Source organism: Carassius carassius, chromosome 42 (assembly GCF_963082965.1).
Source record: "Carassius carassius chromosome 42, fCarCar2.1, whole genome shotgun sequence".
NCBI lineage: Eukaryota > Metazoa > Chordata > Actinopteri > Cypriniformes > Cyprinidae > Carassius > Carassius carassius.
The window spans coordinates 12,710,601-12,782,689 of record NC_081796.1 but is presented as its reverse complement, the minus strand read 5'-3'; the positions used below and the strand labels follow the sequence as shown (position 1 = coordinate 12,782,689).

At 36.8% G+C, this 72,089-nt stretch overlaps 4 protein-coding genes and 1 pseudogene across 4 annotated transcripts; 2 read left to right on the top strand and 3 right to left on the bottom strand.

The window, feature by feature from the left end:
- Positions 1 to 14,821: 14,821 nt before the first annotated feature.
- LOC132124187 (B-cell receptor CD22-like) lies at positions 14,822 to 16,779 on the bottom strand. Its single transcript, XM_059535083.1, has 5 exons — positions 16,498 to 16,779; positions 16,135 to 16,395; positions 15,962 to 16,058; positions 15,719 to 15,770; positions 14,822 to 15,543 (listed from the first exon to the last, which is right to left on the bottom strand). Exons 1-5 carry the CDS (start codon positions 16,766 to 16,768, stop codon positions 15,337 to 15,339), a joined length of 888 nt encoding a protein of 295 aa, XP_059391066.1. The 5' UTR covers positions 16,769 to 16,779; the 3' UTR covers positions 14,822 to 15,336.
- Positions 16,780 to 22,547: 5,768 nt separating this feature from the next.
- On the bottom strand, positions 22,548 to 29,515 carry LOC132123817 (flap endonuclease 1). Its single transcript, XM_059534495.1, has 11 exons — positions 29,396 to 29,515; positions 29,176 to 29,278; positions 28,929 to 29,031; positions 26,407 to 26,470; positions 26,220 to 26,329; positions 25,986 to 26,122; positions 25,833 to 25,899; positions 25,586 to 25,717; positions 24,595 to 24,746; positions 22,948 to 23,062; positions 22,548 to 22,813 (listed from the first exon to the last, which is right to left on the bottom strand). The coding sequence occupies exons 1-11, from the start codon at positions 29,475 to 29,477 to the stop codon at positions 22,736 to 22,738; spliced, it is 1,143 nt and encodes a 380-aa protein (XP_059390478.1). The 5' UTR covers positions 29,478 to 29,515; the 3' UTR covers positions 22,548 to 22,735.
- Positions 29,516 to 29,855: 340 nt separating this feature from the next.
- Positions 29,856 to 41,181, top strand: LOC132123851 (transmembrane 9 superfamily member 1-like). The gene is made up of 10 exons (XM_059534543.1): positions 29,856 to 29,972; positions 30,137 to 30,317; positions 31,338 to 31,558; positions 31,675 to 31,806; positions 32,204 to 32,326; positions 33,365 to 33,717; positions 35,806 to 35,960; positions 37,590 to 37,775; positions 37,998 to 38,271; positions 39,977 to 41,181. The coding sequence occupies exons 3-10, from the start codon at positions 31,346 to 31,348 to the stop codon at positions 40,368 to 40,370; spliced, it is 1,830 nt and encodes a 609-aa protein (XP_059390526.1). The 5' UTR covers positions 29,856 to 29,972; positions 30,137 to 30,317; positions 31,338 to 31,345; the 3' UTR covers positions 40,371 to 41,181.
- A 1,117-nt stretch (positions 41,182 to 42,298) lies between these two features.
- LOC132124172 (homeobox protein Hox-B5b-like) lies at positions 42,299 to 45,236 on the bottom strand. Its single transcript, XM_059535059.1, has 4 exons — positions 44,725 to 45,236; positions 43,977 to 44,338; positions 43,768 to 43,887; positions 42,299 to 43,012 (listed from the first exon to the last, which is right to left on the bottom strand). The coding sequence occupies exons 1-4, from the start codon at positions 45,080 to 45,082 to the stop codon at positions 42,710 to 42,712; spliced, it is 1,143 nt and encodes a 380-aa protein (XP_059391042.1). The 5' UTR covers positions 45,083 to 45,236; the 3' UTR covers positions 42,299 to 42,709.
- An 895-nt stretch (positions 45,237 to 46,131) lies between these two features.
- LOC132123905 (importin-4-like) lies at positions 46,132 to 69,377 on the top strand (annotated as a pseudogene).
- Positions 69,378 to 72,089: the final 2,712 nt, after the last annotated feature.

Genomic DNA, 72,089 nt, shown 5'->3' with positions numbered 1-72,089 from the left:
ATGATACCTACTTAAAGAGATATAACTTTTTAGTGTTTTGAGCAACACACTGGTAAATGGCAAAGTTATGAAATTAAACAATTTTTTTAATGTTTTAGTCATCTAACATTTAAAACTATTACCATGGATCATTTGAGTAAAACAGTGAGTTATTTTCCTTGGTTGTTGATCATTTTCAAATCTTTTCACTTCTTAATCCGGTGATATCTTTGAAAGCTTTAATTTCTGCACCTGTAAAGAGCAAATAATATACAAGTATCAATTAGTAAAGGTCTTACACAATGCTCCAAAGTTAACTACATTAAATATATGTCCTAGCAATATACTAATGTTGTCTGACAGACTATTTACAGCACTAACTATAATGACACAATAAGTGGCTTTGCCAGGCATGATTAATATTTAGCATGTAGCATGCTAATTAAAGAGAGTTCACCTAAAAATGAAAATAATTTACTTCATATTGCCCATATCTGACAAACTTGTTAGTTTTGATTACCAGCATTCTTCCAAGTATCTTCTTTTGAGATCTGCAGAAAAACAAATGCCAAAGGTTTGGTAAAGCCTAAATGACAGAATTAACTGGTTAACTATACATTTAAGTAAATTAATAAACACTTTTCACCAGTCATCACTATACAGAAAAATAACAGTGAACACTGCAATAAAATGCTTGAAAAATTCACATTCAGTAGATCCAAAGTTTGCTGTTGATCAGTAGGTCCCTTCAGTTATCTTCCCCCAGTTACTGCAGAAAATAACATGATAAAATAGTTAATGCAGACATTTTACTTAAACTTGCTTTCTCATTGGCTCTAATGCTCCTTGGTGTGTTTAACTTAATAGCACTATGGAGTGGAGATGGACTATTATGCTCGCGTCAATTTTATTTTGGCTAATTGACGATTTAAATGCCATTTGGGATGGCCTGCATTCGAACAGGATTTACTACGACAGAGAACTGTTGTTGTCGTGGGAGAATCTCTCGCCGGTGAATCCACCTGTGGACCTCTTCTTCCCAGATCTGAGTGCATTTGCTGATGGAATCAATTCTAAAACACACTTTAACGGATAGAGTCAGCAACCGAGGAAGCGAGGGAGAAGAGGTGGGGTACATGAAAGATTGAGAAAGAGACCAGTGTCTCGAATATCGCTTCCATCAGTTATATTAGCAAATGTTCATTCTTTATGTAAAAAGATTGAGGAACTGCATGCACATGTTCGTTTTCAACATGAATTCAGAGACAGTTGTTTGTTTGCAATCTCAGAGACTTGGCTAACGAAAATTGACTCCGATAAAGACCTGCTAATTAATGGATTTAGTGGCCCATTTCGAACTGACCGAGACTCTGGGATAACTGGCAAGTCGCGAGGCGGGGGAGTATGTTTATATGTGAATCAGCGTTGGTGCAAGACTACGGAGCCCCTAAAGGGTCATTTTGGTGGGAAAAAAATCTGAGTGAGTGAAAAAATTTGGGGTGGGAAGAAAAAATGACGAGTAATTCTCTTGCGTTCTCTCGCAAAGATATTTGCGTTGTCTCGCAAAACTTTTGCGTTCTCTCGCAAAGATATTTGCGTTCTCTCGCAAAACCAGCTGAGTTCAGACAAACACTTCCTGTTTAGCTTGTAGTGGTTCATACAGCTCAATAAGTCAAGTCAAGTCACCTTTATTTATATAGCACTTTAAACAAAATACATTGCGTCAAAGCAACTGAACAACATTCATTAGGAAAACAGTCCATAATGCAAAATTATAGTTAAAGGCAGCTCATCATTGAATTCAGTGATGTCATCTCTGTTCAGTTAAATAGTGTCTGTGCATTTATTTGCAATCAAGTCAACGATATCGCTGTAGATGAAGTGACCCCAACTAAGCAAGCCAGAGGCGACAGCGTCAAGGAACCGAAACTCCATCGGTGACAGAATGGAGAAAAAAACCTTGGTAGAAACCAGGCTCAGCTGGGAGGCCAGTTCTCCTCTAACCAGACGAAACCAGTAGTTCAATTCCAGGCTGCAGCAAAGTCAGATTGTGCAGAAGAATCATCTGTTTCCTGTGGTCTTGTCCTGGTGGTCCTCTGAGACAAGGTCTTTACAGGGGATCTGTATCTGGGGCTCTAGTTGTCCTGGTCTCCGCTGTCTTTCAGGGCAATAGAGGTCCTTTCTAGGTGCTGATCCACCATCTGGTCTGGATACGTACTGGATCCGGGTGACTGCAGTGACCCTCTGATCTGGACACAGACTGGATCTGGTGGCCACGGTGACCTCGGAATAAGAGAGAAACAGACTAATATTAGCGTAGATGCCATTCTTCTAATGATGTAGCAAGTACATAGGGTGTTATGGGAAGTGTTTCCGGTTCCGGTTTACCTAATTAACGCAGCCTAAAATTCCTTTAACGGATTTGGATATTAAAAGCATATTAGTATGTTATGTGTAAGCCAGGTTAAAGAGATGGGTCTTTAATCTAGATTTAAACTGCAAGAGTGTGTCTGCCTCCCGAACAATGTTAGGTAGGTTATTCCAGAGTTTAGGTGCCAAATAGGAAAAGGATCTGCCGCCCGCAGTTGATTTTGATATTCTAGGTATTATCAAATTGCCTGAGTTTTGAGAACGTAGCGGACGTAGAGGATTATAATGTAAAAGGAGCTCATTCAAATACTGAGGTGCTAAACCATTCAGGGCTTTATAAGTAATAAGCAATATTTAAAAATCTATACGATGTTTGATAGGGAGCCAGTGCAGTGTTGACAGGACCGGGCTAATATGGTCATACTTCCTGGTTCTAGTAAGAACTCTTGCTGCTGCATTTTGGACTAGCTGTAGTTTGTTTACTAAGCATGCAGAACAACCACCCAATAAAGCATTACAATAATCTAACCTTGAGGTCATAATAGTGCTAATTTCGTCAGATGAGACGAGACGAAATATGTTCGTCAACAACCTTTTTTTTCATGACTAAGACGAGACGATGACAAGACTGCACCACTGTCCAAAAACGCTGACTAAGACTAAATTAACATGCATTATTGTTGACGAAAAAAGACGAGACGAAAATGTTTTGCATAAAATAAAAACTAAGATAAAATCTCTCTTCATTTTCGTCTACAATCGTCTCTGCTTTTTCATCAACTGTTACGCCTTTAAAAATTCAGAACGAGTTTGCGGCTTCGCGCTGTTGCTCAAGTTACAGGTCTCATACTCCTGTTGCTGCCAGCCTGTGGCTGCAACACAAAACTGCTGAACACACAACACCTGAAGCAAACAAAAGTGACGAGTGCCGACGACATGCTATGTCGAAGGAAGAGGCTCGATATTTGTGTGTTATAGTTAGCAGCGGTCTGTTATCAAGAAATAAAATAGTGTGTGCGTAAAAAGAATTTGTCCACACGCCGCTCAAAAAATACAAAATAAAAAAAAATTCCTGAGCGCAAGTCCACCGTCTAGGCAGGCTTTTTGTGTTAAATTATATTTCCTGTTGCTGCGCAGGCTCTTTTATTGTATATGACAGCTTATGTCCCGATGACCGGTCTTTGCATTACGATTAAAAGCAGTATCAATAAAGTAAAAAATTGTGATCAGGTTAATCATTTGTGAAAGTGTCTCCTAAATCAGAATTTGAAAACCAGACACATTTAACATTTGCATCCAACAAAAATCATTCAACAAGTGTATTTTGTCAGGTTATTATGACATTTAACCAATGTTTGAGATATGTGAAACACTTTTTTTACTGAAATGTTTATCAGTAATAATGTGTTATTTTAAAAAAACACTAAAAAATTTTGACTAAAACTATACTAAAATTAAAAGACTTTTAGTCGACTAAGATACCTTGAGTTTTCTTTTGACTAAAACTAGATTAAAAAGGCGAGACTTTTAGTCGACTAAAACTTGACTGACAAAAAAAGATATGTGAATGAATAAATATGACTAAAACTAACAAGGACATTTGGCACAAGACTTAGACTAAATTAAAAATAGGTGACGAAATTAACACTAGGTCATAAATGCATGGATTAACATTTCTGCATTTGACATTGAGAGCTTAGGCTGTAATTTAGATATATTTTTGAGATGGAAAAATGCAGTTTTACAAATGCTAGAAACGTGGCTTTCTAAGGAAAGATTGCGATCAAATAGCACACCTAGGTTCCTAACTGATGACGAAGAATTGACAGAGGAACCATCAAGTCTTAGACAGTGTTCTAGCTTATTACAAGCGGAGTTTTTAGGTCCTATAATTAACACCTCTGTTTTTTCAGAATTTAGCAGTAAGAAATTACTCGTCATCCAGTTTTTTATATCGACAATGCATTCCATTAGTTTTTCAAATTGGTGTGTTTCACCGGGCCGCGAAGAAATATAGAGCTGAGTATCATCAGCATAACAGTGAAAGCTAACACCATGTTTCCTGATGATATCTCCCAAAGGTAACATATAAAGCGTGAAGAGTAGCGGCCCTATTACTGAGCCTTGAGGTACTCCATACTGCACTTGTAATCGATATGATACATCTTCATTTACTGCTACGAACTGATGGCGGTCATATAAGTGCGATTTAAACCATGCTAATGCACTTCCACTGATGCCAACAAAGTGTTCAAGTCTATGCTAAAGAATGTTGTGGTCAATTGTGTCAAACGCAGCACTAAGATCCAATAAAACTAATAGAGAGATACACCCACGATCAGATGATAAGAGCAGATCATTTGTAACTCTAAGGAGAGCAGTCTCAGTACTATGATACGGTCTAAATCCTGACTGGAAATCCTCACATATACCATTTTTCTCTAAGAAGGGATATAATTGTGAGGATACCACCTTTTCTAGTATCTTGGACAGAAAAGGGAGATTCGAGATTGGTCTATAATTAACTAGTTCTTTGGGGTCAAGTTGTGGTTTTTTGATGAGAGGCTTAATAACAGCCAGTTTGAAGGTTTTGGGGACATATCCTAATGACAATGAGGAATTAATAATAGTCAGAAGAGGATCTATGACTTCTGGAAGCACCTCTTTTAGGAGCTTAGATGGTATAGGGTCTAACATACATGTTGTTGGTTTAGATGATTTAACAAGTTAATACAATTCTTCCTCTCCTATAGTAGAGAATGAGTGGAACTGTTCCTCAGGGGGTCTATAGTGCACTGTCTGATGTGATACTGTAGCTGACGGCTGAATGGTTGCAATTTTATCTCTAATAGTGTCAATTTTTAATAGTCTGCAATTTTAGAAGTAAAGTAGTTCATAAAGTCATTACTGCTGTGGTGTTGGGAAATGTCAACACTTGTTGAGGCTTTATTTTTCGTTAATTTAGCCACTGTATTGAATAAATACCTGGGGTTATGTTTGTTTTCCTTAACCTTCCTTAAGCGTAAAGGAGCAACTTTATTTAAAGTGCTAAAACAGAGAGAGTCCATAGTTTCTGTTACATCATCAAGTTGTCCTGAGGTTTTGGATATGCTAAGGAATTCGTATACATCAGGAAGATAACTTAAAAAGCAGTCTTTTGTGGTAGAAGGGATGGTTCTTCCATACTTGTAACAAGAAGTAGAATTTACAATTTTGGCTATATGAAGTTTGCACAGAACTAAATAATGATCTGAGATATCATCACTTGGCTGAATAATTTCAACACTATCAACATCAATTCCATGTGACAGTATTAAATCGAGAGTATGATTTCGACAATGAGTAGGTCCTGAAACGTGTTGTCTAACACCAATAGAGTTCAGAATGTCTATAAATGCTGATCCCAATGCATCTTTTTCATTATCAACATGGATATTAAAATCATCAACTATTAAAACTTTATCTGCAGCCAGAACTAACTCGGATGTAAAATCACCAAACTCTTTAATAAAGTCTGTATGGTGCCCTGGTGGCCTGTATACAGTAGCCAGTACAAACATAACGGGATTTATCATTAACATTTGTTTCTCTGGATAATGTTATATGAAGCACCATTACTTCAAATAAGTTATACTTGAAGCCTGCCCTCTGAGAAATCCTGAAAACATTGTTATAAATTGAAGCAACACCTCCACCTTTGCCTTTTAGACACGGCTCATGTTTATAACAGTAATCTTGGGGGGTGGACACATTTAAAATAATGTAATCATCAGGTTTTAGCCAGGTTTCTGTCAAACAGAGTACATCTATATTATGATCAGTGATCATATTATTTACAAAAAGTGTTTTCGTAGAAAGGGATCTGATATTCAATACGCCAAGCTTTATCATTTGTTTATCCATATTGCTTCTGTTTTTTATTTGTTGAACCTCAATTAAATTGTTAATCTTAACTTGGTTTGGACGTTTTTTGTATTTTCTAGTTCGAGGAACAGACACAGTCTCTATAGTGTGATATCTAGGTGAAAAAGTCTCTATGTGCTGAGAATTAACTGACCTCTGTGACGGGAGGCAGCTAGCAGATGGTCGGTTTAGCCAGTCTGTCTGCTTCCTGACCTGGGCCCCAGTTAGTCAAGTATAAACACTAAGACTATTTGCCATATTTCTAGAGAGAAGAGTGGCGCCACCCCAGGAGGGATGAAGACCATCTCTTTTAAACAGGTCAGGTTTGCCCCAAAAGCTTGTCCAATTGTCTATGAAACCTATGTTATTCTGTGGGCACCACTTAGACATCCAGCCATTGAGTGATGACAATCTGCTATGCATCTCATCACCACGGTAAGCAGGGAGGGGACCAGAGCATATTACAGTGTCTGACATCGTGCTTGCAAGTTCACACACCTCTTTAATGTTATTTTTAGTGATCTCCGACTGGCGAAGTCGAACATCATTAGCGCCGGCATGAATAACAATCTAACTGTATTTACGTTTAGCATTAGCCAGCACTTTTAAATTTGCCAAGATGTCAGGCGCTCTGGCTCCCGGTAAACATTTGACTATGGTGGCTGGTGTCTCTATATTCACGTTCCGTACAATAGAATCACCAATAACTAGAGCACTTTCATCAGGTTTCTCAGTGGGTGCATCACTGAGTGGGGAGAACCTGTTTAATGTTTTGATCGGAACAGAAGAGCGGTGTTTTGACCCATGACTACGCTGCCTCACCGTCACCCAGTTGCCCTGCTGCAGGAGCACTGTTTCCGGAACCGAACAATGTATAGGAATCCCTGAGCTAGACGCATCCAAAACCATATCTAGAGCCCTAACATTCTTACTGTCCTCAATTAAAGTTTGGATGCGTGTCTCTAATTCTGAAATCTTCTCTGTCAGCCTAACTATTTCCCTGCATTTATCACATGTGAATCTCTCATCTGCGACAGAGATAGATAAACTGTACATGTGGCAAGAGGTGCAAATAACGATAGCAGAAGAAGCCATTACTCACTGTGCTTGATGAAATATTCTTTCTGCGGTTGTTTGATGAACTTGTGAAAAACTGGCGCGAGAGAGAGGAGAGGAGAAAAGAAAACAGCGATAGGTTCGAATGAAAATGCTAATGACAAGCTAACGATTGCTAACGCTTTGCAGGTGTACTGCACTCACGGATATAAAATAAAAGTGAACGATCAAAGTTAATCTGATAAGATTGATCGATAATATCAGAAATATGGTGTGAATTAAGTTATATTTTACCACTTTAAAAAACAGAGAGTGATAGTAAGATAGAGATTCTAGAGAAAAAATAAAATAAAAACAGCTACACCGAGCTACGATTAGCTACAGAAGGCCAACAGGAAGTAGAGAAAACACTGTCCAACAGCGACACCCGCAGCCCCAGCAACACCCGCAGGCCACAATGGAGCGGTTCATAGAGTTTTGTTTTGAACTTGGAGAAATAGTCATTGCATTCTTATTAAGGCACGGTTTTGGGACATAGTAAAATGCTTAATGTAAAACACTGTGTGACGAGAGCCGAGGGAAATGAGCGAGGCTGGTGGAGTACCTGCGCCATTCACCGGTATCGAGTCCCGCAGGAGCTTCGGAAGAGGGACTGATGACAGTGTTGGATGAGAGAGGATTTTGGTTCTGTTTGTGTGCTGTTTTTTTTTTATGTATATTGTATTATTAAAATTTTGTTTGAATGTTCGCCGGTTCCTGCCTCCTTCTTCCCGTGACTATGAACGTTTGTTACACACAGGATGGCTAAATTCAGTACACACCTTAGGCTATCCCTAGAAAGAAAACGCTTTATTAATGGACTAATTAGTCTATTCTAAGACAGTGGTATAAAATGGCAGAATTCGGTATACACTTTATTTATAAATTATAGGCTACATGAAAGCAGATAAGCCCAGAACAGTTTTATTTTAAACTTGGACTCAAGTTCAAATAGGCTACAGTCAGCTTTTAAGACATGGTTTTGGGACATTCTAAAATGCTTAATGTGGATTGCTAACAGTGACATTGGAGGCCCAATTCGGTAAGGCCTAATAAATACTTTTAAATCTAATAACAATTGTAACATTAATAACCTTATTAATAGCTATCAGTAAAGCAAATAGCAATAATCCAACGTTTCTCCCCCATTTAAAAACATCAGGCTATAGAAAGGTTATGCTTAAGGGAGGTTAGTGGACAAATACAGTATAGGCTAAAACCAAAATATGGTAAACAGTAAAAAAAATATTGTATATACAGTAAAAAATTATGCACAGGAAAGCAGACAAGCCCAGAACAGCTAGAAACAAGCCAAAACCTAATGTAAAGAGAAACTGAAAGTATGGGCTCACGTACTGCTCTCATTCATCACAAATCCAAATGTTTCCATTTTCGCAATGTATTTAAAGCTAAACCATTATAGATTAAAATAACTGGGCTCTGTACGTTCCAATATCGACGGGAAAAAAATCATAATGAACAAAAATGTGCAGCACTGGAGTGGGCTGGGGCTCACGCTATACGGTACAGACATAATACAGATTAATTAAATTTACTGTGGAAAGTTATATCTGTATTGGTGATTCTTTATTTTAATAATGAACAGACCGCACTTGCAATGAATATGTGCTTATGAGGCGCTAACGCGATCAAATCACTTAGGCTACAGTAGGGCATACTTGGATTTTGAATTCAGTTTGAAGATTCAATAATATAAAAGATTATAATAGAAATGTTAAAAAGTGAACACTGTTACGTTCTCATTTCGCTCTGGAACCTATAGGAGAATGCAATTTTCCCTGAATATCCAAAATATTGCATAGCCTATGTGACATTGATTTTATATAGGCCTAACAGTTCAACAAAAAAGGCGATATTAAGTGTACATTTAACATTTTAAAAAGAAGCCTACATTTAAACACAATATTCTCCATATTGTATTTTACAACGAAATAATAGTTCCAATGAAAACCGCAACAGAATGTGCGTTTCAAAGCAATAGCGGTGTTTCGTCATAAAACATAACATATACAATTAATAAGGCTAGAAAAAACTGTGCCTCTATAACAGTAAAAATGCATCTATAAATCAATTTAAGGGGCAAATATTGTCCCTTAATGGAAAAGGTGTGACTGCGGTCTAAGTGGGGGCTAATAATGTTAGGCTAAATGCCCTAGGGGGGGGTACACCATTGTAAAAGGTTTAAAAAACTACTGGCTTAATTGATTATAGTGTTAATTGCCTGTAGCATATTTTTATACAATATATATTTTTTCTTATATTATGCCTCGTTAAGCACATTTTCTAGGGAAGAAAATGCTTATCTGCAGACTAATTAGTCCATTAATAAAGCATTTTCTTTCTAGGGATAGCCTATGCATAAAGTGCAGTTTACCGGTTTACGTTCATATTCTTGGCTATTTGTCTGTATGCTTTATTAACAAGGTACACAGCTTCATTACTTGAGTAAAAGTACAGACACCCCTTGCTAAATTTTACTCAAGTACAAGTAAAAGTACTACAGTCAGATGTCTACTTAAGTAAAAGTACTGAAGCACTTGTTTTTAAAAGTACTTGAGTATCAAGAGTACAAGAGTACATTTTCTAAATATTGCATTACTACTGCCACAGTGCTTACATTTATGTACAGAAACGTCCTATATGGAGTTATGAAAAATGTTAATACCTTGTAGAATGTAAAAGGAATTGAAAGTAAAATAAAGTCATTTTCATATTTTTACCATGTTGCTTTATTTAACATTTCTCACTTGCCCACAAAGCAATAGCACAATGGCAACGCTCTGACAAACCTCTGCTAGAGTTTTAATGGATTTTTTGCACCCACATTTGAACCTGACTGTGTTAAACACACCGCATACTCAAGAACATCAAAGCAAATGCTCAGCTTACATTAATGTGTAATATCAGAAGAGAAAATTCAGCTAACAATTGTGTGTATATGTGAGTTTCTATGTTTTTTCATCAATCAAATCAATAAACCTAAACCAGCAAAGAAGGCAATATAGCAATGTTCTGACACACCTCTGAACCTGACCGTGTTATACACGCAGCATAGAAGAGAAAATAATAATGATCAAAGAAGACGTTTAGGTCAGCGTACAATGAAGGAAAAATAAAATTCAGCTTATTTGAGTGACAGTATTAAGCCCCTTTCTCTCACACTGACATACAGGCAAAAGGCAGGAGAAAATACTTTCAGCTGAATAACACCAATCTCACACACACAATCTATGTGTGACAACTCTGTGTGTGTGTGTTTCTGTGTGTACTTTACTTCAATTCAATCAAATGTCCTTTAGTCGTCTTCTTTTCTTTTTTCCTTTTTTTCGTCCACATGGAGACGCGTTTCTGTGAATTTCGCACACATTTTTTATCGGATAGGCGTTTCGTCCACATGGAATCCGGCGTTTTGGAAGAGTAAAACTGATGTTTTTTTAAACCGGGTCCCAGATTGGATAAATTTGAAAACCCCGCCTTTGCGTTTTCGTTTGGACGGCAAATATATTTTCGAATACATTTTCTGAAATGATGATGTCATCTCGCCCCTAGTCAGACACCGCTACATCACGTAAAAGCAACAAAAACATGAACAAACACTGAACGATTGTCTTTTTATTAACTAACATTAACACAGATTAATAAATGTATTGTTTCATGTTCGTTTGTGTACCACGCGTAAGGTTTATGAGCAAGTCCATGTCTTCTTCTCCGTTTTAAGTCTATCTGTGTGGCAGAATTACAGCGCCACATGCTGGTCTGGCATGTATACTATATCGTCTTGTGGTTTTTGTAGACGCGGATATTTCTTGAGACGAGGGGAAAAAAAAGATCGAACTGGGGTAAACTCCGTCTCCGGACGGGGCCGAAGAAGTAACGGGTACTTACGGTTATGGATAGAAATGTAGCGGAGTAAAGAGTACAATATTTGCCTCTCAAATGTACTTGAGTAAAGTCATGAGTACTCCCCAAATATGATACTCGAGGAAAGTACAGATCCTTCAAAATTGTACTTAAGTACTATACTCAAGTAAATGTACTCCGTTACTGTCCGGCTCTGTGTGAAAGTGAGTTAAAGGTAGGTTAAACTGTAAATCCGTCCGTTATTACTCATGTTACTCATTTAAATTACTATATTAATAATCAGATAAAATAAATACTTAAATTGTTTCAGGCCTCCATGTGAATATTGTACAATGTTTCATTTAATTGACCCTAGAATGAAGGATGTAGAAAAAATATATATATTTATATGTTTACGATATGACACCCGTTTTATAGACAGTTCTCAGCATTCTCATAATTAGGGGAAATCATTATTATACCACATTAAATTATTTAAATAAAGTTTTTTTTGTTTTCCAATAGAATTGGCCCAGACTTCTGCAGTGTCAAGTGAAGGAAGCTTCTGTGAGTCTGGTGACTCTGAGTGTGAGTGATCGAAGACCTTCAAGAAAGGAGCAGAATTCTGAAGATGACGCCGGAATGTTGAGTCTGTCTCATTTATATGTTATCATGTGTTCAGTATGAATTTAAAAAGCACAAAATGATTATGAAAAATTTAAGTTTAACTTGGCAGGCACATAATATTGGCTTATGTTCACACCTGGCATTTACTAATTATTAATTTAAGATCTCAAACTGCAAAAAAGATAAATGGTAAGTTGACCCCAAAAATTTTAAATTGTCATCATTTCTCGCATCAAACCTGCAAGACTTGCATTCATTTTCAAAACACAATTGAAGATATTTTGAATGAGATAATTTCCTTCCATTGACAGTCTACACAACTACCACTTTGATACTTCAAGTTCATAAAGAGATCATAAAACTAATCCAAATGAATCAAGCGGTTTAGTCCAAATTTTCTGAAGGGGCTCGATCGCTGTACAATGAACAAAATTACTTTTTTTCACATTTAAACATTGATCAGGGAACAGAACATAAACAGAAAATTATGGACTAAACCACATATGTATGGTTTACTTGTCTTTATGGATTAGATCCCTTTATGAAGTATTAAAGTTGTAATTGCATGGATGTCATTCAAGGGACAGAAATCTTATATTCTATAAAAATATCTTCTGTTGTGTTTCAAAGATAACAAAAGTCTTGGCTGAGTAAACTGATGAAATTTTAATTTTTTAACTAACCCTGTTGAATATGAATATGCGTCACCCAAGATGTGTGCTAATGCCAGGTTATGAACTGAGCCACTGTGTGACTTCACATCAACTTAGCAGAATGGTTCCTGAGAGAGATGTTGGCATTAATTTTTTTTTTTTTCAATAAGCCTAGTTCCTGGCTTCTCCCAAGACCTTCAAGGACCTACTTGACCTCTGATTCACCTGTAAAGGAGGATGAAACCGATGTCTAAGGTTGGACTATATTTCAGAATAAGAATATCTTTATTCATGTTGTATCTATATTCTGTGTTTATGCATTTTTTTGCTGATTTTGTCATATCTGTTATTTAGAATGGGACAGCAATATTGCATCAATTGGTCTTCGTTTGATTCCACCATCATCACAAGACTGCAAGGGACCTGGAAAAATGTCATCCTGTCAAACTGAAAAACATCTTCAAAAAGGTACTTTTGGACATTTCTGTCACTACCTATTGTCTGCCTAAAAATATTGCCAGATGGGTTGTATATAAAAAACGAATATAAATAAAATCAGTTGGAGAGCTGACCTTGACTCTTACCTTTGTCTTTTATCTGCAGGCACTAACAAGAACAGCTTGATTGCAGAGAAGAGAGCACACGGTCATTCCTGCTTGATGATGGGTCAACGAGGAACATCATTCATGGAAGCTACACAACTCAAATCTACACGTCATATTTGTTCATGTCTAGGTAGATTTGATGAGTTTGTGTTTTATTAACTATTTTATGTATCTGTGCAACACTTAATGAATGTGACTGACTAATTAACTTCTACATATCTGATGTATACTTTAAAGTTGTCACTTTGCCTATTTGTTAAATAAACTTTGAAATTTATACATCTGTCTGAATACTCTTGATTTGATGTCTAATCTTGTACTTGAACACCATACAATAGCATTTTTTTGTACTTTTAATTACACTTAAAACAACACTAGGGGTGTTAAATACCCCAGAGTGTAAAATTTAAACAACACTTGGAGTGTAATCTTTCTACACTATAAGGTGATATATTAACACTAAAAATTCAACACTACGAACGGTGTACTTTTAACACTAGACAGATTGGGACCATATATAAACATTAGTAGTGTTAAAATCAACACTTTAAGTGTTGAATTGACACTCTGCTTTTTACTGTGTTGGTTTGCGTTTCCACTGCAGTTTAGTATTGCTTTAGAGTTGGCCCGACTCCTGAAAAACTCTCATTCCGTGTTGTCCCATCAATGTCTCACTGAAGCCAAAATCATCACAATTAAAAGAACCAAAGACTTAAACTTAAACTATGTATATATATTTTCCCCCAACGTTTCCAATTCTGTATAATGGCCAATATTTTGGAGGGATACTTGATTGTTTTTATGAATTGAGTTTACTTGCATAAGCCACTTTTAGTGTGAATTTATGCTCAGTAATGTTCCAATGTGCTGTAAAAGAAAAGATTCATCTTTTTGTTCAAAGTTATTTTATTGATATAGTGCAACAACAATCAAATTTTGACATGTTACTAACATTTGTAACTCAAGGGATAATGTACATCCATTACATTACACAGAATAACCAACAGGGTGATCAGTATCTTGCTATTCTGCAATATCAACTGGCTGGATGTTCATTATCCTGCTTATTACATGGCTACTTGCCACATAAGTAAATAATTAGACAAAAAATATTGATTTGAGTTGAAATATTTGAACACAAAGCTTCCATGAAGAAAGCATTTGCGAGCAAACGGCAAGTTCAAACTAGATGGACATTTAACCGAAACGTTGCAGTCACAGCACTTATTACACAACATATCACCACATAAATATGGCGATAAAAGATATTTAAGACAAAACTGTTTTAAAATCTTACCAGTTTGTTAGTTATCTTATAATCCATTACAGTGTACAAAACAATCAACACAAAATGGCAGCAGTTGCGTTTGTTTGAAACGAGAGAACGAGTCCATGATACCGGGATGACATAATAAAATAATTGTACACAATACTGAAGTGTTTTATTATTTTATTACCTAACCAAAAGCAAAGCTTCCACAAAGAAAAGCTGTTCCTAGCAAGAGTATACTGCCAACTTCAGTTACCCGGATGAGCCTGTGTTACCAGGTTTTACCGGTTGTTATCAAGAGATAACATACCTCAGAATTTTGCAACTGAACAGTCAGAATCAAGCATTAAATAATTAAAGTAATAAAACTGTTTAATAAATGGTTCTCAGGTTCACTTTATATTAAGCTTCACTCTCATGTTAATAACATTTATAACTCATTAATAAATGTGTTCACTTTTCCTTAAAGTTGACAAGTAACTAATATTGAAATTAAAATTGTCTTTATTAATATCTCATGAAGTCATGGTTGGGCTTTTATGTCTTCTATCAGTTTTTAATCATTACTATGGACAGACATCATGAATTTTTGCTGTGAATCATGGATAAGATACGAGGGAAGCTTCTGGTGACACAAGAAAAAATGAGACAAGTCATGAGATATAAATTAGAAAAACAAATACAACACACATCAGTCTCTCGCTGCATCATGAAATAAATCTGGAATCTGGGTTTGAGTGAAAATAGTATGAATAAATATATTAAGCATTTATAGCAATGTGAGTTAAAAATGATTTGGCTGGTAGTGCATTAAAATCACCCTTTTTTATTTATGCATTTATAACTGCTTATCAATTATTTATAATGCATTTGTAAATGACGTATTAGTAATTTATAAACACCTTTATAAACCCTATATAAAGGGAACCTTTATGTAAAGTGTCACCCAATTCACTGTTTATTCTAATGTAAACTAATGCTTCCCTGAACCACAGACCTCAGCATATATTGTTTCTAGTCCAGAGATCTTCTCTGTGGTGCTTTTGGTTTGGAAAGTGGAGAAGTGAATCTCTCCGTAGTGGATCATGTCATTCTCATCCTTTGGCGTCTCTAGCTCTTCACCCATTGCAAAAGCACTATTAGCATAAACAGAGTTGTCCTGCACATGTTTTTCCTGACTCTGAAAGAGAAGAATAATACATGGTGTTTCTGTGGATCCATTGTCTTTTTGGTTTCTGTACATACTGTAAACCATTACAGTAAAATGCACTGTAGAGTATTGTTATCTGCTTATTATGGCACTTCCTATTTGAAAACAGCAAAAACGTGATCTGTTAGAAGAGTCTAGAACATACCTGATCTGAGATGTCAGTTTCCCTATTAACGGATGCCTTTACTCTTTGCACTCTGTATTAATAGGAAATGCAAAAATCCATATAATACAAAACATACCACTACATTGTGAACACCATGTTTTATGCAAGTTTCAAAATTAAAGAAATGTATTCTGAAGGCTGTTTGCTCTTTTCCATGAAATAACAATGATTTGTACAATGGAGTTTCAAAAAGGATCAAAAGCACCATATAACCGTGCTTACCTTAGGAAAATCATTACCAGAAGAAATATAAACAGAAATGCTGAAATTCCTCCGACACAGCCAATGATTAAAGACAATGGTACTAAGGAAGCAGAACCTGATTGAAAACATTAACATGATGATTACGTTTAGTGTCTGTACATAATAACAGCACATGTCTGTATTAATCTCACCTGCCACAATCAGCTGGATCTCTTCTGATGTCTGGTTACCATGTATGTTCTTTGCAGTGCAAAAGTACCAGCCCCCACTCCTCCTATTTACATTCAAGGTTAGTTGTTCTCCAAAATCCAGCTCTTTCTCCTGTCCACTTTTGAACCAAGTGTAGTTAATTTCATTTGGACTGGCTTTGCTTTTGCAGGTCAAAGTCACATTAGTGCCAATGGAGATTGAATCAGATGGATCAATGATGATGTGAGTTTCTTTTGGAGAAACTTTAAAGCAAAATAGAAACATCTGTAGGCAAACTGGATATCATATTACACATTTGAACATATAAAGCTTATGAAAGAGCAAAATGACTCCAAATATCTTACACAGGACTTTTAGCATCATGGTGGTCTCTGCAGTCGAATCATTAGATGTATTTCTTGGATATGTAGCAGTACATGAGATGTTCTTTCTGTGATCTTTGTATGAAGCTTTGAAGGTCATGTGTGAAAACACTGACTGGGTTTTATCAGGTTTCTCCTGTAACTTTATTGTAATGCTGGCAGATTCAGGGATGTTAGACCAGGATATTGCAGTGGGTTGTTTCGGGCAGGGGGCTTCTGCAGAGCAGCTTAGATTGACTGTACCTTGCTCCATCACTTCTTGCAGATCATTGGGTGTAAGGATAGGAAGTTTCGGTACATCTAAAGTTCAAAGAGAACACTGTATAAAACTCTATTAAATTAAATCTAATTGTTCTGCATGTTACATAATCACACCAGTAGGTGAAAAAAGTGGACAAAGCAAAACAAAACAACAAAAAAAGTTCCTTGGAGAATTTTAATGGCTGATTTTTTGGTGGCTCCATTTGAAATAATTTTTCACTTTTGGAGTGAAAATAGGCAAAGTAACGGGTAAATACTGTCATTGAGAGGTTACTAAGTATTATGTTCTACATTATTAAACTGTTGTATGAAAGCATTTTAATACAATCACTTTATTGTATTTTATTAATTTAGCACAGTATGGTGCATTATTTTGGAGCTACAGTGTCACCACAGGTACATTTCACAAACTCTTCATTGTAATTGCAGTGGACTGTAGGCCACCTTTGCACATCTATCGTTAAAAATATATTTCCTGTCAATAATTTCAGTAAATTACTAAATATATTATTATTAAAAGTTTCTCCTTTGATATTTTATTGTTTTGTATTGTATTGTATTCATCTATTAATATTTAATGCTACAGAGGGGGTCTGTACCATGAAGCCGGTTTAGCTGGCCAGCCAGGTAAGTTTCAGTTTAGTTTGGGTCAACTCTGGAAAGTAGTTTGGCTTTAATCTGTATTCATCACCATAGTAATTTACGCTCCATTGCTAACCTGCTCTGGGGCAGGTTATGTTCTGGTTTAGAGAGCTCAAACCGAAATTTGACCAATCAGCTTTTTAGCACAGTGACAGATCTTTGACACAGTAAAGTCACTCCCCCAGTTTCTCAGTTTCTACATAGTAAAATATTTTTAAAGATAAAATTGTCTGGCTTTTCTTTGATGATTATTTATTATAATCATTTTATATGAGTTATATAATTATTATAAACTTAATCCAATACACAAACCAGTTTAGTTGAATAACTAAGCTTTTATTTTAAATGAATATAAATATATAAAGATATGCAATATAAATAAGTTTTAGAATCAATATTTTCAAACATGACTACATATGAGCTTAGGTTTGTAAGTATTTTTCTACCTATAAATATCATCAACTATATAAATTAACTTTTACTTGCACTGATGTGGCAAAAAGTTTATCTTTAAATGATCCTCTTTCATGGACAGTTCGTTTCATCTTGCTCTGTAAATGTGGTTAAATTCTTCATATTTAGGTGAAGGTACCCACAATGCCGGATTGGACTGGTTTGGTTTTGTCAATTTAAAACTAATCCTGTAACCCTGAGTTTGTTCAGCCACCGTTTTGGTACAAGCACCAGGGGTCTCATTTATAAACATTGTGTACGCACAAAATAAGCATGGAAATTGCGTTCGCAATTTTTTACGCTCATATCGGATTTATAAAAAATAAACTTGGCATATATATGTACGCACCGTACGAACATAATATACCATGCTTACCAACTCTTTTTCATTGAGTGAGAAAATTAATGAAGTAAACAACAATTTTGTCGATATACTGTACACATTTACATTAAATATTCCACTCGCATTAAAGGATATAAACACTGAAATTACATACTTTTACAAACAAAATTACATAATTTTATTAAAAATAAAATAAGTTATTTTTTAATGACAACGCACGGAGCTGTTAATGTCATGTAAAGTCATCTCTACAACATTATGAAAAATTCCACTATATTTGAAGGACATAACTAGGAGAAAACGGTAAGATTTGCATTTTTCTTTTTTACAATACTTTGTCAGTGACGCGCCGAATCAGAAAATACGCTATAAATATGGGCTTATCTGTTTCCACTAAAATAACTCAATTATGTTTATCTTATCAGCAAAACTGCATACATTTATTATGAAATAATTTAAATTCTATTTGGCCAGTGTAAAAGAATGAGATCATCTAAAATATATCTGAGAACTATTTGAAACCATTTTGTTTTTATGGATATTTTCATATATTTATTCTAAAACATAGCAACGATACTATTTCCCTACTGTCTCAGTGACACTGCAGGTGAATAGGCTAAAATAAATAACTAATAGTTATCACCTTACTTACCCAGTTGATTGATTATATAGATTATTGCAAACATTTTTTTGTAATACAAGTTTTCAAAAATGTTATGTTTAAATATGCAAATGAGGCAAATAGATTAAAAGGAGCCGTATGTAGGATTGTGGCCAAAACTGGTACTGCAATCACTATAAAAATACTGTAGAGCGGTGTATCCCCTCCCCCTACCCCCTGACTCAAAGTTGCCAGATAAGCTGCAGGATTCAGCAGAAACGTAGGCTGCTTCAATGAGCTTCCAATGGCAAGTGACGAACAGACGTACACAGTAAGTTTTTTTTCTGTTAATTATGTTTATGCTTCATGAGAGATATTTTGATAAGTAATTATGTATTTAAAAAATGTACTAATTGTCATTAGTTAACTATAATAGTAAAGATTTATGCTCGTATGTGACAGTATAATCGTAAAGATGTATGCTCGTATGTGACAGTATAATCGTAAAGATGTATGCTCGTATGTGACAGTATAGTTACTAAAGTAACTAAATTACATTAGCAATGGTTATACAGGTCAACTTGCAGCATGTGTAACTTAGTCCACGATATACGTGAAGAACAAATGACGTATCATTTTTACTGAGGTAACATTAGTCTACTGTTTCAATTATGTTTCAAATTGCCATAATGGGCATGCTAATGTTGATTTCCTCAGCGTCTCAGCATAATGACAGAGAAACTGGCTCCTATAATGCATTGCTAATGTTAGCATACGTCCATGTGAGCTAACGTTATGTTACTTTGCACAAACATGCATAACTTTGTTCGACTGTCATGAATATATGAAATGTCCATTGACATCAAGTACAAGTTAGCCAAGCATAGATGAATCTTACCTGTTCAGGAGAAAATTAGCAACGTTGGCATCTGTGTTCAAATTCTTCTCCGTTTTCAGCCGTCTCCATCTTTCAAAAGCATCTCCAATACAAATTCTGGTTTTATTTCGGACTTTGTCACGATGAATTTCTGAATTATGACGAGGTCTTTTTGATTTAGTAACATTAGACATTTTTATCCGACTGGAGTTAGGGTAGGTTACAGCAAAGCTGGCAACACGGATCCCGAAACACCACTGACTTCGTGATTGGTAGATAGGTGGAGGGAGGCGAGTCAGGCCAAAACACAAAATGACAACATCAACATCAGTTTAGGGCTGCAAGTCCACTTTTTAAATGACAATATCCTGGCCGGACTACTGTTGTCAGTGATATAAGTATTTGAAATGAACATGATTTCTTAATGTCTAGTGACACATCAGGGCCATTTTATGATTAATTGAAATAGATTTCTTACATACAGCTCCTTTAATTAAATATGCGCTAATTTGCATAAATGTCTAGTACAAAAATCGAAACATTGGATGAAGTCAGTTGCAAATTTTTTTTTTTTTTTTTTTGCCATTAGAGTCAAATGTTTTTACAGAGGGAATTCTGGGTATCTTTTTTTGTCACTCCATAATTCAGAAAATACTTAGAACAGCCAGAAAACAATATATTTTCACAATTGGGGGGGGGGGGGGGGGGGGGGGGGATAAAATGTTGTGTATGTAATCAAGGAAAATATATATGAACAAATCCCTCTGTAAAAACCTTCAGAATATAGACAGGAATAAAAATGTAAAGTTTGGTGTGTGTAAGTGCTACTGAAGTGGAGATTTTTGGCTCAGTGTTGGAGAAAGAACTCATTTTGAGAAAACGGGCTTTAAAAATATGTGTTGTTATTTAAATCTATTGACACAAACAGATAAAATGCTATAAAAGAAACACTTAACAGTGTCTTTTTGATGTTTTCCATCCACTAGTTTGAAAAAGCACTTATGAAAAATCAAAAAGCCCAAAATCTAAAAATCAAAAGTTTTTTTTTGTTTGTTTTTTTGGCCTGCAGTGTCTCATCTTAAACATGGTGTCACGTGCATGGGAATTTGCATGGAAATGATATGCAGATGTGGCTATGAATAGCAAAACTAGGCGTTGTAATCTCCATATATGGTGATTTCGGGGAGGAGACGAGGTGGAGATAGACGTACGCACAATCTCCCCCGACTGGAATTTATAAAGAGATTCTTGCGCAGTTTCTGGCGTGCGCATGGTTTATAAATCTGAGAACTTTTTGGCGTACGCAAAATCTAGCTTTTGTGCCTACGTAAAATTTTAGGATGAAATCTACGGAGAGTTTTATAAATAAGACCCCAGGTCTTTTTTCATGGGGATTTTTTCTTTTAAGTGGAAAATCCCAAAGACAATCCTTTCACCAATTCAACATACTTATAAAAAAAAATTATAATAATAATAAAACCCTGCCCAATTCATCTTCAGATACTGAATAACTGATGAAATCGTCAATGAATCATAATCACTGAATAATTTTGATATCATAAAAAAGCCATATTTTCAGTGGAGACCCCACTTACCGGAGACAGAAATGTAGGTGGGACTGGTATATGAATAATACCACTTAGCTGGTTTCAGTTCCACCCTGAAGTAGTAATTGTCTGTATGATTGTTCATGACATCATAGAAAACTGTGGTACAATCAAGCTGACTAAGATTTCCAATTATTTCTATATAATTAAATCCTTTTATGGTGTTTGAAGTTCCATTGAAAACAACCAAACTCTCTGGATTTAGAAAAGCATAGTTCTTCTTCATCCAAAAGCCAGATATATTTTTCAGTTTGTCCTTTGGTGCTTCAAATGTACAAGGTATCTGCACACAAGAGCCACTCAGTGCGTTTATTCTGCCAGGTAATGTTGCATGAAAACTAGGTACTGAAAACATAAAAATAAACAAGGACATTTTAGATTTTTTTTTTATTATTATTATTGTTTTTACATAGTGTAATACTAAAGCTGCATGTCATATTTTTAATTAGAAAGCACTGACTCACCTGCTTGCATTGGTAAGAACAGAAAAACCATGAAAGAAAAGACAGACATCCCAGGTGCTGTAGTTACAAACAAACATGAAAACAGTTTTCAATCTACAAAAGGTACTTTGCATGGGTGCCATACAATTTTTTTGGCACTTCAGTTAAAGTTTTAAATTATTATAATTAATATTATAAAGTTTGAAATGTGCTCAGATAATAAAATAAAATGATAGAAAAGCCTCACCTAAAGCAGTACAGTCCATCATTCATTCAGAGTAAAACAGAAGTCCAGCACGATTTCTGCGAACCTCTTTAGACAATCATGGTACAGAGGTTAACTCTTTCCAGGACTTTCAACATGTGCTCTTAGCAAGTGAAGCATTTAACATTAACACACTAAAATCAACCAGTTACCAATGTTTGTAGAACATGCATCTAAACTATAAAAAAACTAATTTAAATTATGTAAATAATTTCTGCATTTCAACAATAGAATAACATAAAACACTTTTACTAGCTTATAGTAGTCTGTTGTACTTCCCCATGCGAACCTGTTTACGAGCCTAACATCAGGGAACAGAGAAGCTTTAGTATCAGGTTAATGATTATGGTTCTAAAATAATGGACTGTTGTAGCATAGTGGTTAGAGATCTGGGCAGATAAAGATTATGGGTTTAACCTGCTGTAAGGCTGGAAACAAAAATATATTCATGCAATCAGCAAACCCTTAAAGTCAGAGAATTGCTCTGTCTAATCCAGACAGAGTTCTGCAATCAAACCATATAAAAACCCCACACACTGCTATGATTAAATAGTTATCTTTATTTAAGATAATACAGAAACAGAAAAAAGTGCATGTAAAACATTTTTCTCCCCATGTTCATTAAAATACTGAAAGCAAATGTTCTCGTGTGTTGCTCCTTAATATGAAATGACTTGACTGTTAAGGGCACTATTAGCTTCAAACTCCTCCTCAAGCTGAAATTGCTTTCATTTACCCTTCTTGAATTTGCCTGGTGTAGCACTCGTCTTCTGCTTCTTTTTAGCAGATCCCTTTATTTCAGGCTCCTGTACAATACAAAAAAATGCTTTTTCTTATAACAAATAAATCACTCACTGAAATCCATGCATAATTTACACACACACACACACACACACACAAATAAATTTCTATAACAGTTTTGGTTATTACTTCCTCCTACCTTTCTCTTAGAGGAGATTGATCCGGTTACAGTAAAGAATGTGTCCAGTCTGCCCTGGGTGCTTGCCTGTCTACTCTTCGTGATCTTCTTACAGCCGTTACGGATACGATCCTCACTGAGAACACACAAATTCAACACATCTGAAAAAAAACATTCTGCTGCTGGGAGAACAACAAATACAAGATAATATCCCTTCTATTTGTTCCATCTCAAAGCACAACAGGTTTCCCCAAAAAGGGGTGCTGGGTTTTCTCTTATATTCATAACCTGCCCGTAAATAAACATGCTGCACAACCTTTGTGTACAAGCCATTTCATATCTATTTTAATATTGCACCCATCACAAGCTGCTTTTAATGCAACAAATTGTAGTCATTTAAATATATAAAGAATAAACTAATATCAGTTTATATACACATAAGTAATGTGTCTATCCCCGTTTTTATTATATATATAAAAGGGCTGGGCAATATGGAGCAAAAGATATATCTCAATATACAATATATATCTCGATATCTTTACAGGAAAAATAACCCCCCAAAACTACTGCAAAAACAAATATGCCAAATATTACGTTTAGGGCCCTATGAATTGTTTTATTTTTTTCTTCACCATATGTTTTATGGTTATCTAATTCTGTGTTTTAGCATGTGTAATTATTTCAATGCGTAAAAACAACTTAATTTGTTTTAAAAAATTCTTAAAATAGCCTCATGTGAAATGTTTTCCCCCTGAAATTCTGTGTATTTACATTTTTCTGGTTATCAAAAGAAGGCATAACACATTCATTTAATTCATCTTGTAATTATTGAAAATTAAGCAAACTTTATTTTTTGGTAAACAAAGGGGATTTACTATTAAAAATAAAACATGGAAGAAATGTTGAGTGATTATTCCTTAAATTATGTTAGTTTCATTTTAATAGCAGTAGTAGTAGGCTATGTACATTCTGCTGAACAATAGTAATAGATTTCTGGCAAATACTTTTATTTTGACAGGTTTACCTTTACAGTTCTGTGTATGTGATACTACAGTCTATGATGTGATATGACGCTAGTTTTACTCAAATCAAACGGTCAGATGCTCATGAAGTGACTGTCAGAGCAGTTCTGGAGATGTTGTTCATGTGTTCACATCCTCATTTAGTGGGAAGACAGATGCTGAAATCACCGTGACCGTCACGCGCACTTCCGTGTGAAGATGCGCTTCTGCTCCATTCACTAACAGAGACACGCAGAACATGCAGGATTCATATTTAAATTGACTTTTCCGGCTTAATATTTACAGATATTAGTCCATATCGCGATTTGATGTGAGTGCAATGACCTACTTTTGTTTAATTCATTCAAAATTTTGCCAATTCCGTGACATTCCACGTTAAACTGTAAATTCCGTTTTTTCTGACTGGATTCCACGATTCCGTCTGTGTTTTCTGCATCGCGGACATCCTAGGGCCCTACAGTAGACATCTGCATGCTGTTCACCCAACACCTTAAAACCGAGGGATCTCCATATAATGGAGCCACTTGTCCTTTTTTTTAAACTAGTTCTGTAGCCTCCTTGACTTTTCTGACGTTAGTGTTTTCTGGCAGAAGTCTGGCAGGTTTTAGGAAAAATTTTTGATTGATTTGGTTGCTTTAGTTTGTACCTGAACTGTTTCTCAGCACACATGAACTGAATCAGTCCATCCTCGTCAGGTTCGTTCCACTTCAGATCAACAGTGGAGCCATCTATGACCTCAGGCTCCAAGAAGAGACTCCGAGCCTCTTTATACAGCCAGTCCTCTGGAGCTGGGTGCTTCTGCAGCACAAAAGACAAATATCACATTGTAAAGCCTATTTAAAAGAAACCGCTATATTAATCTGAAGTTTGCTCAGATAAGCATTGTGACCAAGATGCAAAATTAAGTATGCCGTGTCATTAACTTTTTACTGCAATGAAAGGTTTACCAATGTTTAACTTACGATAATTTTACATTTTTCAGTTTTAAATGTAAATACCTTCACCAAAAATGAGGGAAAAAAGAACTATGGGTCTTCACAATGTTTGAGTTCTACTTGGCAGGTATATTATTCTCAACTAAAACTATTAAATACATTGTTAAATAAAATAAATGTTTGATATAAACTTAAATTAGAAATGTTTCCTTGGCAACTAACAAATCAATATGTTAAAACATAAATTACTAACTGAAAATAAACTAAATACTAACCTCACACAAAAAAAAAAACACTACTTATAACTGCAATATAAATATTGCTAACATAAACAGTTACTGAAAATCAGAGGAAGGATTATCACTTTTTAAAAAAAAAAAAAAAATACTGTTACATATTTAAATTATGTTAAGTTAAGAATTTTAAGAATTAGGTTGTATGTAAAATGTATAATGAAAATAAATGATGGTGGGCAAAAATGTTTGGCCAGCAAATAATCAATACACTTGCCCTGTGACCAAATGTATTTTCTGACCAATAAATCCATTGACCACCACTAGAGGGCACAATTCAGCAAGTCTGATCCTGGATGTGATTTGAAATGAGGCATCACTAACATGGGCAACATTTTGAATATGCCATGTCCTGCATTGTTAAATTTAACAGTAAGTCAATGCCTTTAAACAGTGTAAACAAACTTACATTTGGGTCAATATTCTCAAGGATCTCTTCAATAGAGCCGTGCTGTTTAATGAGGTCGATGGCCCTCTTGGGTCCGATTCCTTTTATAGTGCCGCAGTAGTCACAGCCCAGTAGGATACACAGGTCAATGAACTGAGGAAGACGTTCAAACAGACATGAACAGCAATTAGAAAGAACTTACACATCTAGCATAAAGCAGATCATTTACATAAAAACAGATAAGTCTGCAATAGAGTGAAGGTCTCACCTGTTGATGCGTCACACCCATTTCCTGTAGAATACGACTGAAATGAAACTCTTGGACAGGGAGCTTTCTAGGATAGAAAAAATAACCAGTTAGTAATGCATGGCTAAACATCTCCATCATCAAAATACAGATATAAAGCGTATCCATACATACTTTGCTTCACTGGCTGTCAGATGCCTCAGCAGGACTGTTGTTCCAAATGTCAGACCATCCATATCTTCTGTTGCGGTGGCATAAACCTTCCCCGATTTCACCAGAGCAGCACAGCTCGCCTCCGCCTCACATGGAGCCTTAACATGACAGGCATACAATTTTGCTTATATCCATGATCACATGTTTTTATTCATATTATTTGATGTTGTTGACCGTCAGCGACTGTGGCCGTACATCAATGTATGGGACTCCCATTAGAGTAAGTAACTTCTTGCATTCCTCGTTGTGTTGTTTGGTAACCTTCACTAGTCGCTTACTGAACTTGTCAATGTTTTCCTGTTCACCTGGGAGAAATCTTGGAATTAGGACCCATTTTAAATAATTATATTCAAAAAGCATGTCGTTTTGAACGTGTCTGTACCTGCTTCTTGTGCCTGAGCTAGAAGTTTCTCAGCCTCGGCTCGTCTCTCGCCTCTCTTCTCCAGCTGTATGGGATAAAATAAAAAGATATCTTAAAACAGATTGCAGAAAATGACCATCTGTTAGTTGTCCAAGTTACCTCAACATATATGTAATATGCCTTAAGTGTCAATTTTTCGAAATTGAGATCTATATAACATCTGAAAGCTGAATAAATAAGCATTCCATTGATGTTTGGTTTATTAGGATTAGGGCTGAAACGATTCCTCGATTAACTCGACTAACTCGATTACAAAAAATGATCTAGGCAAATTCCTCTGCCTCGAAGCCTCTTTTAATTTATTTTAAATCTCACGTCAGGTTCTTTCGCAATTATTTTTTTTAATGTGACACAACGCGTTTACGTCACCCACAAAGCGGAAGGATGTCTCCGTCCGAAATTGCATACTGCAAGAAGTCAGCAGTGTTTTGATTTGCAAACGTAAAGAGAACGTCGTGGCATGTGTCCATTGCAAGATAGAGCTGGCATACTAGGCATACTGGCAACTAGGGCCCTATGATTTCCGCGATGCAGAAATTGCGGAGGGAATCGCGGAATCCAGTCATAAAAACGGAATTTACAGTTTAACGCGGAATGGCACGGAATTTGCCAAATTTTTAATTAATTAATCAAAAATAAATTATTCCACTTACATCAAATCACCATATGGACTAATATCTGTAAATATTAAGCCAGAACAGTCTGTTTAAATATGAATCCTGCATGTTCTGCGTGTCTCTGTTAATGAATGGAGCAGAAGCACGTCTTCCTTTATCACACACACTGAAGCGCGCGTGTCGCTCGCTGTGATTTCAGCGTCTGCCGTCTCACTAAATAAGGACGTGAACACATGAACAACATCTCCAGAACTGCTCTGACAGTCACTTCATGAGCATTTGACCGTTTGATTTGAGTAAAACTAGCATCACATCACATACACAGAACTGTAAAGGTACGTCAACCCATCAAAATAAAAGTCCGGTTAAAGACTATTGTTCAGCGGAATGTACATAGTCTGCTACTAAAAAAAAAAAAATCAAACATTATTTTTAAGGTTTAATCACACAACATTTCTTCCATGTTTTATTTTTAATAGTAAATCCCCTTTGTTTACCAAAAAATAAAGTTTGCTTAATTTTCAATAATTACAAGATGAATTAAATGAATGTGTTATGCGTTTAATGTGCATCTCAGAAAATGCTTCATTTAAAACCCCAACTGAATGGAACTTAATTCATCTGTCAACTTTGTCATTGTTCACAGTACAAGTACAGACAGAGAAACAATGGGTAATAATTAAATGTTTATTTTTGATGTATGCATTGCATTCTATGCATTTAAAAAAAAAAAAAAAAAAAAATTCTAAAAAAGGAAACTTAGTTGTTCATTTTTAGAGACCCAGGAGTCTTATTTTCTCTTGCATAATTAATATTGCACTTTAAGCAAAAACACATTTTTACTGATTACTCGATTAATCGATGGAATTTTTGGTAGAATACTCGATTACTAAAATATTCGATAGCTACAGCCCTAATTAGGATCGGACAATATTTGGCCGAGTTACAACTATTTGAATATCTGGAATCTGAGGGTGCATCAAAATCAAAATACTGAGAAAATTGCCTGTGAATTTGTCTAATTTAATTCTTAGCAATGCTTATTACTAATCAAAATTTAAGTTTTGATACATTTATGGTAGGAAATTTACAAAAGATATTCATGGAACATGATCTTTACTTAATATCCTAATGATTTTTGGCATAAAAGAAAAATCTATAATTTTGAACCATATAAATGTTTTTTTTTTTTTGGCTATTGCTAAAAACATACCCCGGCGACTTAAGACTGGTTTTGTGGTCCAGGGTCACATATGTAAAAAATAATGTTTAAGCAGCATTATACGGCTCTGTATTGTTACAATACGGTCAAATGTATGTTTTTTGTATGTAAATTTAAATAATTTACAGAGAAAAACAGTAATAGGACATTCCCATATGCTCCCATCGTAATAGTTTCTTCTTATTATTGTTATCTGTAATGTGTATTAGGATATTTATTTCATTTTATGTCAATGTGTAATGTTTATTTTAGTGTCACGGTCTCTGATATACAAGGTCATGTGGACAGGTCACTTATGACCAACTGATTCACCATGTGGCTCTCTAATACACCAACTGTATTAATATGGTGGTTATAAGTACAGTTTACGGTAAAAGGCTTGGTATATTAACACAAGATCACTGAATGAATCATACGGTTATAAGTTGCATAGCATTCAAGCACCAATATGCCATCCTGTAATACCGTAAATACTACTGCCTCAATATTTTTACAGTGAATCTGTGGTACATCTGCCCTTTTTTTCCTGTAATTGTCAAATGGTATACACTTAAGTTGTGAATTAAGTAATACTGTTTCCAGGTCCAAGTCGCTCATTTCAATTGAGAATATCCCATTAGCGACTGACTGTGTTTCTGACGCACCTCTCCTGACTTCATCTGAGGGGGCTTTCCATCAAACACATAAACCGGCTTGATGCCGCTCTCCAGCATCCGGATGGTCCTGTAGAACATGCCCATGAGGTGGCTGGGAGACAGGGAGGTTGCATAAATATTATGACCACGCTGAAGTAAAATGGCACATGGTGAGACACTCAAAATATATGCTTCGAACTCAATCAACTTATGGTTCTGTGCAGACTTGGACAAATAATAATAATAGACAACTTACCTAGTGGTCTCTCCATCTTCATTCTGCAACACATTACCGTCCTGTCTGACCGCGATCAGAAACTGGTAGATGCACATGGACGCATCAATAGCAATTTTCCTCCCTGCATGTATGCATGCAAAATACATAAATATAAGATGCAAACACTAACATGTGTTATATTTTAGTTTTACTATAACAATCAACCGAGAAATGTTATTTAAATGACAGGAGGTCTTACCGAAGTAGTTTTTGATGTCCTGTTCCTTGATAGCTGAAGGCGCGTGATCTGCGATGAGCTTCGCAAGTCCATGAATTCCCATAGTGATGATGGACTGTTATGAGATAAGATAGAAATACACTATTAGATGCAATGTGTAAGTTTTGACCAACACAGTTAATAGTAAATTTGTAAAGACAAACAAGGAGCAGCTCATGCATCAGTGTGAAGAGTAAAGAACGAAGAAAAACAGGCTTCCAAAATAAAGCTTAAAACCCCTCACGCGTGTGATAAAGCGGCTTATGTAAGACCGCATATCTGTACCCAAGGTTTACAAACTTAAAAATATAGAAATAAAATAAAACTTACCAATACAATGTTTTAGCGTCTCGCTTTCAATCACAAACACAGCCAGAACTGTCGTCAATTTCGCGCGGATTTTATTACAGGCATAAATAATCGAATTCTTGTGGCAGACAATGGAATCGATTTCTCAAAATTGTCTAGTTTAGTCTACTCAAGGAAGAATAACAGAATGTGCAACGCGATCGATTAATCAGGACTGGTGAGACATCAACAAGAGCGAAGGAATTTCCCGGTAATGCTCTTCACCTCTTAAAACGCATGATAAACGTTTTATTTTAAACCACACTTAAAGCTGTAGATTAATGATGTAGAGATTTGTCGAAGCAGGTGCAAGGTGTTATGCTGTAGCCCCGCCCACCCCGGAAGATCCCAGTAAGGGTGTTTTTATTTTTTAAGGTGACGTGGATTCGCTGTGCGCCGCTGTTGATCGCGACCTTTCGGGTGTTTCATCGCCTAAAAGCGAAGCTCGGATGTCTTCAATCACCAGCAATGCCCAGATATGATATTACACATACGAAAGTGTTGTTGACTGGATTTTGAAAAGAAGGAAGCGATTCTGAGGAAGAATCTGAAACAGGTCTGTTGCGTTTCTATGACGCGGAAGTATTTCAAGCATCTTAGCAGGCGAAGATGATTTATAGTGGCTTTAGATCAGAGTTCAGACCGATCGATCTGTATATCAGATGCTAATTATGTTTATTTAACCTTTCAAACCTGATTGAAATTAACCTCGCTGAAGACGTTGGTCCTAGTTGTGCATTAGGAGACTCGACAAAACCTGATTTCGGTAACACTTTATTTTGCATTGCCCTTGTTGCACACGTTGTACTTTCTGTAGTTATATAAGTTAATTATGCATGATTACAAGCAACTAAACCAAACCCCAACACTGTAGTAAGTACATGTTGTTAATTTATATGATTCAGTCAGTGCTTATTTGTGCAAGTGTATTGTAACAAGTCATCCTAACGCTATAATTATTGTATAATTATGTTATTTCAGTAAAGCCTTATGTATGGTTGATGCATAATATACCCATTAACTTTTTTCAGTTTTTAATTTCTTCCAATATTCAAATTAATACAAATGTTTACAACTGAAGTCATTAACTCAATATAAATTATTAAGAGAAAATGTTTAAGTGCTGTGACCATTTTCGCTTAAAGGGATGGTTATTTCAAGAAAAATAAAAAAATTAAACGTTTACTTTTCTTTTACCTTCACATTTTTCAACATGTTAAATGTTTTTAGAAATACAATATAGCCACTACATATTATGAAGTCATAATAATAATAATAATTAGCCATTTAAAAGTTTTATGTCTAAGTTTTAATGTAGTATATGCATAATATCTATTCACTAATAAGTCAAGGCAAGGCACAAATTTTAATTACATTTATAAAAATGATGATGAAAAAAGGATAGTTTATCCCAAAACGAAAAATCATGATTGTAGTCACTTAAGATAGACTCTAGATGGAGTCTAGCATGACGGTCTGCAGGACCTGTCAACCCACTTAAACTAATTATGCAAATGTTCTTTGCTGTTTGCATAGTTGCTGACCCCTTTTACAGTCTTGATTTGTTCACTGACAGGTGTTGTCATGACACGAAGACTGAACTGTTCAGGCCCGTGCGTCGCTGGTCGATCCATGAGGCTCTGTGTGCTGATTCTGTGCCTGCTGCCTCACTTCGGCTGGGCAGTCAGTTACAAACAAGGCGATCCGGTGATCCTGTACGTTAACAAAGTTGGTCCGTATCACAACCCCCAGGAAACCTATCACTATTACACCTTGCCAGTCTGTAGACCTAAAGAGGTGAGTTTGCACCGCACTTTTCCGTGTGCTTGCCTTATGACCTTATGGTGCAATACAAGTCATGATTTACTATTAGTCTAGATCTATCGCCTTGTGGATGATTGATGTGTTTGCAGGTCCGTCATAAAGCCTTGAGTCTGGGAGAGGTTTTGGATGGAGACCGTATGGCTGAGTCTCTTTACAACATCCGCTTCAAGGAAAACACTGAGAGACAGACGCTGTGCAAACTCACTCTCTCTGAGAAAGAGGTAACAATGCCATCTTATTCCCAAGAATTGCAAATGCTATTTTGTTTAGAGCAAGGATTTCTGGGATTTGATTTTGCTCATGTGTACACTGAAGTCTGTTTATTTGTGCAGTTGGAATGGGAGATTATCAGCTAAGTGAATTGTTTGCAAATATGACAGGGTTTCTCTATCTTGCTCCAGCTCTAATCAAACATGTCTGTACCAGCCAGTCGAGGTTTACAGGTTCACTTGAGAATGATAGTGATGGATGTGTTAGAAGGTTGGAACTAACCTCTGCAGAAACTAGATCTCCTCTGGCAGGATTTAGCTCATTTTATTGTCATGAAAGAGGAAACGGCAGAGACTTGGGGGAATGGAATTCAGATGTGTCATACTTTATACATTTTTGAAACTTTAGGTGGATCAGTTGCGAGAGGCGATCGAGGAGCTGTATTACTTCGAGTTTGTCCTAGATGACATTCCCTTCTGGGGTTTCGTGGGATACATGGAAGAGAGTGGATTCCTTCCTCACAGCCACAAGGTATCTTTCTTTGTCTTTGCCAGTCACACAAAAAGTGTTTAGACACTGGCACAAGTATAAATGTATAAATATCATTACATTAGAGAAGAATATATCGAAACAAGTGGTGTTTTATCAAAAACCGTTGTTAGTTTTAAAATATTAGATGCATATATATTTATGTAGACTACTGTGCAAACTACTGTGTCAGTAAGATCATTTTTTTTCTTTTTGGAAGAAATTATTACTTTTATTTAGCAATGATGCATTAAACTGATGAAAAGTGACAGGAAAGGCATTCATAATGTTACCAAAAATTTAATTTTGTTCTTTTGAACTTACTGTTGATCAAAAAATCTTGGTATGAAAAAATTTACCACCGTTTCCACAGAAATATTAAGCAGCAAAACTGTTTTCAACATTGATAATAATAAATGTTTCTCGAGAACCAAATCAGCATATTAGCATGATTTCTGAAGGATCATGTGACACTGAAGCCTGGAGTAATGATGCTGGAAAATAAACTTTGCATTACAGGAATAAACATTTTAAGAATATAAAAATAGAAAAGTTATTTTAAATTATAATAATATTTTACTGTATTTTTGATCAAATAAATCTTTTTTTTTTTTTAGAAGCAGTAAAAAATCTCACCAATCCCAAACTTTTGAATTGTAGTGTATATTAGAGATTATAAAATATTCACTATGTACATTAAGTGTTCAATATTATTTTTATATTTATATTTTATTCTTATTTTTTAAATAACAAATAATAATAATAAATATTTATATGGCGCCTTTCCAAAACCCAAAGTGGCTTTACAGAGACCAGTAAGGAACAGAGCCAAATAAACATCAACATCAAAGCACAATACACAAGAGCTGTGAATAATATACAGAGGTCGCTTACAAAGTTAGGTTAGAGATACAACAACGAGGGATTCAAATAAATAATATATCCAAGATTTTACAAATATTCCAATCAAATATATACACATTTATTATGGTTTTAGTTAACTACAAAATCCCTGTTTCATTCACTGTTTTCGTATGACAGGTGGGGTTGTGGACACACTTGGACTTAAATATAGAGTACAACGGCGACTCTGTGATCTTCGCCAACGTGTCTGTGAAGGACGTGAAGCCGGAGCCGTTAGAGGAAGGCGGGGGAGGGACAGGCCATGGTGTCGGTGGCGGTGGTCTGACGGTCACTCACACCTACAGCGTGCGCTGGTTTGAGAGTACGCTGCCCCATTCGCGCAGGGCAGAGCGCCTTCGAGACTATTCCTTCTTTCCTAAGACTCTGGAGATCCACTGGCTGTCAATCATCAACTCATTAGTGCTGGTGGTGCTGCTGCTGGGCTTCGTCATCATCATCCTCATGAGGGTGCTGAAGAACGACTTCGCCAGGTGAGGATTTTTTGTTGGGTCGTGGAATAGCTGAGCAGTGTAGTATGATTTTCCAACAAGCCACAACAAATTCTGACATAATCGGAGCATGAGTAGGTGCTGCAAATTATCCTAAATGGCACGTTTCTGAGAAAAAAACTAAACGGACAAAACTTTGAAAGCTTTATAAATCTTCCAGCTGCATTTCTCTCAAATAAATTCAAGTTGCCACCCCGTCTTCCCTGTAGCAGCAACCACAACTTCATAGCAGTTTTTCTTGAATAAGTTAATGGAGTCTCAAGAATTTCAGTAATGTCAACAAAGACAGAGCAGAGAATACATGACAGTATATACACTACCATTCAAAGGTTTGATTTATTTTTTTAAAAAGAAGGTTCAGTAACACTTTATAATAAGGTACATTGGTTAACTACTATAGTTAACATATTAAGCATGAACAATACTTCTACAGCATTTATTAATCTTAGTTGATGTTTGGTATTATTAAAATCAAAAGCTGTACCTGTTAACATTAGTTAACACACTGTGAATTAACTCGAACTAACAATGACCTACTGTATTTTCATTAACATTAACAAATATGACTGAATATAGTACGGAATGTGTTGTTCATAGTTTGTTCATGTTAGTTTATTCATGAACTAAGTTTCCTGTGCTCACAAAGGCTGCATATATTGGATCGCAAATACAGTAAAAACAGTAATATTGTGAAATATTTTAATGACTGTCGTGTGTCGTCTATTTTAATACATTTTACAATGTAATTTCTTTCTGTGATGGATAAGCTACATTTTTAACAGCCATCACTCCTGTTGTCATATGATTTTTCAGAAATAATTAGCTGATTTGGTGCTCAAAAATTTGTTGGCTTCTTCTTTATAGTAATAATACTTACTTTTGAACAGTTGTTAACCTGTTGCCTTTTATTGTCTGTTAATTTTGATTAATCCTATTAAAGGGTTAGTTAGCCCAAATATTAAAATTATGTAATTAATAACTTACCCTCATGTTGTTCCAAATCCATGAGACCTCCGTTTATCTTCTGAACACAGTTTAAGATATTTTAGATTTAGTCCGAGAGCTCTCAGTCCCTCCATTGAAGCTGTGTGTAACGTATACTGTCCATGTCCAGAAAGGTAAGAAAAACATCTTCAAAGTAGTGCATGTGACATCAGAGGGTCAGTTAGAATATTTGAAGCATCGAAAATACATTTTAGTCCAAAAAATAGCAAAAACTACAACTTTATTCATCATTGTCTTCTCTTCCGTGTCTGTTGTGAGAGAGAGTTCAAAACAAAGCAGTTTGTGATATCCGGTTTGTGAGATAATCATTCGATGTAACCGGATCTTTTTGAACCAGTTCACCAAATAGAACTGAATCGTTTGAAACGGTTCGCGTCTCCAATACTTATTAATCCACAAATGACTTAAGCTGTTAACTTTTTTAATGTGGCTGACACTCCCTCTGAGTTAAAACAAACTAATATCCCGGAGTAATTAATTTACTCAAACAGTACACTGACTGAACTGCTGTGAAGAGAGAACTGAAGATGAACACCGAGCCGAGCCAGATAACGAACAAAACATTGACTCGTTCTCGAGTCACTAAACTGCAGTGAACTCGCTCACAACAGACGCGGAAGAGAAGACAATGCTGAGTAAAGTCGTAGTTTTTGCTATTTTTGGACCAAAATGTATTTCCGATGCTTCAACAAATTCTAACTGACCCTCTGATGTCACATGGACTACTTTGATTATGTTTTTCTTACCTTTCTGAACATGGACAGTATACCGTACACACAGCTTCAATGGAGGGACTGAGAGCTCTCTGACTAAATCTAAAATATCTTAAACATTGTTCCAAAAATAAACGGAGGTCTTACAGGTTTGGAACGACATGAGGGTAAGTTATTTATGACATAATTTAATATATGGGTGAACTAACCCTTTAAGTCAGGTGAAAAGCAATGAATAGACAGTATTTTTTACATTTGAATTATCTATTGGGAAGAGGAATGATCAGCACCCATTATCCAGAGAACATTAATGAACAGCGGTCTGATCAAACACTGTTGAATGTGTGTACAGGTATAATGTAGAGGAAGATGGTTGCTGCGACGACCTGGATCAGGGGGATAATGGATGGAAAATCATCCACACAGATGTCTTTCGCTTCCCACCATATAAGAGCCTCCTGTGTGCTGTGTTAGGGGTCGGGGCGCAGTTTCTGACTCTGGCCACAGGTATGACATACTATATTATAGAAATCTATAGAAAATGTACACAAATGTTCATATGGGCACGCTATTTAAATATTTCAGAATTTCATCTCCATTTTCTAATAAAAAGAATGAACTCATAAATAACATAAAATAATATAATAAATAAAATACTGATTGTATTATTAATTTGTAATCATTTAAAATAATTGTATTATTAATCATATTAATAATAAAATAATATTTGATGGTATTTTTGCTGTCATTTCTGTTATTTCTTTAGAAGATTTTGCAAGTCAAACAATAGTAGCAATGAAGTGCTTAAATGTGACCCTGGACCACAAAAAAACAAGTCATAAGGGTCAGTTTTTCGAAATTGAGATTTACACATCATCTGAAAGCTGATTAAATAATTTCCGTTGATGTATGGTTTGTTACGATAGGACAATATTTGATTAGAAAATCACCTTTAAAGGCAGGGTAGGTAAAAAATGTATAAACAACTTTCTTCCAAATTTGTTTAAACTTTCTATATATATCAATGCATAATTAAAATGTAAGTACTCTGATAAAAAGAGTATAAAAAATCGAGTGACTCTAGACCGTTTAATCTTTATTAAACACAGCTCATTATTTCCATTCGGGACGAAACATAGGATTGGCTTAGGCGACTGTCACTCTCTCGCAACCATGGCAACCACCCTTTTGCCACACATGACCTGCCCACTTGCGCGTGCACGTTTGATTTGAGGAAACAGCACGTTTGATTCAACAGGCACGGATCCTAGGAATACCAAAACAATGGCAGAGAAACAGCAAGCAAAATTCACCGTACCGGCCTATGCAGTTAGTGAAGGCAAACCAGGCAAAAAAAGGAAGACAGTACAAGAAAAGGCAATGAACAAAAAGTCTTTGGATAAACAAAGAAATAAAACGCGAGTTAATATCGGCGTGGCTTTCCAGCGATGGCGAGAACTGAGGGAACTCAAGGGGCTGAAAAGTGACTCCTTGATGGCTTTATTTCTGCTGGACAGGTAAATCTTTCTTTTTGTATTTTGATCATACATACAAGCGTGGCTTTGGAAGGAGCCCAGAAGGGAGGGGGTGGAGTGAATGGAAATAATGAGCTGTCTTTAAAACAGTCGTGAGAGGTCTACAGACACTCGATTTTTGTACTTTCTTTTTCAGAGTACTTACATTTTAATTATGTATTGATATATAAATAAAGTTTAAACAAATTTGGAAAAAAAGTTTTTTATACATTTATTACCTACCCTGCCTTTAAATTGTTAAATTGCATCTTAGCAATGCATATTAGTAATCTCAGATATTTGTTTCAGATAGTTTTGATATATTTACAGTAGGAAATGTACTAAATACTTCATGAAGCATGATCTCTACTTAATGTCCCAAGGATTTTTGGCATAAAAGACAAATCGATCATTATGACCCATACAGGGTATTTTTGGATATTGCTACAAATATACCCCAGCTACTAAAGACTGGTTTTATGGTCAGGGTCACAAATATTTGGCTCAGAGCTGAGAATTGTGATGAAAATGAGAAGAGAGTTGCAGATATGAAGAACTTGACCTTCAGATAACCCACTGACCCTTTGAATCCTTTTTCCGTTTTTTTTTTTTTCTTCTTCAGGAATCATTGTCATGGCACTGCTGGGGATGTTTAATGTCCATCGTCATGGTGCCATAAACTCGGCAGCGATTGTATTGTACGCTCTGACCAGCTGTGTGTCAGGTTACTGTTCCTGCAGCTTCTACACACAGATTCAGGGCCAGCGCTGGGTCTGGAATATTATACTCACCTCCACGCTCTTCTCTGGTGAGACACAACAGTCTTCTGCATCTGTAAATATAGACCGAATGGGGTACTGTTTCTCACAATGCAGTGTGACTCTTTGTAGATACCGTGCAGCCTGCTAGTCTTTCAATCCAAGTACAGCCTATAATGATTATAGTGTTTTCATGAGCAGATGTGACTGACATTTCACCGGTGCTCTCTTTGTTTTTCTCAATTTTATTTCTTTTGCACTGATGGGTTTAGCCCCTCTGTTTTTCACCTGGAGCGTGGTGAACTCTGTTCACTGGTGGAGTGGCTCGACTCAGGCCCTGCCTGCCACCACTGTGCTCCTGCTGCTTGGTGCCTGGGTGCTGGTGGGTTTCCCCCTCACCGTCATTGGTGGAATCGTTGGAAAGAACAGAGCAGGCAACTTCCAGGCCCCGTGTCGCACACGTAACATAGCTCGCCAGATCCCCCAGCAGCCCTGGTACAAACACACAGCTGTGCACATGGCCATCGGAGGATTCCTGCCTTTCAGGTGAAAGCTGGGAATCTCTGCAGAAGGTTTCCACACAATGGAATCTTTTCTTTCTTGTAAAATAAATCAGTCGGAAAAAAAAGCAAATCGGCCAAATTTATCAAATTGTTTATGAAAATTAATTTGACATGAACCAAGAGAAATGAACCAAGAGAAAACATTACCGTCTACAGCCGCGAGAGGGCGCTCTATGCTGCTCAGTGCTCCTGTAGTCTACACCGAAAACATAGAGCGCCCTCTCGCGGCTGTAGACGGTAATGTTTTCTCTTGGTTCTAAATGAATGCGACTTAAAGTCCAGTGCGACTTATATGTTTTTTTTTCCTCGTCATGACGTATTTTTGGACTGATGCGACTTATACTTATTTTTTTTAATGAAGGATTGAAAGAATTTAAGAAAACGCATTTTTATTATATTATGATATATTATATTACATTATGTAATAAAACATATATATATAGTACAGACCAAAAGTTTGGAAACATTACTATTTTTTATGTTTTTGAAAGAAGTTTCTTCTGCTCATCAAGCCTGCATTTATTTGATCAAAATTACAGAAAAAAACCGTAATATTGTGAAATATTATTACAACTTAAAATAATAGTTTTCTATTTGAATATACTTTAAAAAAAAATAATTTATTCCTGTGATGCAAAGCTGAATTTTCAGCATCATTACTCCAGCCTTCAGTGTCACATGTAACATCCAGTCTATCACATGATCATTTAGAAATCATTCTAATATTCTGATTTATTATGAGTGTTGGAAACAGTTCTGCTGTCTAATATATTTGATGAATAAAAGGTTAAAAAGTAAACTGCATTTATTAAAAAAAAAAAGTTATAATAATATATATTCTAATAATATATTTTCTTTACTATCATTTTTTTATCAATTTAACACATCCTTGCTGAATAAAAGTATTGATTTTATTGAAAAAAAAGAAAGAAAAAAAATTACTGACCCCAAATTACTGACCATTTTTTTCTGTATTTTTGATCAAATAAATGCAGGCTTGATGAGCAGAAGAAACTTCTTTCAAAAACATAAAAAATAGTAATGTTTCCAAACTTTTGGTCTGTATGTATATATGTGTGCGTGTGTGTATTTTTTATGTATGATATAATTTATTATATAAGAATATATATATATATATATATAATTTTTTTTTTTTTTTTTTTTTGGTTACATTTAATATAATATTAAAATTATATATACAAAACATTTTTTATATTTGACCTTGCTTTCTTAAAACATCTCTTATTTCCTATTACATATGATATAAATATTATATTATTGTGTGCTCTTGCACGTCATTTTTAAAACCATTAGTTATATATAATTTGTTTTTATTTATAATATATAATATTTATATATAATATATATATTTTATAAGAAAACGTTCCATGCAAGTAAAGATATATATTTAAAATCTTTTTATAATCATATTAATATAAAAAAATATATCAACATATAATATTACTTAAAATATTTCAAAAAAATATATTATGTAAGAAATGTTAATAATGTGTTGAAAGATACTTTTAATGTCCCACACAGTGTGCCCCTGCGGTATGCTGTTATATATAACATATTATATTTTTAAATTATTTTTACATATAATATAATATAAGAATAGTTTTTTTTATTAAATTATTCACTCTTAATGTCCGTTCACATCTGATTTTTTCCTCTTGACTTTACAGTGCCATTTCAGTAGAACTGTACTACATCTTTGCCACGGCGTGGGGTCGTGAACACTACACACTCTACGGCATCCTGTTGTGCGTGTTTGCCATCCTGCTCTCGGTGGGCGCCTGCATCTCTGTGGCCCTCACCTACTTCCTGCTGTCAGGCGAGGACTACCGCTGGTGGTGGAGAAGTGTTCTTAGCACCGGCTCCACTGGCATCTTTATATTTGTTTACTCTCTCTTCTACTACCACAATCGCTCCAACATGAGTGGCCTTGTACAGAGCGTTGAATTCTTCGGATATTCTTTGCTCACTGCGTTTGTTTTCTCGCTCATGCTGGGAACGGTCTCCTTCTGGGCTTCTCTGGCTTTTATTCGTTACATCTACCGTAGCCTTAAGATGGACTGAGTATGTTTCCTCTCAAGCCGAGCCCCTTAAATGGGGAAGAGAGTCGTGGACCAGGTCCTGATGGATCCCTGCATGAGCAGGTTTTGTGTTGCTGAAGTATCAGACCACTAAAGCTGTTTCTGATGCCAATCTTAAAAGGAAGTGAACAGACAATGTGACTGACTAAAGACTAATTTAATTTTATTTTGCTTAACAACACCCTGATACTTAATTCACACACACACACACACACACACACACACACACACACACATATATATAGTTGCTAGATTATATCCACATCAAATACAGACGTGTTTGAGTCATTTTGGATCGTTTGTGCTGAATTGGAAAGCGTTTCATACGTCAGATGTTGCTTACCAAGTATCAGAGACTTGAAAGTTCCGTTTCGGATTTTGTTAATGTAGTGAATATGACTAAAATGAATAAATGTCAGTTTCAAAACATAATGGGAAAGAATCAGAGGCCTTCATACGCATCTCTTGTTTCATAAGACCATTGAGGAGATAAAGCACTTATGTACTGTAGTTGGGTTTACTTGATGATTTTAGGTGGATGCTGGTTATATGGAAGGATAATATAACGTTTGAGGTAAAGATGTTTGTCATATTGTTTTAAAAGAGTAAAAAAAAGACCAAAAGAGTAGCTTTGGAGTGAAGATTTAACACAAGCAAGCTGAAGAAATGAAGAATTGATTACGGAAGCAATACCATGCCCTAAAGTTGCCATCAACTGTGATCTGTTGAAATGTAAATATACTGTTTTCAATAAATTCACTTTTATTACAGTAAGAGAAATAAATGTGGTTGAATGCAACAACGATGGTGTCTATCAAATAAATGTAAATTGAAAGTGGCTGTGTAAACTGATTTCAAGCTCACTCTCAGACACGTCTTGCCCTTTTGACCCTTGTTCTTAGACACTACCATTAAAAGGTCGAGTCTGTAAGGTTTTGAAATCTGAAAATCTCTGAAATCTCTTTCACCAAGACTCAATTTGATCAAAAATATAGTAGAAAGTTAGACCCACTTTAAGGCGATGTGCAGTAAGTTGGCGGACCTTGCTGACATGGCTAGAAGCTATACTCTCATTCCGGCATAATAATAAAGGAACTTTTCGGCCGTAACATGGGTGCAGATGGCTCCGTGATATTACGCAGCACCTGAAAATAGTCCCCAGCGACTCTGCTATTGCTGTAACTACACAATCTAATTGGAAGCTATTTTCAGGTGCTGCATAATATTGTGCCTGGGCAGTTGGTAAGAGAGGGCATTTTCAAGAAAAGTGGAGTGTTCCTTTAAGGCAAGAGCACCCTCAAGATTTCAGAAACAAGCAGGGTTTTGATTCTGGAACCAGGACTGCAAATGTTAAAGAACTCATTACACAGCAAATTAAATGTTTAGTTCTAATTTAAATTTGTTGTAAATTGTTTGTATTATTAATACAATGAAAAATTAACTTATGGATGCTTGGTAACTGGTGGTGGATGAGGAGATACCCCCCTTTCATGTAAACCGCTTTAGAGTGCTTAGAAAAGAGCCATATAAAAAAATTATAGAATATTTTACATTAGTTCACATGACAACTGTCCTGCAAAAAAAAATATAGAAGAGCCAAACATTAAGCAGCATGGTTAAATCAATATGGACAAATAACTTAACGAATGACGTCCATACTGGTAAAAAAAAAAAAAAAAAAAAAAAAAAAAAAGTGGAACTTCAGATAAAATTTATTGCTCAACTGGTTCAAGTGTTTCTGTGGGTGAGAATACTTTGCAAGTACAAGCTTAAATCAGTGGCAATTACAATATTGTTTGTATTCAGTATGGTTTCTTTAGCATAGATGAGCATGCATTTTTTTATATATAAAAAGGAAAACTGCACAAATGTAGCACAGATCACATACACTGACAATGTATACAGGTGAAATGCAGAGAAATTAACACAAAATGGTGCAGTACAGACCACCATTTGCCATATCAGATCTAGAGCAGTGCCTTGCTTGTATACAAATTCATGGAGCTCAAAAGAAAGCAACTTGTCCTGGCTAAATCAAAAAGAAAACAAGCACCTGGAAGAGCAAAGGATCAAGATATTAAATAATCTGAAAGGTACGATGAAGTTATAAAAATAGATCTCCGGTTTAAAACATGCGGTGTATTAAAAAGGTCAAATTTTACAAAAAAAACAAAACTAATCTTGAGACTGGTCTCATTTGGCCTCAACTGACAAACCATTTCATTGTTGAAAAAAAAATAATAATTTACAAATACAGTGAGAGCCAAGGCTGCTGGGCTGAAATTGAGTACACGCACACAGCCAGACTCACTGCAAAGTCACTCATTTCGTTGTCCACTGGGCATCACCAAGCATGGATGGCACTGGAGTAGGGCTGTCTGCTTTGTTCACTGCATCGCTGCCATCACGCGCTTGCATGTAACTAACAGAGTTGGGGAACTCGTAGTGCGTCACAGCTGGGGGCAGAGGCCAGTTTCCCAGGGGTCTTGTGGTGGTTTGGGAAGGAGAGCATGGCTGTGGGTAGCTGGGGTAGAAGGGTGTTTGAGGACTCCTCTTGAACACAGACTCTTCCACCTGAGGGTTACTGTAGGGGTCTTGGGTTGCCCGAGGGGTTTCAGACTGAAACTAAGAAAGATGGGGTTGTTAGAATGTGCTTTTAACTTTAGGAGAAAAAAAAACAACCTTGGGTCATTTGTATCATCATGCCTTTAAGACATTAACCAAACTAATGAAATGCCTCCTTTGTAGATGATATCTTGCTCTACGTCCACAATGTTTAGTTCTGCTACCATTAAGACAGAACAAGTAACAAATGTAGACACTTAATGTAAAAAAAAAAAAAAAAAAAAGTATACAAAATATTCTATGCGTTTTGGTCCCCTTTGAATTCAATTGCACAGAGGGGTGCAACAAACACCATCAAGTTCAATAAGCATCTCACAATACTGGAAACAAAGCCAAACGGTTTACATCATTACTTCTAAGAGATGCGTCACAGAACCTTTAGAAATCATTTTATTATATGCCAATTTGGTGCTTAATCCAACGTTGAAAAAATAAATCTCTTTTAGTTTTTACATTTTATTAGGGTATACAAGCTTCCAGGTTTAGCGTTTTTTATTTTGTATGCATGGTAATCATGGCTTAATTGTAAATAAAAGGCAAAATTAAAACGGTTCTTCAAGATTCATCTAAACAAGATACATGTTGCCATTAATGATAAAATAGTTGCATTTCTGTATTGCGATATCATGACAAGCCACTTTCACACACCCTTAATAAAAAAGTAAACCATTCTTCCAAAATAATTTAAATAAAATCAGTGTTCAACAAAATTAATCAAGTAATACAGATTTGGTTTGACATGGCACTACACTCACCAGAGAGTGAGGAGCTGGTGTGCTGGGTACAGCACTGATGACATATCTCTCCGTCATCCAGCTGCGATCTCTTTGATGCCTCTTGAGTTTCATCCTACGGTTTTGAAACCACGTTTTCACCTTTGGGGAGAAAAAAAAAAAACGTTGGTCATCACGATGACAATCTACTAAAACTTCAGCCATTTCAACATTCTCTTTAAACCACCAACCTGTTTGTACGTTAGTCCCGTTGCTCCAGCAAGTGTCTTCATCTCAGCAGGGGTGAGATATCTCTGGATATTAAACCGGTGAATGAGAGCATTCATCTGCTCATCAGAGAAGGCAGCCCGGGTCTTGCGGGTCTGGGTTGGAGGTCGGGCTGGAGATGTGGTCAAAGCAGGCAAGGGAGGCAAGGCTTCCACCCCCAGATTCAGACTCACTGGCTCCGCTCTCGCTGCAGAGCCGGAAGACGAGATAGGTTCTCCCCCATCAGGACTGCCACTGTCAGTTTCATAGTCCCGATCTCCCCAGGAGAGAATATTGAGGTTGGTCAGAGCAACCCCCTCACGACTGCTGCCTGAGCTCCAGGAATCTACTCAAATGGAAAATAAATGTATAAATCTAAAAAAAATATATTGTAGACCACTACAATTGGTATAGAAAATATTTGATGAACCAATTAAATGCATTTTTTACATTTCTTAATTTTTTCAATTAGGTTTCTTGCATGTCCTTTAAATGTGATTAAACCAGAACACCTCAGGGGCAGCTTCACAGGTATTCCCAAAATAAATGCATACATACCATACAATAAAATAAAATATATTATGTTCTTATAACACTACCATTAAAAAAAAAGGTACACCTTGACTTTTTAACCAAGAAATTGTTAATTAAATGTAGCTCCTTGATTGGGGGTTATTCGATATTAAATTGTTTTAACATTTTAATGAGGCTGTGGGGTCATTGGAGGGTTACCTGGCGTATGGGCCTCGGAATCACTGGGTGTATCGCTGCCGGCCTGCTCTACATCTTTCGCCTTCGGATCGGGCTCAGTCTTATTATAAGAGAAGAAGAGGCGTCCGTTCTGCGCGTGGCTCGGATACTGGCCGTAGTTGCTGGCACTGCCGTTCTCCGGGCTCCAGGGTGGCGACTGCGGTGCGGTTTGAGCGGAGTAATAGGTCGCATTGACCCCGCCGGAGTTAGTGCACGCGGCCTCGGCCCAGCTCAGATTTGGGTGCCCGTTTTCAGACATTTGCGGGAACATGAGCCCATAAGCATATGCGTGATAAGATGGGTTGAAGTTGTTATTTACTGGCATCTTCCAATCCGCCATTCCGTCGTCAGATAAACGCAGAACTGGGATAACTAATTACCTAATTTACAACCCGACTACAGCAACCCAAAGGGATCAACTACCTGGAAAACTAATGACGGTGACAGCTCTCCTCATAGTCCCGCAAGCTGACCCCTTGACATGACCTGAAGGAAGCGCGTAGATAAGCTGATTTATAAAGCCAGGTGAGCGGGTGTGGGTGGGGCGGAACTGCGAGGAGATGCTCGGACCAATCAGGTGCATCTTCTGAGAGGCTGCAACCACACCCCCATTCTACATTTACCTGAAAATTTGCATAGATTCGTGTAGCTTTGGGATTTCACATTTTAACTACACAGTTATTTATTTATTAAGAAAATAAATAAAAATAAATAAATAAAACGTTTTACTCAATTTGTATATGTCTCAAATTTTAAGCGTTATTTTAAAGTACGCTAAAGTTAAATTAAATGTTTTACGCAGCTTATCGGTATTTAACTGAAACATTTAACTTTAACTTTAAAACAGAGAACTATTGATCTTAAATAATTATCATTCAGTTGAAAACGTACTTAAACAGGTTAAAATAGTCGGCTAGCCTACATTAATTATTTTTAAATAATGGAGGATTTCATTTAACCCACGATTTGATCATGTGGATAAAATATAGGCTAAATTCTCAAACATCAAATTAGAGCAGAGACTTGTCTCAAATCTATTCGTCTGTTTGAAAATGTTTCTTTCAGGGGAATTGGAAGCTCACAATCATTTCTTTGGATTAGCATGATTAATCCTACAAAAGCAAGACAAAGCCTCATCATGTGAACGTGTTTTAGAACCCTAATAGTGCAACTATCTGAAGATTTCAACTTCGCAAATGTTTGTGGACTATGGAATATATCCCTCCTAGGCATTTACTGGCTGGACTAAATCAGCTCTGCCTTAAAATTTCCATCTGAACAGCTCCACCCTTTCTGCTGCATTAGAGTGGAAATATTTATCTATGAGGTGAAAATATGAGATAATCATGGAGTGATTGAGAGACCACGGATCTGTTTAACGAGGTGTGAATGGGTGTTGAGGTGGTGGCTCTAATGTCCCTCCTTTGTGCTTCTTTACCAGTTCACCAAGTCAGACAAAATAAGCAGCTTTATAAAATGTAATTTTTTTTTACAGAATATTATAATTCTGTTGTTTTAATTCATCTTTTTAATAATTGTTTTTATTGATTTATAATCACACTGTTGTCAAATAATAATAGTAATAATTAGCTTTAATAATTATTTTATAATAGTTAGCCTAAATAATAATAATAATAATAATAACCTATATATCTATTGTGGCTTTATCTTTATTTTATTTATTTATTTATTTATTACAAAATATTGACTTATTTCATGCACAAAGCAAACAGAAGCACAGCCAATCGACGTGTTTTTTTTTTTTTTTTTTTTTTGTAGTGCAGTTTAGATTTGCAAATGCAAATAGACCATTAGTGCTTCGACTCCTCTAGCAAGCATCTGTCTAAACATGATCCACTTAAAAACGAACAGAAACAAAAACGAATCACTTTAGAGATCTAAACGCTAGAACGAGAAACTGTCTTTTTTAATTTTAATTTAATTTAATTTTAAATGTCTCCATAACCGCTGCTGGCGCTGTTGATATAGCGCTTATCGTCTGTCTGCATCACGTGTCCTTTTATTATTGGGTTGTGGACCCTTTAACATTTAAATCTTGCGGCGTTTTATACTTCTATCCCGCGTGGTAACTTTATAATGTCTTGTATATAAATAATATTTCACCATGACAGTTTATTTATGTTAGACCGACATCGATATCTAATATTCTTATGAGTTTCATCTGATCAAAATTTTGTCTAAATACTGTCAGAATGTCAGTTGCCCGTGGACATCTTTGGTCTCCTGGCCGGTGTAGTTTATCTGACAATTTTGAATAAATAACGGTTTAAGTTACCGTTAAACGGTGTAAATCACTCAGAAGAGCTAGAGCTCCTGACGCGGCCGACAGAACCGGACAACGCCGTTATTCAGCACGTAGGTAACGTTACTTGCATTAAACTGTCTTCCTGGTATATTTGATGCATTTGATATTGATTAGGCTATGTGAGATGACGTTATCAGTTATAACTGTAAAAGTGTAATTAATACGTGTCTTTTACAGTTCTGGCTGGCATAAGCGTTATTCGTAGTTCTTTTGGGTTAAAGTGCTTATTTTATTTTCATAATTAGCCTACTACGCCTTTGATTAAATTTAAGTAATATAATGTCGCTTATCAGGACACAGCTGAGCAGAAACAGGCATTTAAAGATCCAACTATCATCGCAGCTTTATGTGCGGTTATGACTGAATCCAGAACCCACAGGTTAACTTACTGTCATTAATTTTTAGCTATATATTTAAAGGCAAGCATAAAATCTTTGCTTCAGGTCCATCAGTCAGCTTACGCAGTGATGCTCAGGATGAGAGCCAGAAGATAATAATTTTATCTATCTTACTTTTCTGATATATTTTCTAATTTGTGACCAGTTGTTTTCATCCCGCGGTCTTAGTCTGAAGGCCACTCAGCCACATGGGATATTTATGTTATCAGATCATTAACATATTAATATTCCATGGTTTTTACATACCATATTGCATTATCCCATTTTTTTACATTTAGTTACTGACCGAACAGATTAGAATAATATTTATTAATCGTTCATTTATTTCTACTAAAAATTGATTTTAGTTTTAAATGAATTACTATTTAATAATTTAAGCTTGAATACATTTATAGTAAGTATATTAATATATTGAATTATATAAATTATTATGTATTAATATAATACATTTTTATATATATATATATATATATATATATATATATATATATATATATATATATATATATATATATATATACACACACATATACTTTTTTAAAAATAATTGAGCACACAATTAAGATGTTTTGAATTTTGTTTAAGTATCACATATCTACCTTAAATTCTGTTCAGGTGGGCCTTTTATTGCTTATCAAAGTGGTGGGATCCAAGAGACCCGGAGACCTTTAAGCCCCACTACAAGCAACTTCTCCAGTTGTTTGGGACTGTTCTTCAAGACCTGAACAATCCCAGCTCTCTACCACTGCATTCTCACTCTTACCGCCATCATGGCCTACACCAGCACAGAAGAAGATGGTCTGTCTTGCTTCTTCTGACTGCTGTAATCGGCCCTTGGATAAAAGATTGAGGCCTTGTTTCACAGACAGGGCTTAGACTAAACTAGGCTATAGTTCAATTAGAACATATAAGTAATATTTATAAACATGCCTTAGAAAAAAACATGCATATTGAGACAAAAAAGGGCTCTGATATTTTAAGATCACTCAGTGCAAGTTTCTTTCAGTTGATTTGACAGCTCTCCCCATGTCTGTGAAAGCGGGGGTTAGTGTTTAATTTCACAGCCAGCATGTTCAAAATGTTGTTTTTCTTTCTTTGAGAACCTTTTGTGATCTCCGATCCCCAAACTGCTCATTGCTCTTAAACGCCTCGTTCAGGCAGACTGGGTGAGGACACTTTGATACAGTCTTGCTGTGTTGGTATGCTAATGCTCTAATCAGGGATTTCATTCTGTTCCTTGATGATGTGCTAAAGACCATGAGAGTTGCACTGTTTGACTGATCTGTTTACCTCTATGAGTCTTCATGATTTAAGTGGCTTTGAATTTCTTTTAAAGACCAAGCCAGTGAGGCTATGGAAGTTTTTGATGAGCTGAGGGAAAGTGAGATGTTCATATTTGTCCCACACATTGCCGAAATTGTCCGATTTTGCCTGGAGGTTTGTCAACACATCTACACTGTAAAAAAAAAAAAGTTGATTCAACTTAAAATAATTTGTAACCTGGCTGCCTTAAAATATTGAGTTCAATAAGCTAAAAAACATTTGTTGTTTACACATATATTAGAGTTCCTTAAACCTAGAACTAATAGTTCAGGTAACAAAGGTGAAGCTGAATATTTTGTATAACCAACAAGTTTTTAGTAAGCCGAACTAGACGAGAAAGTTGTGGCAACTTAAATTCAAGTTGAAACAACATAAAATTAGTGAGACCAACAAACGTTGAGTTGTTTGAACTAAGCATTTTGTTAAATAAACTTGTAAGTATAAGTTGTGCAAACTAAATACAAATTGGCTAAACCTAGAATTAATAGTTGGGGTAACAAATGTGAAGCTGAATCAACTGTATATTTTGTATAACCAACATGTTTTTAGTAAGCCCAACTAGATGAAAAAAGTTGTGCCAACCTAAATTCAAGTTGAAACAACATAAAAGTAGTGAGACCAACAAACGTTGAGTTGTTTGAACTAAGCAGTTTGTTAAATAAACTTGTAAGTATAAGTTGTGCAAACTAAATACAAATTGTCCAAACTAAGCGTCTTGTTGAATTAACTTAAATTTTTAAGGCAGCCACAACTTCGCCCACACAACTCAAGTTTCTATTTTCTACAGTACCACATAAAAACAGAATGGACATTTAAGAACATGCAATGTATTTTATTTCAAAGTTGACAGCATGCCATTTAGTATTAGTTTGTTTGGTATAAAAACATTGATATTTCATATTTACTGTAGCTACATATGTAACAAAGTAGTATGAAACGTATGTGCCAAAAAATTATCTAAAAAAGATGAAAAATAAGTTTGCACATATCACATTTGTCTAACAATTATCTAAAAAAAATTAAAAAAAAATTAAAACTAACAAGTTTTAATTTCATGTTTCTAACAATTTCAGAAACTGTCTAACAATTTTTTTTATATTAAACCTTGTTTTGGTTGCTTAAAGAGATAGTTCACCCAAAAATGAAAATTGTCATTAATGACTCGCCCTCATGTCGTTCCAAAACCATGAGATCTCCATTAATATTCGGAACACAGTTTAAGATATTTTAGATTTAGTCCGAGAGCTCTCAGTCCCTCCATTGAAGCTGTGTGTATGGTCTACTGTCCATGTCCAGAAAGGTAAGAAAAACATCAAAATAATCCAGGGTCAGTTAGAATTTTTTAACCAGTTCACCAAATTGAACTGAATAATTTTAAACGGTTCGCGTCTCCAATACGCATTAATCCACAAATGACTTAAGCTGTTAACTTTTTTAACATGGCTGACACTGACAGCTTTCGGACTAAATCTAAAATATCTTGTCTTGTCTTACGGGTTTGGAACGACATGAGGGTGAGTTATTAATAACAATTTTCATTTTTGGGTGAAATAACCCTTTAACTCAATGGCATTTTAGAACAAATGTTAAACTTTAACCATGCAAAATGGTGGTGTGATGCAACTTTTGTCGTACAAACAGTAAACATTGGTGTAACTAACAAATCAATGATACCAACTGAGACTTTATTGCTGACATTAACTAGGCTAACTTGCCACTACACGTTGTCTTGAAACAAACTGTTGTGGAGTCCATTAACTTTCGCAGAACAATTACCACTGCCGATGCCCATGAACACTTTTTGTATCAACTCAAATGTGTACTTCAGTCACTTGGGATAGTCTATGTCGAGATAGTAAAGAAGACCCATGAGTGTAGCAAAGGCATTAGCAACATCTCCAAGGTCACGTTTGACAATCTTCTCCTCCAGAACCACCGCAACATCCACCATCTCCCTTTCTAGCAACGCTCTGCTGCTCCTCCCATCTTCAGTGATGAGAATGCCAACATCAACTTCTTTTGTAGCATCTTCTGAACTGTCAGCCTAAGAACATAATGAACAAAGATATTAGTAATTGAGCATGTACTGTTACATTACCAAATTTAATGTGCTACCCTGTGTGAAAATGACAAGTGCAACATTGATGATTACCTGAAGAAAAATTTATCTTTTGACAATATAATTTGTGTAGTACTCGACTGTATCACTTCTCAAAACCAGATCAATATATGCAATAGCGTATTAAATATATATTAAACTATTTTACCAACAAAAAAGAATCAGTTTATGACATTAAAAGACTAATTACTTTAACACAAAATACTAAATTAACATTTTTAAACTTTGCCACTATCTTAGGTTTTGATTATTTGTCAGCAAGATTTTAGTAATTTATATTACTATAACATTATGGAGACTAATTACTGAATACCTGGTTCTTGGGAATTTAACCAGTTCTAAATTGGAACCGATTTTTGACACCCAACCCTACTCTCAATGCCAGTAGCACTGGGCTGAGCTTTGCCACTGTAGTGTGAAACCACTGTAAGGGTATTGTTCTGTCACTACTGTTGTCAGGCATGTTTCTGTAGTTGGTTAATATTAACCTGTATCTGTTGACTTGCGTTTGTTGGCCACGGTCTCTGCTAAAATATTTTCTGTTCAACTGGAACACAGTTCATGCACATAGCTCACTTCTAATGAGCTAGTAATCAGGTGTGTTAAATAGAGACATGCAAAATATGCAGAGCAGGGGGTGTGCGGACATGATATTTAATTTAATTACCCTCAAGTTGTTTTACATCTGTATTCATCACTTTCTTTTGTTAAATGAAAAAGAGATTTTAAAGAATGTTGGCAACCAGACAGTTTCTGTTCCCCATAATATTTGGAATTCAAAAGTGACCATCAGTTGTTTCATTACCAAAACTTTTAAAAATATCTTCATGTTCTTCAAAAGAAAGTACTTCATGCAGGTTTAGAACAACTTAAAAGTGAAAAAAATTAATTTTTTGTGAGCTCTCTCTATAACTGACAAAAGTTTCCCCATGTCATAGTGAAATCAGCTCTCATACCTCACAGACACGGATGAAACTGCTGAGATCCTCCTTTAAGTAATATGGGAGTCCAAGCAAAGCAGCTGCTCCTCTCTTCTGATTTGAAGTCTCAAGACACACACACACACACACACACACACACACACACACACAAAATAAGACAAACTGTAATGACTCCAGAACCAAGCATGCTCATAATTATGATTATCTGGAATAATCACAATAACAACCTATTTTGGATCCAAAACGGAAACATTCATAAAGCTGACGAGTTTGCAGTCCTGATAACAGCTTTTTATACAAACCACCTACAAAAGCAACTAAATGCTTTAAGCACTTTTAAATAGGAAATCACAGAATATTTACATACATATTTACAGCTGGTCTATTCAAACGGGATTAGTATTACCTGAGGTAATTCTTCCAGACGTTTTAACAGAAGGTAAAAGTCACCGTAATCTTTAATGACATCATCCGTAATTATTATTGAGATGGCACATTCAGATGGGACTAAAATCACTGAGAAGCTCTGGTAAAAAAATTACTGCCGCGAGGATACACAGATAACCTGTTTGATATTTCTCTAGTTTACCCTAATTTAACAAACATTTATCAATACAAGCTGGACATAAGTTTGCTCTTACCTCAATTAAGACGTCTTAATTCAAAACGGAGACTTCGTCATCAGCTGTGGCACATGTCGACCTGTTCTGAGCCTGGGGTTTGATTGCAGGGGCTACTGATGAATGTCAGGTGTAAATTTAAGGCCTAAAATATATAACATTCAAATGGACACAAATAAAGGTTAACGTTTAAAATGGACAAACTTTTCACAAACTGTCTGTTTCGATTTATTTAGAAATAAAACAACGATAACAAATTACATCATGGCCACAGCTGAATAAAACAAGGGAATGAATTAATAGCCTAAGTCCAGTGAAAGAATTATTAATCATGGACACGATTTCACGATCACAAGGGAACTAATTCATGTTCAATAGAAATTTATTTTTGTCCACATCACGTACAGGAATCTATAAAATAACAGTGGCAAGAGGATTACACTGACAACCCTGTATTTATCTAGTTTACACCTTAATATATGTGATCGCTATAAATACATTTTTGTCCATGTTTACACTCCGTACAACACTGTAGCAAGGATTACACTGACAACCTGTGTAATATTACTCTTTACCCTCATTTATCAAACACTTTTCATAAATATAAGTTCGTTCTTACCTCTGTAACTCTTGACTCAAAAATTGAAGCTTTCCGTAAGTCTTCAAACATAAAAAAAATGGCGACCTGTTCTGCGATGAAGGCTCGGACCGGTGGGCGGGGTTTCCATGCATTGCCACTCATACAACTAAGAAATCTTTGTTGAAGATTTGAACTACTGAACTACTGTGATTGAACAGATTAGTTGGGCACTGGTGAACTTAATATCTTAAGTGTACCCAACATTTTAGTTGAACTGACTTAGGAAAATGAGTTGAGAAAGCTAAAGTCTCAAATCCTTTTTTACAGTGTAAATAATGATATGTTGATATGGAGTATTATTGTATAATAACGTTTATTTTGATAATAGATCAGTGCGGATATCTCCCTTAGTGTTTCTCTATGTGTAAAGGCTCTGTCATGTATCTATGGTCTTATCAGAATTAAAAGCAAGGTAACTGTCTTTCCTTGCTTTTGCACTTCATTCTAAAGCGCAAAACTCTATTAATGGAATTTGTTTGATCATATGTAAACCATTTGTCTAAGTAAATCTCTTAGTTTTTAAAACGTCAGGGATTTCAGCTTTTGTTCTATCTCCTACAGCATAAACTCCTAGTTACAGCCAATCCTGCAAGTAGTGTTTCCAATCTTGAGTGCAGCGCCCCCTCCTGGAGAAGATGAAAATGATACTGAGGGCGACAGAGAGAATCCCGAGCACTTTGCTGTTCAGGTCAGTCCCTTTGCATGCTTTATTTCTTTTACTCATTCTTTCTGTACCCATCTCACCCTCTCTCAAACTGATATGCGTTCCCCTGTCACTGACACCATGGCTCTTCACATGCCACCTGAAAAACTCTTCAACCAGCTGGTTAGCAAACAAAAACACTCATTGTAAAACTTAGCCATAGTAGGAACAGTAGACTAACATTTCAGTGGCCAAGTGACTCAGAAAAAAATATCTGTATTTATGTCATGCAGTTGCCTTTCACTCATATGAGCATAAAGGAGTTCTCGTGTATGTCTGTGCTCGCCGAAGGCTGTGCGGATCACATCTGCACTACGATTAAGCATAGATGTCTACCCATATTTATAGCACATCATTTCCAAACGCATGAAAAGTGCTGCTCAGTGCTTTAACTTTGTGTTTTGGTGTTAGGATGTTGTCATCCATGCTTCAAACCGAGTGTCGATAAGCAGGTGGTCCGTAGTGCAGGGCTCTTCAGCATCGGACAGATTTCTGAACACCTCCAAGTCAGACTGAGATGTCAATACTTTAATATTTGATGCCTTTTCTGATGATTCATAGATTGATTTAAGATTAAAATGGGTTGATTTGTCTCTTATAGCCAGATGTCAGTAAATTCCATGCTGAGCTGATGCCGTTGTTGTCTTCAGTGAATCAGTATTGGAGAACTTCTTAGAGAACTTCGGTTAGAGTGCAGCCAGTGTTAATGTTAACTTTTTTACCTTTTTATGATAAACCTAATCAATATAATTGGTTATATTTATTTATTTCATTTTACATTTATTTATAATAATAATTATAATCAACTATACTAAAGTAATTTTTTTATATATATATATAGGCAACATTTCTCATGTTTAGTTTAAGGAGTAAAATAACTAAAATTAAATGAACAAAAAAAAATATTTTTTTATTGTATAAAAATGGCAAAAACAACTGAATTACTTGAACTTCAAATTGAAATGATCAAAATAAAATAAAAAGTATATCTAATATAAAATTCTGTATTTTTATTTGTATTTTTTTATTTTATTTTAAACCATGTTGTCAGACCTTAACAATGAAGAAAACCTTAAACTGAAAGAGCTTGCTATCAGTGCAATTTGGGCAATCTGTAACATCCTTCTTCCATTAAGTAGTTAACACAGTATTTTTTTATGTTATAGTTACGCTTAGAATTATGATATCTCTCTCTTTCTCAGCTATCGCAGCCAAGGAGATGCTGGTGCCTTACTTTCCTGCAATTACTGAGAGTCTGAAGGGATTCCTGACGGACACAAGAGAGAAGATGAGGGCTCTGCAGACACAGGGGCTAGGTAAAAACAACGATCCACACTTAGTCATGCATCATGTGTAGGGAGGAACGCAGCCTTACCTAATCTAATCATTTGTCTTTCTCTAAATCTTTCTCATAGACACACTTTCTGTGTTGGCCCGTACTGTTGGGAAGGAAGTGTTAGGTTTGAACCTCAGTGATGCAGTGGATGATCCAGACCTGCAGCGCTGCACTTATGACCTTACATATACACATATGCAGACATGGTGTAAAAGGGAGGGAAATTGAATAGTTAGGAAAGAGTAATGGAAAAATTGTAACACTGAATTTGTTGACTGAAGCTTTTAAATATTGAGGCTGAATTTTAGGCAGACTGCATTCAGCATCGCTCTTTCATTAGATGTAGCTTATTCTCTGCTGTATCTGATGTGAGTCCTGACTGTCTGGCCCCTCAACTCACTCCCATCACCACAGTGAGGACTTTTCTCTGCACACCATCAAACATTACAAGTATTCTTGTCTACTTCACAGGCTCATTTAGAGCAAGATAAACAATTTGTGTCTCCTGGATGATGAAGATGATGCTGATGATGAAGGTGAAGAGGCCGATGCTGTTTCGGATGAAGAGGGATAGACTGAAGTTGATGACTGTAGGGTTTGTCTCTGTCTCTCTCTTTCATCCCGTCTCTTTAGTTTTCTCTTATGTAAGAGCACTAATCAGGATTCAGATTCAGTGTGCTTTGGGTGAAATCGTCTTCTGCACAGGGTAATGAGGCATGTTTTACATATTGCACAAACACTCATCCATTTGCACTTAGAAACTAGAAGCTTATGTTAAATGTAGATACTCTGTGGTGTGTCAGTAAGGTTTTTATTTTTAATTAATACTTTAATTTAAATTTCAGATTGTTATTACATAACAATGTATTTGAGGATATAATGTAGGGCTTGACTTGAAGTTTGTAATATTATTTGTTAATATTATTTCCTCAACCTGTGTGGCAGAGCACACAATCTTTAAAATCGAGCTGATTTTTGTCTTATCTTGATGTCTGTCCGAGTGGTGTTCCAGTCCTTCCTGGAGTCCAGCTTGAGTGCAGTTTGTGGTTTCATGAGTGCTTGTTTGTAATGCTGATGTGTTACTGATGTTTGTACTTCTTTTGTGAATGTGCATTCATCAGTTTCCACATGAGGATGTGAGGAGAGCTGCCTTTGGTGCCGTGGGCCAGTTCTGCCGAGCTCAGCACAAAGTGTGGAAGGAAAACCCAATGGAGGCCAACCAGCAGGGTACATTCACACCATTCATGTCCGGGTGCTATGACAGCATAGCATGCGATAGTAGTAACCTGTCAGCTAGTAGAGATTCTACTGTACTGTTTATACCTCAGTGAACCTAAAACTATAGTCTACACTTCTAACTGTTGCGGATTACCAGTGTTTATTAATTTTTAACATGAGCTAGAAATGTCAATTTTTCAGCGTTCAATGAATCAAATACCGTATTTTTCGGACTATAAGTCGCATTTACGACTGGAAAAATACGTCATGATGAGGAAAAAAACATATACTGTATAAGTCGCACTGGACTATAAGTCGCATTTATTTAGAACCAAGAGAAAACATTACCGTCTACAGCAGCGAGAGGGCGCTATATGTTTTCAGTGTAGACTACAGGAGCACTGAGCAGCATAGAGCGCCCTCTCGCGGCTGTAGACGGTAATGTTTTCTCTTGGTTCATGTCTCTTAGTTAATTTCTCTTGGGTTCATGTCAAAGTAATTTTGATAAATAAGTCGCACCTGACTATAAGTCGCAGGAAAGTACGGTAAGTGTTAATATCACAAAATGTTTTTAAGAATCTAAATTTCATCTTATTTTTATTTTAATTGAATTTATACAATACTAATTAAAAATATGGGGTTATTAAGATTTTTTTTCTTTTCTCACTGAAGACTGGAGTAATGGCTGCTGAAAAATTCAGCTTCGCCATCACAGGAATAAATTACATTTTAAACCATATCAACATGGAAAACAACAGCAATAATAATAACATTAATGTAATAATGTTTTTCACTATAACATTCACTATAAAGTCTTTGCTCAAAACGCCCATCTATGGTACATATCTATCAGATTTTTCACTTGCACTCATTTATATTCACATCACTCTCTTTCCTTCCTTTTATCTATTCTGCCTCATTATTGATGTCTCCCAGAAAGAATTAAGAGGAGCTTAATTTGACAAGAAGATTTACTTTTAACTCTGCCTTCATTGACGCAGAGTGCCTCGCAGCCCTGTCAGTCAGTCATTCTCATTCACTCGCTATCGTTTCCTTTTCACCCTCTTCTTTTGTTAAATGAGCTGCAATCAGTGTGAAGGGGAAAGGGCTTTTTTAATTAGCCTTAATTCTTTGATCAGCTCCTACATATTTCTCTTTATATCTTTCCAGCCCTGCATAAGGTGCAGGTGGTTTTGCCTTGTTTTCTGAAGGTGGTGAGACAGGACAGAGAGAGAGAGAGACAGGTGTCCATGAATGCTGTCATCAAATCCCTCCAGGAGGAGGTGCTGCAGGCTCCAGGGAGACTGGCCGATATAAATAACACCATCAAAGATGTACTGAAGAAAATAGTCAGGAATTAATTTTATGAGCAGTTTTAGTATCAAGCCCTAAAATTAACCAGATATAACATAATAACCGCTGTAAAGTTTTTGTCTGTACCTGCTGAGATAAGATCATTTTTACATAAAGTAATTTTGTGTTGTCATAACAACAACAACAAAAATAGCCAAGGGGTGTAAAAGGCAGTTTAAAGAGAGAATTCACCCAAAAATGAAAATTTACTGTTGATACAAACATGTATTTTTTTCTTCTTCTGTTGAACAAAAAATAAGGTATTTTGAAAAATGTGGGCAACTGAACAGTTGATGGTCCCCATTGACTTCCTTGGGATGTCTTACAGTGGAAGTTAATGGGGGTTCATGATTTGTTTGGTTACCCACATTCATCAAAATATCTTCTTTTGTGTTCAACAGAAGAAAGAAACTCATACAGCTTTTGAGGGTGAGTAAATGATGACAGAAATGTCTCTTTAAAGACCATACAATTATCCTTTGAAAATCCTTCTAAGCAAAGCACAAGGATTATACTGCATCAAGGAAATTGGTATTAAGTAACGTTAATCAAATGCATTCAAGCTGCAGCTTATTCTCACTTCTTCAAGGTGTTATACAAGTCTGCAGTCATAAGGGGGTGGATAGATGTTTCTTTTGCTTGTGATCGTATTTTCGCTCTCTGTCTCACTCAGACCGTGTGTCAGGATGTAGGTGGGGATGAAGCAGATGATGACGAGCAGTTGGTATTTAAGATGATTTCACAGTTTTTACGATTTAGTCACAGTTCACTGTCAGCAATGACACAATGAACCTAAAAAGACTGTGACCGAGTGAAATAACTGAGCGTTTGTGTCTCAGGCGGAATATGATGCCATGCTGCAGGAGTTTGCCGGTGAAGGGATTCCTGTTTTAGCCTTGTGCGCACCAGCTGAAACTTTCTACCCTCACCTCAGTGACTTGCTGACCCTCATCATGAGCAAAGCTGTGAGTCTCTCATTCTCCCATTCAGTGATCAATGATGTAGGATGTACTTCAACACCTGAAGGCCTACTCAGATCAAGAGCATTATGAATCGCCAGTTTTTCACATAGCGTGGCGGAACTTCCATCTGAAAAACTATAGGGATGTCCCGATCCGTTCCACGACATCGATATCGTTCAGATACTGGCCCAGAATGCTAGATCGGAGATTGGAGGGGAGAAAAAAATATGATCCGATACCTATGTCCGATACCTGTCCAACACAAACCATGGGAAAATCTAGCTTAAACTATCGCCTAAATGCTTGAATATTAGCATTTCCCTCGCTGCGATATCTAGTTAAGCGCGCCTCTTGCAGTCCGGTCTGCCCTCGGTCTGCGATTTCTTCCGAGGGAAGGGTTGTTCGATATGAATATTTTTGATCGTGGACAATAAAAATGTCCCCATGATCTGCTTTTTGAAGAAAGCCCTACTGGTTATTTAAATGTTTCATCTGTGCGTTTTTTTTCTGAGCAGACTCAAAGCTTGCGCATGAAAACGAAAAACCCTTCAAACAGCGCCAGATTACTGAACTAAGTTATGTTTTGTGTTAATACTGTCAAAAAACACAAGGTTTATGTATAGCCTCAGTTGGTTATGTCTAAAATGAAAGCAAACAACTGAAATTAACAGTCTGTATATTAGATGCGTGCAGGTCTTAAAGGGACAGTAGGCTACATGCTGTCGACTGTAATTTCTGTCATTGTTTATTCACTCACATGTTGTCCTAAACCTACAGTATATTAATTTCTTTCTTGTGCTGCACACAAAAGAAGATATTTTGAAGAAGCTGATAACCAAACAGTTGCTGGTCCACATTACCTTTGATAGTAGGGAGAAAATACTCTGGAAGTCACTGTGAACCAGCAACTGTTTGGTTTTCCACCTTCTTCAAAAATAGTGTTTATGTTTAGCAGAAGAAAAAAACTCATTCAGGTTTAAAACTATTTTTGTGTGGGTACATGAATATATAAAAACAAAACACTAACCTATTTTAATTTTTAGGTGAATTATTCCTTTAATGTTAATAAAACTATTTGTCACTCTAAACTACGAACAAATGTAGTGACGCCTCTGTCCACGCGCAGAATTCAAAACAAGCAACAGTAAAAGAAAAAGTGTTTTTTCATTTAAATAATTTAAATAATACATGTACATATTAGTGTTCAACTTGAAGCAGCCCTGAGCACACCGATCAGTGTATGATATGGTACTTTGTCTTAAAACAATTTGGCCTGCGCAGTGCAAACCAAGCCAAAACATGGATATTTTAGGCAATGTAGAAATCCTGTATGGGATCAGAATCCCGCCAAATGTACTGCAGTCATGGATCGAAAAATAATAAGCATGAATCAAAAATGGAAACACATTTAAAATTATATTGCACAAAACTGAAACATGAATAAAAAAAATTCCAAATCGCAAACAAAATCATGTTTCCTGCTCATATGTTATCTTTTTGTGTGCTTTTGGTCTTTTCCCCTTTGCTCTTGTTTCCACGTTTTGCGCTTGTGTTTCTAAATGTTGCAGTTAGAGTTTCATGTAAATCAGGGCGGGCTTCAGCATCACCATTGGACCACAAGTTCTAGATTGACAGCTGCTCCTCTAGCCAATCAGTCCAAGGGGGAGTTGACGTCACTCCAATTCGACTCGTGGCTGCTGTGGCAGGTGTGTGAAGAAGATGAATAACCAGCTGTAACGAATTAAAACTCCATAATCATCGGGAAGGAGGCGGGAACCGGCGGACAATCAAATAAGGTTTTAATAATCAAAATAAAGACAAAACAGCGCGCACAAATCAAAACCAAAACACAAACTAAAACCAAGGCCTGGTCCTCTCTCGTCCTTCACTGTCGTCGCTCTGGTTTTATATCCCTCCATCTCCTCCGTGGTACTTGAGACCGGTGGGTCGAGCAGGTGTCGCTCATTTCCAATCACTCCACCAGCCTCGCTCCTGTTCCCACGTCTCTCGGCCCCGCCCCACTCGTCACTGAAAATCCCAGACAATCTCAGGTAATTAGAAATAAATATTTTTTTAGTGGGTGACAGAAACATTCCCTTTGTGTGTTATGATATTTTCTTCAAGCTCTATGTAGTCTGAGTAGGCCGATATCTAGCCTGTTAACACGTGCCTTGTTAGTTTGGTTAAGTGAGCAATACTTTATATTTTAGGCAGTAGGGCTGCACGATAAATCACACGTGATATTTAATTAATCTTGTCAGTAAAGCCGGTTCTGTAATCAGCGGTAAATCTCCATCACCTGCGCACTTTCACAAGGAGCAGCATTAGCATTCGACTTGAAGCAGCGCTGCACAGAATGATCACTGTATGACATCAATGTACCGTGAGAGCGATAAGTGAGCACACGGATCCAACGCATTCGAATCGCTCTCGTGGTACTTTGATGTCATACAGTGATCATTAGGCTTGTTTGAGATGCACCATGCCTTGCCTGAAATGTAGGCTAGAGTAGGCGGCTGCAGTAAGGGGAGGGATAAAAAGACCTTTGAAGTCGGACACTTCCTGAATCTAGCTGTTTTGTGGCCTGCAAACGTCAGCAATGGAGGAGATCGCGTTTGCGTTTTTTAGCGCAGACGAAGTGGATGTAATCGAAATACCACTGTTTTGTCATCATGTGCATCAATTTCTTTGTTCTGCTGAATACGAAGGAGGAAATTTATAATAATGTTTGCAAACAAGCAGGTTTCTGCCACCATTTTATGTCGACAGTATTTTTCCATACTATGCAAGTCAAATCTGTTTTGTAGCAAACATTCTTCAGAATTTCTTCCCTTGTTTTAAGCCAGACCCTGACACTTCTCAGATTAAACCACACAAAGATGAGGCATAATGGCTAAACAGTTCTTTTAGATATATGTGTGCATGTATATTTTTAAATGGATTGATTAATTAATTCACACAAACATACAATACAATAAAGTGCTTCTGTAAAATAATTAAAGAAAACAAGATGTGGTTTCTGTCATCTTGGTCATGTGAACTTGAGCGAGAAACTCCGTGTATGAAAAATAAATCTATAGAGAGTGCCACTCTCAGAGTGCAATGTCTACGCTCAAATGAAAAAATGTGCATTGTTTAAGATGGCTTTCAGTTCAATAAAATAACAAAAAAAACTACATTTTCAATTGTTATTTAACTAAAGTGGGCATGCTGAGATCTGTGCTGTATTTTTTCACTGTAACGGACAGATTCCGGCCAAAAAAATAAATAAAAATACAACATGAGAGTGGGAGAGAACGTCAGTCATTCCAGGAAACACAGGATTTTCCCCCAGTGTTTTTCGAGGGATTGGGATAGGACAGGATCTTTTTTTTGCGGGGGTTAGACAGGACAGATTTGAAAATCCGCCCCCATCACCGTCACCCTCTACTTCACACACCTGCCACAGCAGCCACAAGTCGCATTGGAGTGACGTCAACTCCCCCTTGGATTGATTGGCTAGAGGAGCAGCTGTCAATCTAAAACTTGTGGTCCAATGGTGATGTTGAAGCCCGCCCTGATTTTCATGAAACTCTAACTGCAACATTTAGAAACACAAGCGCAAAATGTGGAAACAAGCAAAAGGGAAAAGACCACAAGCACACAAGAAAAAACCATGAGCAGGACACCTGATTTTGTTTGAGATTTGGAAAATTTTGAATTTATGTTTCAGTTTTGTGCAATAAAATTTTAAAAGTGTTTACAATTTTTATTTACGCTTATTATTTTTCGATCCATGATTGCGCTGTTTATAAAAAAAATTGCATTTGTTTTTCGGTTATGTGCGTTATTATTTTACATGTGTTTTTAAATATTTGATCTTTGCTTATTATTTTTCGATCTGTGGCTGCAATACATTTGGCGGGATTCTGATCTCATAATCCTGGCCAAGAATCCTGGCCCTGGGAAAATGGCACATTTGGTCACCATAATTTAGCAATCTTTAAGATTACTTACAACAAAACAGCAATACATTTTATGGACGATTGTTTCATGAACCTATAGAAGAGGTCATTCTGACTTTGCTACGGCAATCTTTGTAGAAAACGTTGTGTTTGAGAGAGGCGTGGCATAAAGGACCTACAATAATGTACAGTATGTGAAATATAATGTTTATTGAACATTAAAGCATGTCAACATATTCTATTACACCAAATATACAAAACAATGGTCTTTAAAAAAAAGCATAATATGACCCCTTTAATGTGTTTGAGATGTGCTGTTTTCCTCAGGGCATAACTTACATTTCACAAATAAATCCTCTACCTGTAAATGTTAAAAAAGCCATGAAAATATTTACATTTTGCTGTCAGAAATGCATGAGTTTGTGCTTTGCGATTCTCCGCTAAACTCCACAGAGTGTGACATTTTGCTGAATATTTGTAGTTGGACAATAAATGTGACATGTAGAATTTTAAACCTACAAGTAAGTGTATTTGAATGATAGCATTATTATCATAATTTTTAGTTTAGTTACTTTAACTTCTACTTTTGATTTCACCTAGATTTATTTCACCTACAGGCACATATACATATTTCTCTCAACTGTTTACTTTCATTTTAGACATAACCAACTGAGTCTACATCTAAACCTTGTTTTACTAAGCGCAAAAGATAACTTAGTTCAGTGATCAAGTGCTGTTTGACAGGCTTTAGCGCGCGTGCTTCGGGTGTATGTGGTGCTCAGAAAAAGCTATGTGCTGCATGCTTTCATCTTAATAGCAAAATAAACTTCAGCAAAAATGACAGCAGGGAGAAAACAGCAGTTAAGAAAGCATCTGGTCATATTGATATAGAGATGTTTGCAACTCTTTAATTTAGCACTGCATGTTTATTTATATAGCACTTTATACAATAGATAGCTTTAAAGTAAGCAGATTTGTAGCATTAAACATAAAAAAATGCCAGTGCTGCTTTTACAACCTCAGTTTCTATTATAAAGCATCTCTAGTAATGTTCATGTTTTATTCACGTCTGATCTTGATTGACTGAACGGAAGCAATGAACCGGAGAAGTTTTCCAAGTCAAACAGCACACCTGCCTGTCAAGTAATCTGAATACACCAATGGTGGTTGCAGGTGTTAATCAGCTGGAGCAAACTTTTCCCGGAAACTTCACTTTGGTTAACCATTTCAAACTTCTGGAACACCTTTGAAACAGAGTTTTGGCCAGATTGTGACATCAAGGCAAGGCAAGGCAATAGCACATTTCGTACACAATGGTAATTCAAAGTGCTTTACATAAAAGAAAGTAAAATAATCATGAAGAAAAATAACAAAAATAAAACAAGCAATTTTAAAACTTTTAAAATGATTAAAACATTTAAAAACAGTTAGAAAATCAGTTCCGATCACATCACACCAATTCATTCTTCAAATTCATCTGAAGTAGCCTATATCAGAGCCTTTAGTATCTATACTATAAAACTCTTTATCTAGTAACAGTGGCTGATATGACAAAAGTATATCAGGTTATAATACCCTGCTCATGCTGCTGAGAGGTCTAGCACAGCATCACACCCAGGATTTTGAGAGTGCAGCAAGATCACCTCCTGATGAACAGAGAAAAAAAAATGACCATGGCTGTCAATCAATCTTAGCACCCACCCATTATCCTGAGTCTCACCTTTCACAAGGCCTTCCACTCTTGTGAAAGTCGGCCAATTTGATAGATTTTTTATTATATTAGAAATGGGCTGATTCAGTTAGCTAAGTATGCTCTCACTGGTGTACTCGACTTTCTGTATTGTAGCAGAGACTTAATTTCCATTAATTTATTGCAATATTCACTTGTGCTTCTTGTCACTTATTTTGTTTTACCGAGTTGTCTTTTTTCATTAATTATTTTTCTGTATGTCTCAATGAATCTTCTGCATTCCCATCTGTACTGATTATTCCATGAAATTCTGGCTTAATATTCGAGTGTGTATCCTTTGAATTGTCCTTGCAGTGAAAGAAATATATTTCTATTAATTGTTCATTGTCGTTCCTGTGTTTATGTTATGTGTGTTCTTGCAATTCTGCCACATGCCATGAATGTTAAACTTATCCAGAATTAGTGTAAGAATCCACAATCTTTCTGAAAAAGCAAATTTTTATTATTGAATAGTTCACATTATCAGTATAGGGTTTAATGTTTCAGTGTCATTTCTGCATCATTTGAACACTTCATTGCATCCTTTAATGCACCATCAAATAAATAAAAGACACACTACTGTTGAGAAGTTTGGGGTCTGCAACATTTTAAAGGTTTTTTTAAAGGCCTATTAAAAAAAAGCATGATATTAAAACCTCTTTTTGTAACATTCTACCAAAAAAAAAAAAAAAAACTTTAGTTATACTACCACATAAAATAAGTAAAATGAATCATTCAATTACAGCATAGCACATACACTTTTTGCACCAGTTTAAAACGCACAAAAACCTGGAAGTGGAAGAGTCTTCGGTGTCATCTGAAGTGTGAGATTGCTTTAGCCTAGCTTTCCAACAATCACTCACTCCTCGCTTGGCAAGTCTCGTTTGTCTTCTGCCATTTGGACTTGGACTCTTGACACCGTGTCCACACTGAGTCAATTCCACCGGCTGGAATTCATTTTCAGCTGGGGGTGTGGGAGGGGACACAAGAATATTGTATTATCTGCATAATATTATCTGCATCAGATTTAAATGAAAATTCTACACACAAACCCGGAAGACTTTGAGGTAAAAAAAAGAGGTATGTTGATCAAGAGAGAGAGAGCGAACATCAAATGCTTAACATACCAACAGGAGAAAGTGCTGAGCGTGTGAATACAAAGCACATTTACTCAGCAGCCGAGAGCGTTATATTAGCTCACCTCACTGATCTGCAGATGTCAACCGTTAGCTAACTTTCAGGAATGGAACGTTATTTTACTTTAAGTCCTGACACTGTGGCCTAATGCAAACTGACAGACTGAAACAAAATGCTGATAAAATTCACTTCAGCTGGCAACACCAGTTGTAATCAAGTGTGGAGATGGAAGTATTTCACGAGTTCACACTTACATATAATTAGCTTAGGTATGGTATGCGTATTTGGCGTGCTGTCCGGGGAAGGGCTCCGAGCTCGGGAAGGGCCTGAACCTAGAGTACCCCATCCCCATCTAATTATAAAGTGAACTCAAAGTGAGGAGATGGGGTGGAAGAGGGATGCTGATTAACCATCAATGGATAGAGGTAAGTCAGCGATATTTATACTATGGGATTGATTACTAGATTGTGGTCCACCTGTGTTGATTAGGCTAAGTATGTGACACGCTCCTCCCGAACCTTGTTAACGAGAACATCATTTGTGTGATGAAAGTCAGCAACAACAACAAACTGGGAAATCTATAGTTACATTTAATTGGGTAGTTATGTGTATGGTTACTCTTTCTTGACTATTCAGTGTTAATGTTTTTTCAGTGTGTATTTTGTGGATTTCTTGTGTGCTTACAACATATTACTTTAAGTTATTTCTCAAAAAGGTTTACTAAATTAAACTGTTACCCATACGCCAGAAAAAAATAAAATCAATCTGAGCAGCCAAAAGCCACTGCAGAAACCATCATCTTGATAATCTTTAAACTGTAAAATCCAGTAAACAATTGCATTTTAAAGGGGCTGCATAAACAGATATATCAGGAATTGTACTGCAGTGTTGTTTTAGTATTACATATAAACTGTTACAGTATTTATTAATAATTTTAATTAGCTTATTTTTATAATTAATGTTTTAATTTTTAATTGAATTTATTTGTAGTTTTGTAATGTGCATGTCTTTTGAATAGTTCTATTTAGCTTTATTGAATAGATTTTATTTAGTCATTTTACTATTTAGTTTTTTTAAATTAAATTTTAACTTAATTTGATAGTTTTAATATTAGTTAATATTAGTTATTAGTTAATATTTATAAATAAGTAAATAAATAAACAAATAAGGCCCTTTTAATTCTATGCTTCAGATTCAAATCAACTTAAGCTGCATTTTATTGTTTGACACAGGCAATAATTTAGATACCCATCTCAAATAAATATACAATGTAAAATAAATCTATATACAGGGCATTTCAGAAGGTTTAAAAGCAAAAATGTGAAGCTTATTTTTTTTTTTAAATCTTACATTAATTCTTCCATACAAAAAAAAATTAAAAAATAAGTTGTCATCATAACAATCTAATGTAAACAAGAATAATGTTTAAGTTTAGTGTTTATACTTTAAAACTGTATGTTAACCATTGTTCGAAAGGTTGGGTCTGTGCGCGTGCGCCATCTTTGACACGTCCGCATGCGCAGAAAGTGCGAGAGTGTCTCAGTAGGAGAAGTGCAAAGACTGTGCGTGGGTTAATGTGTGCGTCACTGAACAAAAACCACATACACACCCACTCTCACAAAAAATACCCAATTGATCACCTGTAATGCCCATGTACAGCTGTGTTGTGTGCATCTTGGTTGCAAATTACTCCTATTCTAAGAGAAATTAAACTCTTTGGATGGAACTGATCAGACCCTGTGTTTTGACTGACACCCCTTGAGCAAGGCTGGATATCAGACCTCACCTAATACAGTCCTTTTAGTCATACTCCAAAACAATGGTCCTTCGAGCCGGATCTGGCATTTCTCATGGACAAAGAATTGATCAGTAGCAACATGCAACCAGAAGAAGCATCTGCGGAGGTAGTAAGACCCAGACGTCAGTTTCATCCTCTACCTTAAAGACTATGACCTCACGACTGTGCATCAAAGACAAGTCAGTCAGCCAGTATTCCCTCACACAACACAGCATACACAAGGGCATGGAGACGGTGCAGAGAACATCCCTTCACCTTCTTCAAGAGTATCGAGTCCGATTAGTCAAGGTCCATGGGACACCTTGGATGAATGGCCGGTTGCCTACGAGAGGGAACAATCCTTTCAGAATGTGAATTGCACTAAACTGCAGCCACCTAGTCCCAGTTACACCCCACTGCAGTCTATTCCCCATCAACTGCCTTCCCCATATTACCGGCCATGGGAAGTACAGCCACCCACTTCTTTACCATAGACATCTTACACTAAAGAGGATAGGCCTCCGATGCACCTTGAAGTTGCATCTTACCATCAAGGCTCTACGTTGACTAAGTCAAGGCTCCAGCCAATCTATGGTCAGCAACAACAGACAGCATCCTCCCTGAGGCCACCCCAACCCTTTCCTATTATGACTGGAGACTCTTGGAGATAAAGGTGAAGCTGAGCTTCAATGCGGGTCACATGTGGAGAGACTACTAAGTAAGTTACCTGCTGAGATGAGATCAGGATGCCGAAGACAGATGTACCACCGTCCTGGGTCAGTGTATAACCTTCGTGAGTTCTCTGAATGGTTACAGTATGAGGCCTGGTGCCAGAGCAGTGAAGCACAGGTCCGTTACAAAGTCCAGAGAGTGGAACAGAAATCAGAGCGCAGACGAGAGACAAAACCAGCTGCAAGTTCAGCCACCATCCTCCTTGGAGCTGAGGACATTGTTGTTAAGGCACCTACTGAGCCATGTCAAGCCAAGCCAGCTAGAGCGGAGACCAAAATTCCACCTAAAGCCTTTTGCCCATACTGCGATAAAGAGGACCATTATCTTAGTCAGTGTGCAACCTTTAAGTCCTTTAGTAAACAACAAATGATAGACTGGATCCGAACAAATCATCGTTGCTGGCGTTGTGGGCGGAAACACCAGGCAGCTCAATGCACACTTAAGAAGCCTTGCAGTATCTGTCGGGGTAAGCACTTACAAATCTTACATGATGTCAACACTAAGGCTGCCAAAGAAGATTCCTGCCTTGTCAGCTCGACTGCAGGGACCCTGTATTTGGATAGACCCACTGACTGCAGACGTGTTCTCCTGAAAGTCATCAGAGTCTTGCTACGTTACGGAAGTAAAACGCTCGACACCTATGCTGTCATGGATGACGGGTCGGAGCAGACTATACTTCTTCCTGATGCCGCCAGTGGGCTCGGAATACAAGGCCAAGCTGAAAGCATAGCTTTACGGACAATTCGCCAAGAGGTGCAGACTGTCAGTGGTGCATCAGTTTCCTTTCACATATCTCCAGCAAATCAGCCTCAGAAGATGTTTAAGATTACAGCTGCCTTTACTGCCAAATGCCTTGGTTTGGCTAATCACTCGTATCCTTTGAGCATATTTAAGAAATATAAACACCTGAGAGATCTCCCTCTGCAGACCTTTGAAAAAGTATGTCCTCTACTGCTCATTGGGGCTGATAATACCCACCTGATAACACCAAGAGAACCTTTCCGTCTTGGCCCACCCGGTGGTCCGGCTGCCTTCAGAACAAGGCTTGGATGGACCCTGCAGGGACCAGTTAAGCTCCTGGAGACTCAGTTGCAGCCACAACAGTGCCTTTTCGTGTCTCTTAGTCCCGCAGAGCTGGAACTCAAACGAGATGTTGAGAAGTTATGGCAACTTGATGTTCTGCCTTTCCGAAGTGAGAAGCAGGTCACAAGATCCAGGGAGGATCGGCAAGCCATTAACCTTCTAGAGACCAGGACAACTCGTGTGGAGGTAAATGGGATATTACGCTATGCGACACCCTTGCTGCGCAGAAAGGATTTTCCCTTTTTCCATGCTTCAAAGGAGGTGGTGATGCCAAGCCTCAGGAATATGGAGTGACGACTGATTCAAAATCCTGAGAAAGCAGCCATATACAACACAGAGATAGAGAAGTTGGAACTGAATCGCGCAGCTGCTAGACTCCCCCCAGAAGGAGGCAGTGTAACAGGGGAGTCTTTAGTATATACCACACCATTTGGTCAGCCATACTGCAAAGGATCGTGTTGTGTTTAATTGCTCCTTCCAATACAAAGGCCTGAACCTGAATGATTCACTGTTACCTGGTCTGGTCTTGAGCCCTTCTCTCCTGGGTGTCTTACTTCGATTTAGAGAGCATAGTGTAGGTATCAGTGGTGACACGGGGGATGTTTCAGCAGGTCCTGCTTTTACCTGAGGACAGGCCCCTCCTGCTCTTTCCCTGGTGTGGCATGAGACGAGACGAACCACCTGATATCTATGAATGGCGAGTACTGCCATTCGGCACCACGTGCAGTCCCTGCTGTGCATCCTTCGCCCTTCAAAAACACATCTCATTGCACAGCACACCAGATGAAGACGTGAGACATTCCGTGGAGAGATGCTTCTATGTGGATAACTGTCTTCAGAGCTTACCATCTTCTCAAGAAGCAAGGCAGCTACTGGACAAACTTCCTAAACAACTAACAACTGGAGGGTTTGACATCCGCCAGTGGGCCAGTAATGTGCAAGATGTCGTTAGTCACTTGCCAGCAGATGCCAAATCTTCAAAGTTACAACTATGGCTTTCACATGATAAAGTAGATCCACGTGAATCCACCTTAGGATTGAGTTGGCACTGTGAGTCAGACAACCTAGGATTCAAGCACAGACCTGTTAACTATGGAGCTCTGACAATGCGGAACATATAGTGTGTTAGCAAGTCAGTATGATCCCGTTGGTGTCATTCTTCCCTTTACCACTCGAACAAAGGTGATTGTTCAGCAGCTTTGGGTCAAGAACAGAAATTGGGATGACCCACAACTCCCTGAGGACCTTCAACGAGCATGGAAAGTATGGGAAGCTGAGCTTCAGTATTTACCGCTTGTAGTACTCCCTCGATGCTACACACCATACAGCATGGACCACCCTGAAGTCACTCATGAGATCCACATTTTCACTGATGCTTCAGAGAAAGCATATGGGGCAGTTGCTTACCTTCGTTTAAAAAGATCCTAGTGGGAGAGTACACCTTTCCTTTCTCCTGGCCCGGTCCCGTGTTGCCCCACGTAAGCAGTTCTCCATACCTAGGCTTGAGTTGTGTGCCGCTCTTGTAGGAGAACTCATTGGAACTGAGCTTTCCCTGAAGGCCCAAAAGGTCACATTCTGGACTGATTCAACAACTGTCCTTCACTGGTTACATTCAGAATCCTGCCGCTTCAAGGTATTTGTGGGTAACAGGGTAGCAGAGATTCAAGAATTAAACGGACCTTAAGGCATGGCATTACATTGACTCCACAAGGAATCCTGCAGATGATCTAACCCGTGGCAAGAATCTGAAGGACCTCACTGAACGGAATCGATGGATCCAGGGACCAGGATTTCTCCTCCAACCTCAGAGTAGTTGGCTATCACCTCCAGCTAAGTACAGCCTGGAATCTGATGATAAAGTTGAGTTAAAACGAGCTATATTCTGTGGTGTGATTAACTCCGCACCACAAACTGCAGATGGTAGTAAATTTAGCAGCTGGAAGGACTTGATTGAGTCAGTGGCACAGGAGCTTCATGGGGCGGCACTGCAAAATGGTTCTCCTCCAGCCAGTACTTACCAAAAGGCAGAGCTGATTGCACTGAGAAAGGCCCAAATGGACAGTTTTCCAGAGGACTACCAGTTGTTAAAGAGTGGTAAGCCTGTTCGTTCTAACAGCCGACTCCTTTGTCTCTCTCCAGAGTTCGACCAAACCAGTAATCTAATTCGATTGGAGGACGATTAAGACGTGTAGAACGCCTCGATCCAAGTGCAGTACACCCTATTCTGTTGGATCCCAATCATCCCAACACCCGTTTACTCATCAAAGATCATGATACTCGCCTTTGCCATCCAGGACCGGAACGAGTGTTTGCAGAGCTGCGCCGAAATGTGTGGATCTTGAAAGGCAGAGAAGCTGTAAAGAAACACCAGCGAACATGTCTTGAATGTTGTAAATGGAGGTCAAAGCCAGCTTCACAGAAAATGGTCGATCTTCCTCCATCTAGACTTCGGTTATTCAAACCTGCGTTCCATTCAACTGGAATGGATTGTTTGGGACCATTCTTGGTCAAGGTGGGACGTCGGACAGAGAAGAGATGGGGCCTTTTATTCAAATGCCTGACCACTTGGGCCGTGCACCTCGAAGTTCTGACATCAATGGATAGTGATGCATTCCTCATGGGACTGCGACGGTTCATAGGTCGACGTGGGAAATCGGCAGAGTTATACTCAGACCAAGGCACCAACTTCCGAGGTGGTGAGACAGAACTAAAAGAGGCATTTCATCAGCTAAGTCAGGATCTACAGCAGCAGTTAGCTAAACAACAGATTAGCTTTCATTTCAATCCTCCTTCTGCTCCACACTTCGGAGGGGTGTGGGAACGAGAGATTCGTTCAGTTAAGGCTGCACTTTACACAACTCTGGGATCAGATATAGTGACTGAAGAAGTTTTTCAAACCGTCCTCATAGAAATCGAGGCCATCCTAAACTCCAAACCACTTGGGTACGTATCAGCGGACATTGCCGATTTAGATCTGATCACCCCAAATTGCCTTCTGATGGGGCG

Coding starts and splice junctions, on each gene's coding strand:
- LOC132123817 (XM_059534495.1), bottom strand. CDS start 29,477: ATGGGAATTCATGGACTTGCGAAGCTCATCGCAGATCACGCGCCTTCA. Junction 29,032..29,175: donor GAAGATGGAGAGACCACTAG/GTAAGTTGTCTA, acceptor CCTGTCTCCCAG/CCACCTCATGGGCATGTTCT. Junction 25,900..25,985: donor CTGACAGCCAGTGAAGCAAA/GTATGTATGGAT, acceptor TTTCTATCCTAG/AAAGCTCCCTGTCCAAGAGT.
- LOC132123851 (XM_059534543.1), top strand. CDS start 31,346: ATGACACGAAGACTGAACTGTTCAGGCCCGTGCGTCGCTGGTCGATCC. Junction 37,776..37,997: donor CACCTCCACGCTCTTCTCTG/GTGAGACACAAC, acceptor TGATGGGTTTAG/CCCCTCTGTTTTTCACCTGG. Junction 38,272..39,976: donor GGAGGATTCCTGCCTTTCAG/GTGAAAGCTGGG, acceptor TTGACTTTACAG/TGCCATTTCAGTAGAACTGT.
- LOC132124187 (XM_059535083.1), bottom strand. CDS start 16,768: ATGGAGCAAGGTACAGTCAATCTAAGCTGCTCTGCAGAAGCCCCCTGC. Junction 16,396..16,497: donor CATGATGCTAAAAGTCCTGT/GTAAGATATTTG, acceptor TTTGCTTTAAAG/TTTCTCCAAAAGAAACTCAC. Junction 15,771..15,961: donor CTGGTAATGATTTTCCTAAG/GTAAGCACGGTT, acceptor CTATTAATACAG/AGTGCAAAGAGTAAAGGCAT.
- LOC132124172 (XM_059535059.1), bottom strand. CDS start 45,082: ATGGCGGATTGGAAGATGCCAGTAAATAACAACTTCAACCCATCTTAT. Junction 44,339..44,724: donor TTCCGAGGCCCATACGCCAG/GTAACCCTCCAA, acceptor CCATTTGAGTAG/ATTCCTGGAGCTCAGGCAGC. Junction 43,888..43,976: donor CGGGACTAACGTACAAACAG/GTTGGTGGTTTA, acceptor TTCTCCCCAAAG/GTGAAAACGTGGTTTCAAAA.